Below are 72089 nucleotides of genomic sequence, written 5' to 3'. Positions count from 1 at the left end.
TGAAGCTGGGTTCTAATGTGAAGGTTAGCTTAGCTGTAAGTCCTATGTTGAAAAGTAGAGCAACTACTTGAAAATCCGGGGTTCTGTGAATACTCTTTCGTGAAGTGTGTTTTGCTTACATAAATCAGTTTACATACTTATATCAATAGATATCATGTTTGCATATGTTTCTCTCAATTGTTTTTTGTATTCAGTATTTTTTCGTTTGTGTTCATTTTCATTAAGTGGATGAAGAGAAGAATTGCTGACATACATAAATATGTATATACAATTTATATATCAGTTGACCCATGCACTTGAGAATGATACAATAGCTCACTTTTAATGTGTTTGTTTCCTTTATACTCAATCTTAATTGAATTTGATTTACATATTAAATTATTATTTTCTATTATTATTAAATTATAAAAAATATTAATTTATAACAGTTTATTATGTACAAAATGTCATTTATAATATTTTTTAAGAATAAAATATCTATTTAAATGTTTTTTCCTCAGAATCTCTTTGAAATTTTGAATGTTAAACTAGCTAAAATATTGTCTTTTGTATTACTTTATAATGGTAAATATAAATATATAAATAAAGCAAATTTTTAATCAAATTATTTATATATATATTTAGTTTTGAGATATTACTTTGTAAGAAAATTGATTGAAAAATTTGTAAGTGCCGATAGAAAAGTTAAAAGAGTTATTACATTATCTTTTGATAATTTAAAATTATTAAGTTTTAAACAATCAAGATTAAAAATGAAAATTCTCATTTAACAAATTAAAAATTAAACTTTAATCACTAAAAATAGATCATTTCAAAATCTTGATCTTTAAACACTAAATAATAATAATAATAATAATGATGATGATGATGGTGATGATGATAACTTGAAATTTATCCAATAACTTTACAAACTCATATTATGTTAAAACAAATATTTTATCTCTTAAAAAATTATTCTATTATTTTCATTCAAAAACTCTTAAATCAATAATTTATTTCTCAATCTACAAAAACATCTTAAATTCCGTTTTTAGTAATTACCAAATTAATTAAACCATGTGAATTAATTAAAATGCGGAATGGTAATTAATTGTTTACACATATTGCAATTCTGTCGGGACAGAATCCGAACTTGTTACGACAAAAACTGAACACAATAAAAAGACAGTGCAAAACAATAAAGAACACAACAAATTTTTACAAAGTTCAGAAACCCTTTCGGATAACCTACTCCTTGGGGCCATGCCCAGAGAATAAAATCAATTAATAAAGAATCACAAGTACAAAATATTGACTTAAACAAAACAAGACTCCCTCTTGAGATTTTCCGCAACTTTGTTGTACTTCTCTTCACTAATCTGATTTTGATTGAAATGCTCAACCATTTGAACTCCCTTCAATGGCCAACGAGTGCTTGCATCCTCCCGACGCAAAGCTTGTAAAAATCTTCTCCCGAAGACTATAAACGTTGTGTTCAAATTACAATGTGTATTCACTCATGAACATAGTATAAACTCACCACTAAAAACTAAACACACATATTTCTACAAGATCACGTGAATACTTATGATCTTGAATACAAAGAGAAACTCTCACAAATATTACAATAATGCTCACGAATAATGCACAAAAGAGTTCCCTTTTCTCACTGCCTTTAGAGCCCTATTTATAGAGTCTTTTTCCATGCTCATAAAGGCTGAGAAAGAATTCTTCTAATAAAGGCAAGAATAATTGAAGATATTCTTGATTGGTGAAGAGTTGCCTTTTTTAGAAGATGCTGATCCGACAGATACGATTTTGGTAGGGACAGCTTAGACCTGTGTCGGATAAAAAACAAGCTCAAAAAGGAAACAACAATTAATGACATTAAGGATCCAGTTTTCTGTTTATTATTTCTTGAGCTGCACGAAAATATATAAGCAAATAAACCAGAAACAACTTTGGGTAAGTACTGAATATTTGCAATATAAATCTTCCCTTTATAAATAAATTGGGACAATATAAGCTAAATAAGGAAGCTCATAATTATCCAAAATTCACAAAATGGGAAAGTGAATTTCTGAAAATTATAATAATGGGAAACAACCAATTCTGAAAATTATAATAAAGGGAAACAACCAATTTATCTTTTAAGAAAAAGATATTTTTATAAAAATGCCGACTATTTACAACATCAATAAATCTTACATTGCTTAGACAAGAGATATTGAATATCACATTTCGATGTGTCATCATAACAAATGATTTCATGGTGAATGATATTATGGTATTAATTTTGCAATGTATATGTGAATTTCTAGAGATTATAATATTTTTCACCATATATTTTTAATTTTCTTAAACTTAGAATTTGCTAGTTTAGAGTATTTTTAATGATTATATTTTGTTTTTGTGTTTGGTGATTTTTAGGTTACAAAGAATTTTTAAGATTAGAAGTGGATTAAAACATGCAAATTATAGCTAAAAAATCATTGAAGGATGAAAGGATTCAAGAAAATAAAGTTCGGAAACATTTTTGAAGATGAGCCAACTTTCAAAGTGAGGCCACAATTAGTAGATGAGTTGGGCCGCAACCCCATAAATTCCTAGGCATTAAGGTTGCAACCCTAGCTCGATGCACCAAAAGAAAAGTGAATTTGAGGCCATGATTGAGAGAAGTATGGCCTGGCTGTGACCTAGTGTGAAATAATTCAAATTTAAATGATTTTTTAAAGAAGACTACTTAAGGATACTTATGAAAAAAACCCTAGAATGTTTTAGTGGCTAGAGAGCAAATTCTTCCATTTTCTTTTTCTTTTTTAAATTACTTTATGTATTCTTGTGTTTTTTAGTGAATTTTTTTAATAGAGTGATTTCAAAACCTTAAATATGATTTTTTTTTTTCTTCTAGATAGTAATGATTATTTATCAAGGAATTTTCATTTTTATAGCTTTCATGCCAACACTTAACAAAAATATGGGGAACTTACATTTCCCAAAATTTATGGGAAGAAATAACTAAAATCTCAAAATTTATGGGGAAACAATGCAAACAACAAAATGGGAAGCAAATCCTCCAAACCCAAAGTTCATTCAGAAAAAGAAAGGACAAATTGGACTGAACACTTCATGATCACCGTGACACCTCTCGATTACGTTTGACCAGCTTCGGCGACCTCCAACTAAAGCTTCAGCGACAGCGATCCCCACCATTCTAGCAACGTTCATTCACAACTCTTGCTCCTCCTCATTCTTCTTCTTCCTTTCTTGATGAAGTGCTCTTTTTTTTTTCTTCAATAGTTTATTTTTTTAGTTTTTATGATTTCTTTTAAGATCAATTCATGTTTTTTTTCTTCAAATTTGATGATTATTTTCAGATTTGAGATAAGTAATCGGTTACCCATATTACTGTAAATATAGAGAACTGGTCATCCCTTTTTAAGGTAACTGGTTATTGATAAGTATTGATTTTGTCTATTTTTAATTAAGTATTCTTCTATGATTATGCACTTGATTATTTATTTATATTTTTAATTAGTTTATTTTGTGATTTTAGGATTTCCAATACATTTGGGTGAAAAATAATGAAATTTGAGATGTTTTACACCAATGGTTAAGCTTAGCATTACAAGTATGAAACTTCACACTTGATTTTGACAATTTTCTAATAATTTTTTGGAATTTTTTCTCGAAACACAAGTTTTTAGATATTTTTCTTAGTTTTCCATAGCTTTTTGAATCGTCAAATTTCGATCTATATCGGGATGTTATGATTAAAATACCATCAGTGGCTGCAGGTGAAGAAAATCTTAGTTGCTGAGGAGATTGAAGGGAAGAAGTCAGTGACTCCAGACCGCGGTGGAGACATTCTAGGCCTCAACCTAGACATTCCCAGGCCCTCAAGCCGCGGTGGAGAAAAGCCTAGGTTGCGGACATAGCCTGCGTCACGGTTTTGAATCCCGATTGTAGGCTGCGACCTAGGGACGATTTCTGCATTTTAAATTGTATTTTTAAATACAACTAAGGAGGCTATAAAAATGGAAATTAGGGGAAATTTTAAAATAATTTTGACTACGTTTTTCAGAGGCAAAAACTCAGAGAGAACTTGAGAGAGGAGAATAAGAGATCAACATTTACATTCATCATTCTAGTTTTTCTTCTTCTTAAACTCTATTATTTAATTATGATTATTATTATGTTTGAGATTATGGAGTAGTTTTTCTCTAGGTTAGGGGTTATTATAAAACCGTAAACGTGATTTCTTGATTTCAATGATATTACTATTTCTTACATTCCTTTATATTGAATTGTTTATATTCTTCTGTGCTTAATTTTATGATTAATGTAAATCTTATTTAGACGGCCGCTAATTAGGGTTTTGCATTATTCTACTATCATCTTAGGGTTTCTATTCACCTAATCGTTTAGAACTCTAGGTTTTTGGTGATAAATTGCAATTAAGGGTAATGTCAAAGGTGCTTTTAATTGTGATGAAGTTTATAAACCATGTTAAATGAATTGCATGCTTAATAAATTTGTTGCCTATATTAACTTGTTTCCACTGAATTGCTTGGTAAAAAGAATTAGTTAATGAGCGCTTAACTTTAATTAATTATGATAAAGAAACTGAGATAATTGACTGCTTAAGTGTTATCTGCTAGGTTAATAGTTCAACTGGAATGGGATTAATATTGTTGTTGTTTTGGACAGATTCATAGTGCTCAAAGATGAGCATTGGAGATTCAATGTCAAGCTTAGGAGAAATGTTTATTATTATGCAATTAATACCCTAAATAGAATGTGATCTTGGTTATCAGATGAATGTAAAGTAAATCATTTCATGATTACTGTTTTGCTCATTGTATTAAAACTAACAGTCCAAAGATTGAATGAGTTACCTCTGTCTTGATATCTAGTTTTGAAACTACCATTATTATGTTGAAATTCAAAGAGTGATATGATCTCTAATAGAGCCACTAAATTTGTCACCCAATATAATTTAGAGTTGGATTTGATTGACACAACTCTCTTGTAGAGGATGATTGTAAGACTTGGCTTGATCAATGAACCATGATAGCCCTAGGCCTCCTAAAAGATTTAATAGATGCTCCCTGCCAGTTTCCTCTTTTTCTATATGAAGGCCTCAACCACTTCATAAAATTCTAAGCTAAAACTTGAGTCTCTCAAAACTCTCCGATAGAAATCTCCTTTTTAGAGTTGCATGACCAATCCCTTCACCATAGCATTCCTAACCTCTCCTATTATATCTATTGATAACCCTAAAAGAATTGAGAAGTTAAGCTTGGTGATATTAGATTTTGAACTATTTCCAAGATTCAAGTTTTAGACATAATATTCACCTCACATACATGACAAGTGTCGTACATTTTAATCTCACATTTTGTTATAGTATTGAAACGAAATCACTCACTAAAATATATTATAAATAAATATTTGTCATTATACCGGCATGTCTAATTTTAGTAAGTAATTTTAGTTTAATATTTTTTCTTTGTAATAAAATGGATAAAAATAATAAACTATATGACACCCTACTTGTTGACTGATTTTTTTGTCAACTACAAATAAACGTATGAAGCTTAAAGAAAATGGAAATCAAACACACGTGGTTCAGACTATTAATTAGTCCTATTCCACGAGTCAATTGTATTGAGGATGAAGAATTTGCATAGTCAAGTTCTGAGAATTTAGGCAGCATCGTTGCATACACTAAAAAAATATGATCATTTTACAAGTGATACTCTAACCCTATTTATAGGTGACTAAGGGGGTTAAGCTCATTCATGAGAGTTGACTACAATAATCTTCCCACAATGAGATTAGTTACACAAATTATAATTTTATTCCCATAAAATAGACTGTGGGCCCTATTTATTATTCTGTGAGCCCAATACGAGGATATCAAGCCCATTGATTTATTGGGAAATGTGATTTCTAGTACTTGTCAGGGGGCAGCTGGACAAAACCGACAGCATGATCTCTGCAGTCACTAGATGTGTCATACACATGTTTGTGATCCCGAGTGCCCCTCTGGTTGACACCTAACAAGAGTGTTCTCATTCCGTGAAGAAGGGTCCTCAAGGTTTAACAGATTGATCACGACCCGTGGAGTTTCGTTGGATCGATATAATCACTTGGAAGCTAACTCCTCATCCAGGTTCTCAGGAGATGGCTCTTGTTGTTAACCCACCGTGTGTATTTTCCGGCAACGATGGAAACTACACCCATAAATTAGGTTCTAGGTTCCGAGGAGGACTAAACAACACAATCCATTAAGGCCACATTGTCGTAGAAAACATGAACAACACTATCATTTAAAAGAAAAAAGATACTCCTTCAAACAAAAAAGAGCCCAAATTATTATTCTGAAAGTTTAATTAGTTTTATTGGCAAATTAGTCCCTGAATTTTTTTTTTGGTAAATTGGTCCCTAGTGATTAATGGTGAAGGACTAACGCTGCCAAAAAATCAAAACTTGGGACCAATTTACTAAAAAAGAGTTTGGAGACCAATTTGTCAAACTTTGGATGGTAAAGGGACTGAGAGGGAAATAAGTCTATTCTACAAGGTGTTAAATCAAATACATAATTATCTTCATTTGTGGAGTGTCCTATCCCACTTTCTGATACATAAATATGAACTATTGAGAAAAGAAAAAGAAAAAGAAAAACCGTGCGAATTGGAATCCAATTGATAGTGACGTACAAGATATTGTCTCTCTGTATGTCTGTTTGAAGTTCTCGTATCAGCACCCAACAACCTCCAATTGATATATATTTATATTTATGTAGAAAAAGAAAATTGAATAATTTTGAAGTTTATTAAATTTGCCAGTCAAAAATAGTGCGCTGCTGATTCTGTTCTGTTAATATCTGAGGAAAGTGATATGAAAGCCATCATAAAATGAAAAGTTCACAGTAAACTTTTACTTATATTCGTTTTACAATTGACTCATTTTTAAAAGTTGTTAAACGTAATTAGAAAGCAAGCACTTGGTTGACATAATTAAATTGTTTTATCATTAGAAAAGAGAAAGAAAATCCGAGTAAACCTTAAAAAAGAACTTTCTAATCAATTTCAGAATGATTTCTTTCTACGATAAGAAGAAAAAGAAAAAGTAACAGAAAAAATGAAACGTAGTTGAGTAATGTTAATCACTAAATTCAGTAATTTAAAAAACTAAATATTATGTTTTATACAATTTATGTGTTCCCATATCCCATGCATAATATATAAATAATATTTTAATAAATACATAATATATTTACTTAAAACTGAGTTTTAAAAAATATATATATATATAAAGTTAATTTATTTACTTAACTTAAAGGAGTGAAAGTCAACTTTATCACCTTTCCAATAACTTTGTTTGTGATAATTATTTATAATTAACGTATTATTCTATATAAACATGTTTCCAATAATTAAAATAAATAAAAATTACATAGTCACACATTATTTTTAGTGTTAAATTTTTTCTAATTCTTATCTATATAATAACTCAGTTCGTTTTTATCTAAACAAAATTACTTATTTGAGATTTTTATAGTTTAAAAAGTGTAGTTTTTTATTTTTTTTAGTTAATTTCAAATTATTGTATAATAATTTAAAAATTTTATAATAGAATAATTATTGGCATTTACTCATCACTTGTTGAAGGATATCTCTTCATGTATGTAAGTGTAAATGTACATAAAAAAAATTATTCTTTTATATTTTTATCAATAAAAAATTTGTTCGTTAGTAATTTATGAATTGTTCTATATTTATTTGATATTTTTATGAATATAATTGTGCAATTTATGAATACAAATTATGTAACAAATATTTATTTAATATTTTTATCAATATAAATGTGTAATTTATGAATACAAATTATGTAAAAATTGTATGTGTATGTGTTGTCCATAAAAAAAATTATTCTATATTTATTTGATATTTTTATCAATAAAAGTGTGTAATTTATTAATACAAATTCTGTAAAAAAAATGTGTTCCATATTTATTTGATATTTTTATCAATATAAATGTGTAATTTATTAATACAAATTATGTGGAAAATTATTATAAAAGAATTTCAAATGTGTAATATTTTACTGAGATAGAAGTTGACAATTTAAAAAGACAAAAAATTTCAATTATTTCACGTCTAGAGTTTGACAATTCAATAATTTGATAATTTATATTTACAAAAAGTAGTCTCCATAATTTTAATTAGCTTTTTAGCATATTATATTATTTTTTTGAAAAAAAAAATTTGCCCCCTTTCAACTAATTCCTGAGTCCGCTACTGAGCAATAGGGAAATGACACTCATAACCTATAACTTTATTTATTTATTTTTGTTAAACCAAATGATTAATGTGTATTAATTTCCTTAAGTGTGTGCTTTGCTTCTTTTATTATATCTTTTATTAAGCAGAGTCCACGCATTGTGTGGTCCTGGTATATGTCACTATATAGCTCTTTTGTCCCCTTTACTCTAATTCAAGGAATACCAATTACGTCTTTTTCCTTCCTTAAGCTTTCTTTTCTATTAATTTTTAAGTAATTGATCTATGTTGTAGCCTAATATATAGAGGTTTTAAGTTCGAATGCCCTCCCTTAATGTAAAAAAAAAAAATAGTGCCAATTAAATTTATTAGATTATTATAAAAATAATTTCAATGACACAAAATTAATACTTGTACTTTTTCATGTATAATAGGATCTTATTTTTAAAATATAGATTTTTGATAATAAAATGTAAACTTTGAATGACTCAATTATTATTTTTATGATAACTTTTTTAAATAATTAATTTATAATTTTCACATAATCATAAGTATTATAGCCTCAATTTTGGCTAGTTATAAATATAAATAAATTCTATATTATAATAAGTTATATATATTTTTAAGTCTCATCCTAAAGAGTAAAGAACTTGCCTCTATATAGTAATAATTATTTAGATATTAAAAAATATACATAAAAATGTTATATCAATAATCCAAAGGTGAGAACCCAATGCCCCAACTACTTGATCCAAAGGTAGTTGGCTCATGTTACATTTAAAGGTTAAAATTAAATATTTATTTAAAATTATTTGAAACAGTGGTTTATTATTTACAATTATCATAAAAAATTATTGAATTTTTTGGTATGTAATAACTCAACTACATAGACACATTTTTTGAACTTATAACATTAACATAGTAATAAAATTAGTTTGGCCCCAACATTATAATTATGTAGATGTTTTTAGTGTATATATTTAAAAAAAAATTATATATTTTAAATTATCTTTCAACATATCAATTTTTTTTTTTAAAAAAATACAGTTTGAAATGTTTTTATCGACTAAAAGATCATAATCGATGGAGATATTTATTTTATTTAAAAAAAAAAAAAGATAACGAATTTAGTATAGGCCTTATTTGATGGTGAGGAGGCCCAAATTGAATTCCGGTGCCATAAATATATATATAGTGTGGGTCAAGCCCTAACATGTATTTCAAGGTGGGTCGTTGTAGGGTCTTTCATTCATAAACGACCCATCCTAAAATATTTTCAACTTTAATTTATTAACCCCATTTTTCAAGGGAAATTTACAAAAATGCACTAAAAGTTAAAAAAAATCTGAAAAAATACGGTACCTTACAAAAATACGGAATTTTTGGATAAAAACACGGAATGGCAAAATTGTAAATACGGAGTGGTAAAATCATAAATAAAAGCTGTAAAATACAATTTCTTGTGATCAACGTTTACAAACTAGTAAATATATGTTACGAACTTATAAATATCTGTTACGTGTTTGTAAATAATATTTACAAAATCAGTTATAGAATTGTAGATTTTTTTTTTTTTTTTTGTAGATAAAACTTACAAACAAATTCGTAACTAAATTTTTTATTTTTGTAACAATAATTTACAAATCTAGTTTTACAACTAAGAAATATATTTTTGTAACTAATATTTACGAAAATATTTTATAGTTAAGAAATCATAAACAAAATATACATAAAATTATTATACTTTTTCATATTGTTACAATATTGTACCAAAAAATTACATGAAACATCATATTTATGCTATACAACTTAAAAATATAAATTTAAGATATTCATTATTTATAAAACACTTTATTGAATATAGTGGTGAAATACAATATTTTTCTTTAAACAAGTTTTACATTTTTGTAACAACAATTTACAAAACTAATTTCACAACTAAAAAGTTTATTTTTGTAACTCATATTTACATAAATATTTATAAATTAATTTAACATGATTATTACAAAGATTTACAAAACTAATTTTTTAACTTTAAATATATTTTTGTAACAAAACTTGAAACTTGGATTAGATTATGATTTTGGTTTAACATGGAGTGTTGAGACTTCACTAGCTATGATTTAAAAAATATATATAATATTTTTATAAAGAATAATAATATTGTGATTATCTTTAACTATATATTGTAACATATAGTTATTAATGTTAATTTTAATTAACAGTATATTTGTAATTTGTATAAATATTTATTTATTTTTTGAGTAATTGTATAAATATTAATAAATATATTTATTTTATTTTATTTTATTGAAGGTAGTAACTATAATTATTATTACTTTTATTATTATATTATTTAAAATGCTTAATTCTTATTAAAAATTGAAATAAAAAAGTAAAACAAAGGGTTAATATATATATATACACATACGGGCGGGTGGTAGGTAGTGATTGCCGTATTTTTGTAATTTGTTAACATTACCGTATAAAACGAATTTTTTTTTAGATTACGGTAGAAGATGTAATTAACCCAAAATACGGTACCTTACAAAAATACGGAATTTTTGGATAAAAACACGGAATGGCAAAATTGTAAATACGGAGTGGCAAAATCATAAATAAAAGCTGTAAAATACAATTTCTTGTGATCAACGTTTACAAACTAGTAAATATATGTTACGAACTTATAAATATCTGTTACGTGTTTGTAAATAATATTTACAAAATCAGTTATAGAATTGTAGATTTTTTTTTTTTTTTTGTAGATAAAACTTACAAACAAATTCGTAACTAAATTTTTTATTTTTGTAACAATAATTTACAAATCTAGTTTTACAACTAAGAAATATATTTTTGTAACTAATATTTATGAAAATATTTTATAGTTAAGAAATCATAAACAAAATATACATAAAATTATTATACTTTTTCATATTGTTACAATATTGTACCAAAAAATTACATGAAACATCATATTTATGCTATACAACTTAAAAATATAAATTTAAGATATTCATTATTTATAAAACACTTTATTGAATATAGTGGTGAAATACAATATTTTTCTTTAAACAAGTTTTACATTTTTGTAACAACAATTTACAAAACTAATTTCACAACTAAAGAGTTTATTTTTGTAACTCATATTTACATAAATATTTATAAATTAATTTAACATGATTATTACAAAGATTTATAAAACTAATTTTTTAACTTTAAATATATTTTTGTAACAAAATTTGAAACTTGGATTAGATTATGATTTTGGTTTAACATGGAGTGTTGAGACTTCACTAGCTATGATTTAAAAAATATATATAATATTTTTATAAAGAATAATAATATTGTGATTATCTTTAACTATATATTGTAACATATAGTTATTAATGTTAATTTTAATTAACAGTATATTTGTAATTTGTATAAATATTTATTTATTTTTTGAGTAATTGTATAAATATTAATAAATATATTTATTTTATTTTATTTTATTGAAGGTAGTAACTATAATTATTATTACTTTTATTATTATATTATTTAAAATGCTTAATTCTTATTAAAAATTGAAATAAAAAAGTAAAACAAAGGGTTAATATATATATATATATACACATACGGGCGGGTGGTAGGTAGTGATTGCCGTATTTTTGTAATTTGTTAACATTACCGTATAAAACAAATTTTTTTTTAGATTACGGTATAAGATTTAATTAACCCATTTTTCAAACTTTCAATTTCATTCATTGATCCGTCTATATATGTGGTTTGTTATCCATTTCAAAAATATACATAAATACTAGTAAAAGAGCCTGTAAAGTGTAACACTTCAAAAAAAAAATACAAAAATCTAAACATACCTCATGTTTAAGACATGTTTTGGTATGTTTTCAAGTTTTAAACTTCACAAATGTAAATATGAGTATGTCAAATGTGTAAATCTTGAAAAAAATGCTCAAAATAAAAAAATCTCCACTCGAGTGAAAAATTATGTCTCTTGCAAGAATCGCATCGAGTCCATCGAGTTGGCATCGAACACCATTGAACCATCATCGAACCACCATCGAGCAAAGTCATTTTTTTCATGAAAATCTTGATTTTGAAGGCCCTATCGAGCTGGCATCAAGCACCATCGAACCACTATCGAGCAAATTCAATTTTTTGGAGATTTCAGAGATTTATATCTGGAAAAAAAAACTCAAAAATTATACATAAATATGTTCGAAATATAGTATTTAATGTAGTGGTGGTGTTGGTGGTATCGCGATGTGAGAGAGAGTAAACCGAAAGAAAGAAAGGGGAGAGAGAAGTGAGAAGTGAGAAGAGAGAATAAAGAAAATAGGAGAGTATTTTTGGTAAAGTACTAAAGAATATCATTATTTTGAAATATTTAATATGCCTAATCTATAATTTAATTAATACCCAGTATTAAGTATAGAATTTGAAATTTCTCTATTTATTCTCAAGAACAATCGTTGTTAAGCCATTTTATATACTCGTAGTTGTTTAATATTATTAATAGAGATTTGAAAAATGTCTTGTTTAATTAGTTACTATAATGCTGAATTTCACTAATGGCTACAAAAAAATGATGATTTTCTTTTTACTTTGGCGTCTAATTTATTATTAATTTTTTATCACTAAAAGCTCAAAGTAATTGGAAAAATTCAACACTTTATCCTCTAAATTTATATTTGTTTCTCAAAAGCTTTGTATCTTGTATAGTTTCAAATTATGTGTTTTCTACATTTGTGCAACCCCTATAATTGCTGTCATTTTTCATTCTATATATGTCGTTTGCGTTCTTTAACCTTTTCTGCTTGTTTCCAGAATCCGTATGATTTAAATTTTTTGTAATATTGTCGTTTGTCGCTTAGGGTGTATATAGTAATTGTCGTTTCAAGTCCTTTCCAATTATTTTCGAACTTTTTTTCCTCCTCTCTTTCAAATATTTTTCTTTTATCATTGCAATTCAGATCTTTCTTTTAAACATGTTCATTTTTTTTGGACTATTATTTCATATATTAAAGATGGAGGAAATTACATTTTATATAGGTTTTTTAATAAAATTTACAAAAATATGTTTTTTAAAAAATATATATATTTTTTAGCTTTTTTTTTTTTAAAGAATTTTCACTTTTATGGCTTTAGTTTCTCATATTTTTATATAAAAACTAGTTTATACCGTAGTTTTACTCTTAATCAAGTTTTATTAAGATAAAAGAGTATTTTTTAATTTGATTATTATTTCTTTAGCTTAATTGATTTTTTATATTAATTTTATACAATAATTTTTATGTTAAATTTTTCTTTGGTTGTTTTGCAATTTTTTTTTGTAATATGAATTGTGTTTATTATTTTATTTATTTATTATAAATATTGTTATTTTTTTAGATTATACGCTTTTTTTTTTCAAAGTCTGGGTAAAGTAACTAGTTACTTGATTGATCTTTCACAAAAAATCTTAGATCTAGGTTAAATAACATGTATCACGAAGGGTAATCAGTTACCTGATAGGAGTAAGATTCTACCATAAGAGGGGTAACTAGTTACCATAAGAATGGTGACCGGTTACTCATATTAAATATAAAAATAAACATCAAATTTGAAGGAAAAAGAATAATAACACTTAATTAAAAAAAAGAAGTGACTATAATTTTAGTAATATAGGTAACCAATTACCATAAGAATCTAGAAATATACACATATCAAAACGTGAAGGTAAACGATTATCATAAAGAACCCATAAATATACACACAAAGAACGTAAAAGTAACCAGTTACCCCCATAAATATACACACAATGAATGTGTAGGTAACAAATTACCACAGAACTGAAGATAAAAAGAAAAAAAAAAACAGATCCACACCCTTTCTCTATCTCCCATCTTCTTCTCTTCCCTCACCAAGAACCCTAACCGCCGTCTGCTTCTCATTGCCGACCATCCACTCTGACCACCTCCATACATCACCTCTGACTATGAACCACCCTCCTCCCTCGCCTCCGACCACCACCAGAACCCCCTATCCCCTGCATGCAGAACCCTGTCACAACCCCAGCCATCCTTGTCGTTTTGCGCAACTCCCAACCCCACGAATCACACTCAACCCAGGCAACCTGAGAGCCTAGAATCTGAGCACCCATCCCTCGCCTGGGTTTGTGTCTAGGCCGCGCTTGCCTCTTCGCTGCTTGGGTTAAGATCTGGAAAAAAAAAAATCAGATTTGAAAATGGTAGAAACAATCTCGCCGTGGAGCTGGGTGCACATCGACACCACGGCTGGAGCTTGAGGTGGTTCACCATGGAGATGGTGGTGTCGTGCCTGGGCCTGCGCTTGGATGGGGCTCTTGAACGGGGGTCGCGGATTTGCTGGAGCTGGGTTCTGCTTTGGGGTCGCAAATTCGCCAGAGCTGGAGAGGATGGTGCGACTGGGATTGGAAAGAAAAAAGGTTTGTGCGGCTGGGTTTGGAGAGAGAGAGAGGCTTTGTGTGACTGGGGTTTGAGAGGAAGAATAATGGAATGCTGTTACACCTAAATTTCGACACAGTCATAAATGAGCCTCGAAATGTAGGCTCGTAAAGCGTAAGCTCGAAAATGACAAGCAGTTGCTGGACACTTGTACAAATTTGCATGATTCCTAACTTGTTCTTGTTGGCGATCGAGCACAAGTTTAAAAGGTTCGAGCTTAGACATCAAGCTCGAAAGAACGAATTTTCTCCGATGCATATGGGTGTTATTCGAGCCTGAGTTGCAAGCTCGAAGATGTTGGTCTTCGAAGATTGAGCTCGATGAAATCACTGGCTAAGGAGGAGACTGACTAGAATAACGAACTTGAAAGGTACGTTAACCTTGCATTCGAGCTCAACAACACGTTTTGCACACGACAACTGTTAGGAGATCCTTATTCCTTAGGGATTTGTTGTTATTTGATATTAAAACCCAATTATCATGAGATATTATGCATTTAATGTATTTATTTCAAATGTGTATAATTGATTGTAACTTCCCTGAATTAGTGGAATATATTCTCCTAACTAGGTCTATAAATAGTCTAGGAATTTCATTTGTGCGAAGACACAATATTGTACTGAGAATCATCTGTTGAATTGCTCTGAGAAAACTTTAAGAGAGTATCACGAATCAATAATATTGACTTGTGGAGTAGGCAGTTTTTAACTGCTATACTACATAAGAATCCTGTTGTTCTTTTCTTGTTTCCTAAATACTTGTTTAGTGCTCTTCAGATTTAAGTTGATGAAAAACGGTGTCAACAAATGCTAATTGACAATAGTACCCCTGTTGGCTAATGTGTTTTTGTTTTAAATTTAGCTTTCATGTTTAGTTAGTTAGCAATTGTATTCCCCATATTTTATTTGTTTTAATAAAATTTCTCAGACAAATTAGTAAAAGTATAATCCTCATATTTTTGCAGAATAATAACATAAGGGCCGAGCCTATCTCAAGTTTATGTACTTCTTTGGGCTCTCAACTTTTTTCTTTGACAGGTCTTAGTCACTTAAAGGGTTTTGTACAGATCTGTACAACTAATAAAACATTTGTTGAATTTGTTAAAAAAAAAGCATTCGTTGAAAATAACCGAAAATAAAATTTTAATTAAAAATAACACTTTTTATTTTGCCTTTTAAAAAAAAATTAAAATCGAACTGTTGTTTAGGACTGAAATCTGATGCTGATGTTTATTTTGTTATCATTTGTGTTATGTTGTTGTTCGGCTAATGATTTGGGTAACATATATGTATATGTATATTTTCTTTCTCTACAATTAGGTTAATTAATTGTAATCACTAGGTTTAATGTTATAATTTTTAGAACAATTGTAAAAAGAAAAAAAAAATCAATATACATATATGTATATATGCTTATAAATGGAAAATATCATTTTGACCCCTATGTTTTTCTCGAATACGCGATTGGACCATCTGTTTTGTTAAATAATAATTTAGATCCTATGTTTTACAAAATGGATCAAAATAGTATTCTAGACGCGATTTTTGTTAAAATATTATTAATTATAAGATTAATTATTGGGTCATTGGAGATGAGATGTGTTCACAGTAGCGGAAAATGTGGTCGAAGAACTGAGAATGAAATATTATATTTGAAAGTATTTTGACCAAAATTGGGTCTAGGGTACCATCTTGATCTATTTTGTAAAACATATGATCCAAATTGTCATTTAACAAAACACATGAGCCGCGTATTTGGGAAAAACACAAGGGTCAAACTAGTATTTTCTCTTTAGAAAAATAACAGAAAATTATTTTTAGTTAGAAAAATAGGTTTATGTTATTTTTAGACAAAATTCACATTGCATTATTATTCAACTAAAAATGGTAAATAGTTGTACAAATTTTAAAATGATCTTATCTTTTTTAGCAAAAAATATTTTTCTAATACTAATTTTAATAGGATTTGTGTTTCTAAGCGATGACGATCACATTTGAATAAACAATTACAAATTTTATAATATTCCTAAAAATATCATTTTACTCCGATGCAATTTATTATGAACCAAAATACATTCCATTACTTCTAAAAATGAAATAACTTAGGGGTGTTTGGTATGTGGTAAAGTGAAGTTGAGAATGAGAATCTAAAACACTTTCCATGTTTGGTTTAAACTTTTAGTGGGTAAAATTAATAATATTTGTGAGTCCCACATGTATTTTAAGAGTAAAGTGAACAATTTTATACACTAGAGTTTAATATTACCTTCATCCTAAGTCCATCTACACTTTCCAATGTGACGTAACTATTCAAAACAAACACCCACAAACTAAAAGCTTTCACCATAATGATTGAATTTTAAATTGTAAAAATGATTTAATCAATATAAATTCATATATTTAGGGGTGGTGTGAGTTGGTACTATAGGTTTATTTAGTGGGTCAAATCGCATATATGGTTTATATTTATTACAAAGCGATGATGTGAGAAACCAAACCAAACTATCCTTAACAATTATAGTGCGTTGTAAATTTAAAAAACGAAAAGAAAAGAAAGTGTAGTGTGTTGTATATTTCTTTGTTTTGACAATATGTGACTATTACAGATGAGTTTCAAAATTGGGCCATTGGGCTTCACAATATTAAACAATCGAGTTTTTTGTTTTTTCTGTTTTTTTTTGTTTATTTGTTGTTCTTGTTGTTTTTTTTTTGACAAAATGAATGTTTATTCACTTGTTGCTTTCAAAACTAATTTTTATGAAACTAAATAATATATTACATGAAGTTTTAAAAAATAAAGTCAAGAAAATATAAAATTTATAAATAAAAATTATCATACCTATCAACTTATAGAATGTTTGTGTTTTCTTTGGTAGAGTGCAATGTAATGTTCAACAAAAATAAAATTATAAATTGTAAGCAAAACCGGACTTTGCGGTTCAGAAATTCTATTAAACCACACAATACAATTGGAATAATTGTACGAATAAATGCTCTGTTTGGTCCAAATTCTGCGGTGTGTCACTTTTTTTCAACGCCAATGGTTAGAAATTCAATTCAACTAAATTTAATAAAATGTTCATTCATTATTTTTTTCATAATACAAATACAATATATTAATTTTTCTTTGGGTTTTTTACATAACACGCTATTTTTAGTAAAAGAAAATAACTTTTATATGGTTGAACGAATTTTTTTTCCTTTTTCCTTTTTTAGTTATTTAATTTCATTTATATGGTCTTACCATTCACAAACCCAACATTACTGTAATACTTAGACTCTCATCAACCACCACCACCTCACCCCATATATTTGTTTGTATTTTTTTTATTTGTTTTTCTCTCAAATTAATATACCAATGTCAGCTTTTAAAGTATATAAAAAAACAGAGATTATGACAAATAGAAAAGTGAGCAGACCACCCAAAAAAAAGTAAGTCTTATAAAAAAAGTTATTATATATTATATATATATTTTATAATTAAAGTAGTATTTATATAGTTTTTATTTTTTTTTTGTTATGTTTTTTTGGTAATTTTTTCTAATTAATTTTTAGTGATATTTAAATTTATCTTAGGTATATGTTTATTTTTTTTTTTGGTATAATGGAGTTATATCTAGTTAAGTGTTTGAGTTTATTTTGGGTATATGCGGTTGTTTTAATGTATATTTTAAGTATCTTTTTGACAATCTTATAATATATGTAGTGAGTCTAAGTTTCTTATAATTATACTTGGGATATAGTTTAAGTTTATCTTAATTATATAGTGATTTTTTTTATGGTTTAGTTAAACTAGATGTGTTTTTCTAGTTGATTTTTTAGTTTTTTTTAAGTTTAATTAAACTATATGTGTGTGTTTTTATGTGATTTTTTCGTTGTTGATTTTTAGTTTATTTTAGGTATATGTATAGTTGTTATGCAATATATTTTGGGTTGATATCTAGCTGGATAAATTTTTGGTTTAATTTTAGGATATGTTAGATATATTTTTAGTTCATTTTCATTATATTTTGAGTTTATTTTTTTTTTGAACGTTTTAGTATGTCGTGAGTTGATATCTAGTTAATTTGTAGATGCTTTTTTGACAACGTATTGCACATGGTTAATTTCTAGTTATTTTTTTTGTTTATTTGGATATAAGTTTAGTTAATGTGAGATATGTTTTTATTTTATTTTTAACACATTTTAAAATGTAGTGAAAAGTTCTTTGATGTTGATTTTTTGTTATTGGGTTGATGTCATAGGTTGATGAATAGTTGATTTTGCGTCATTTTTTTGAAGTGGGGTCGATGTCTAGTTGGTTTTAAGTTATTTTTTTAATACTATATTGTTATAGGGTTGATGTATATGTGATTTGTAGCTGCTTTTTCAACCGTATTACAATAGATAAATATTTAGTTGATTTTCAGCTATTTTTTAGTTGATTTAAGAGTTATGTATAGTTATTCTGGTGTATATTCTTAGTTTATATTTGATACATTTTAAGATGCAGGGATAAGTTTTTTGAGATTTTTTTTATGTTATTTAATTTATTTTGGATTGAAGCAATGTGTTGATGTTGATGTGATTTACAGTTGTTGTGAGGTTGATGTCTTCTTAATTTTTGGATTGATGCAATATGTTCATGTCGAGTTAATTTGCAGTTGTTGCGAGGTAGAAGTCTTGTTGATTTTAAATACTGTATTTTTATAAATAAAAAACTTTAAAAACAAATAGGGACGATAAAAATATAAAGATAACATAACAAATATGTAATTAAGAAAAAACCACTTTATTTTTTTTTTCCTTCTTTGAGTTGAGCAATATGTCATATTTTTTTTAAATAAATAAAAGTTGCATACATTCAAATTGTTAATACTTCAATAAAAAATTGTATTGGATTATTTAAAGATTATATGTGATGAGATTAAATTTGTTATACTTAACCAAAATTATTTAAAATGAGATACTTAAGTGTGATCGACCGACACAATTTTATTACTGGTGAGCATCATTATAGTAGGCGTGCATAGTCATACAAAGCTTTGATTCCAAAACACACGTGTTGTGTGTTTAGTTTACTTGTTCATTCATGTCCATTTCCTTTAATCATTGTTCTCACCACTAATTATTAAATATTGAATTATGGGAATTTACTATTTTCCCTCTACTTCACTATATCTAATATAATGCATAAATAAATAATGGATTCTATTACTTTTTTTTAAAAAAAAAAAAACTTATAATGACAAAGCAAATTGGGCATATTGGGGCTGATCACATCATTATGTGATTATGGAGGACCCATATTCCACCTTAAAGGTGGAAATTAAACTATACTCAGGGACCTACCTAAGCCTCCTCAAATTTTTTGTTATTTGATATATATTATTATAAGGTATTTTTTTTTTTTGCACATTGTGTTTTGTCCTATTATTTGTTTGGACTTTGTGTTTTGATAAATTATTTTTTGGAGTCTATGTTTTGAAAAATGGTTAAAATAGAACCCTAAACTCAATTTTGATGAAAAAAAATTGAATATAACAACACAGTTTTTAAGCAGAATGATTTTATTTTTGTTCTGAATTATTAGTTTGGTAAATTATTTTTTATTTTAGTTGAAAAATTATTGACCAAAATCGGATTTAAGGTTCTATTTTAATAATTTTGTAAAATATAGAGTCTAAAAAATAATTTATTAAAATATAGAGTCTAAATAGATAATGGACAAAACACAGAGTACAACAAAGTATAAACCCTTATAAATTAAAGTAAATATTCTAATATAGTTGAAGAAAATAGCAGAAATAGCCCCCTCCGTCACTGCATACCATTTTCTCTTTTTTTTTGGTTTTTCTAATTTAATTTAAAATAACACAACTCCCATTTTATACAAAGCTAAATTTTATAGTAATGGCTTATGACATGAACTGATGATGTGCGTCTTTGTTTTCGTTGTCATTTTTTTGGCGTGTTTGTTATTTAACACAATTCAAAATAAAAAATAGTCGGGTCAAACTCAAAGAGGTTTCTTTCAACTTTTCTATCATCTAGACAAGTACTTTCATCTTTATGCCAAAAATACGAGTGTCACTAATCTCTAGACCTTTTTTTTACAGGCTTCTTCCCTTTACTATCTTTTGGTGAAAAATGGTTAGACAAAAGCATGTTGGCAGAATTTATTTGCTTCATTTCAAATAAATTTGAAATGGTTTTTAAAAGCACAAGCTTTTGAGATTGATACTTCTTTCAAATTCAGAAAAAGAAGAAAAAGAAGAAGAAAAGGTTATCATAAATACTGAAATAGGACAAAGTATGAAAGCCAAAACTTACAAAAATTAAATAATTTGGAGAAAATACATTGTATATTGTAAAGTTCCATCTTCACCAACTCAACGAATCTGATCTCATGGGCTAAAATCACACATACAGTTTAATTTCTCTTCAGGCAATTGGCTTGGCTTTTGATGTATTTGGTAAAAAAGACATGCTAAACTTTAATAATAATAATGTGTTCGAGCTGTGTTTTTGTCTTGTGTCTTAAGTAAGAAAAAAAATGGGTTAAAAAATTAGTGGATCTTCTTTGGCTCTACCAAATCTCATCTCATTTGTACAAAGTCTTTCTGTTGTAAAGAAAAGACTGTATCTTTTGACTTTTGCAGCAGCGTGTTTCTCTCAATGCTCTGTCGACCAATTGCTGCAACTACCCTGCATCTCTCATTTTCATTGTGCTGTCTTTTTACTAAGTTTGCCTTGGAAGTTGTTTAGGTTTAGGATCGATTAAACAGATTTGCAATTTGGAAGAAAAAAAAACAAGACTTTACCTAAATCTTCCTATTAGTTGATCGTTGGGAAAGCTTCATTTTCCACAATGGTTATAGGTTGTTATTTGTTTTTTACTTTAGGCTTTAACAATAATAGTAAGTAGTCAAATGAGTAATTATACTGTTACCTTTCACTCTGCATATTCCTCACCAGTGTCTTTAAGCTTATATGCTCACTCTTTCTTTTTTCTTTTTTTTTTTCTCTTTCAGCTACACTCCATGCCTGACTATACTGTCACTGTTACAAATACAGAAACTTAGTTATAAATACTCTTTCAAACTCATTATAACATTTTTTACTCATTTGCACTATGTTTGGCAGAAAGAGAGAGAGGGAGAATACTTTGTTTGGTAAGAGGGAGAGGAAAATGTAAGGAGACCTCTCCTTCCAAATTATTAAAATTCAATCCTCCTATTTTGAAAGTTTCAATAAAAAGACAACTAAAATATGTAAAATATTATTATTATCTTTTTAAAAAAATAATAAATATTTATGTTACAAATAATAATATGATAATTTAAATAATTATTCTTTGATCCATTTTTCCAATTTCATCATTCATACTAAATAATATAAAAAAAAGTTACTATCATCTCCATTCATCCTACTCTCTTTCATTCCTATTAAACATAGTTTTGATATACAAATTTAAGATAATTTTACATTAGGTTTCATTTCCTTTTCATAGAGTACTAGAAGGTAGAATAAAGTGCATGGTAAAACTTTCGATGGGTGTACGGCTCTATCGCAAATAACTCTTTGACTGATTAATTTTATGTTAAAATGTAAAAAGTAATTTAGAAAGTAGAATAGTAATGCATGATAAAAATATAAAATTCCATCTTAAAACAAATTGTTGATGAATGAAATAAAATAATATTAAGTTTTCACACACTTTCTATATGAGATTCATTATGATTGTACCTTATTGAAAGTCCTTACAAATTTATTCAAATTTAGGCAACTGAATTTCTCTAATCAAAATATTGTTCATTGTTTCTTTTGTTCTCTCTGTATTTTGGAATTACAGGCCTTCATCATTTTCAGTGTTGTACTGTCTTGAATAAGTTGAAATGTTCTTATTATTCTTAGGCTAATTTCACATATATCCAAAGAGTAAAGAAAGGTTTGGTTAGTGGCATTGAGGAATTGCTTGAGGGAAGAGGAAGAGGCATTATAGAATAGAATATAGCTGGATCAAGTAAAATCCAAGAAATGTACAGTTGTGAATACTGAAAAGGGGTTTGTTTCATTATCGATCTATCACACCTTGGCATCCGATGCAATGGATTAGGCTCTGGTGTACTCGTCAGAACTGTTTGCAGGGATCTTAGGTTAGACTTTGACAATTTATGTACAAGGTCTGAGAATACCGTGGTCTTTTTTGCCACGTGTCTTCATATGCTCAGCAACAAAAATAACCACACCTTGGTTTGGTTTGTTGAGTTGAGATTTTTTGTTTTCAAATATTTTTTCTGATGATATATTTTTCCCCTAAAAACAGGAGAGTAGATATGGTTGCTGTGCTTTTTCACTACCACCCCAGTTGTATTTTTTTTCCATATTGAATTGCAAGAGTAGGTGTTGAAAGTGACCTCACTGTATCTCTTGTCTAGTTGATACAATACTATATTTGGGTCTTAATTAAATCATCTTTTTAATATTATAATGAGAACTAGCATTGATTTAACACTCAAATCTTCTTACTTGCTCCTCCTAATATTACTAAAAAAGAGTGATAAGAGAAACGGAAAAAACACCCCTTAATTGTCAATTGTAACTACGCATTTGATAGAGTTGTCACTACTTGCACAAAGAAACAAAATAAATAAGAAAAAAAAAAGTAATAGTGAAAACCTATAGCGTTTAAACACGTGCTAGTGAAAACAAACACTTCGACTTTGTCAAAATGGACTTTGGAAATAATGGAGTCAAGATTTACAATCATATTTTCCAATGACACTGAAAATGTAATTAGTGGAATCCATATAAAAGATCTTATAAAATTCTCTCTCTCTCTTCCAAGTTTCAACCACAATAATAGGAGAGAGATGATCTCAAGCTTATACCATCCAAAAATATTAGAACTCTTTTTTATGACTTTACTCTTCAGTGAAGACAGAGCTGAGTAAAAGAGATCACTTTTTCTTTTAAGGGCGTTTCCTTTTTCTTCCCATTTTCTCTCTTACATTCCACAATAACCCCAATTATCATCATTCTACAAACCCTTAACTCTGTTATTGTTCTAAGTCTCCAGAAAGAAGGAAAAAAAAGCAATCATGGGATCTGAGGCAGAGGCAGAGTTTCAGTCAATACCAAAGCTACCCCTTTTTTCAGTTCCGCCAGTGCCGTCGCCGGAGCATTCCGGAATGCTAACGCCGCCGCACCAGACTCAACTTTCTGTTCCTTTCAGGTGGGAAGAACAGCCCGGTAAGCCAAGGCCTTGTATGGTTCTGGCTACGCTCTCAAATATTAGTGAGTTTGCGCCAAAGTGCTTAGAACTCCCACCAAGGCTGTTGCTCGAGACCAAACTGGCGTCTCCCACTACAGTCCTGGAGGGGCCCTATGTTGTGGGTGGTCGGCCCAGGTTTCAGTCGTCGTCGTTTAGGATGAGCGGCGAGAGTTTTGGGTCGTTAAGTACAGAGAAAGGGTCGCTTGGGGCAATGATCCTTAGCAAGAGAGGGTTCAAGGTCAGGGGCTGGCTTGGTTCGTGGCGAAAGAGGGTTTTCTTGAAGAGTAGTAAAGAGGTCTCCAAGGGCAGTTATGTCTTTCCATCTTCTGTGGACAGAGAGAGTGACAATGGCAGTGGTGTTGGAGAGAGAACTGAGGTGAAGATCACAGGTATTAGAAGGAGTGCGAGCTTTTCAAGTCTGACATATCCCAGGTCTCGCTTCTGGGTGAGTTTCATCTCTTTTCATTTTCATTTTTTGCACAGTTTTTTTTACGAACACTTGAATATGTTTGATTACATAGTGTAGTTTGCCTTGACTGGTCAATTTTTTAAGCTTTTTTGTACATGGTTTTTTTTTTAATTTCTGTTTGTGATAATTTGCAGGCATCCGTATGTGAAGGGTTGAAGCAAGCGGTTCCATGGAAGAACAAGAAAATGAAAAAGGGATTATGAATGAGTCAAGATGAAGATGACTTTTCTATGAGTGGTCTAAGTATCTGAGATGACCAAAATGGTCCTATATTTTATCATGCGATGTGAAATGAAGATGACAAATACTATTACTATACATGCTGTAATGCTTGTCCTCTTCTTATGGTGTACCACTGTGAAGTTTTTCAGTGGGTCTATGCTCTGTAGACTTGGCTATTTATTTGATGTGTAAATTAATGGACTAAGTCCACTGGATTTGGGTATTGGTAATCCAATTGTCTATATCTAGATATAGCAAATGATATGACTCATGTCTACTAATGGTACAAAGTTATGGTGCTTTAAAGCTAAGTCCACCGTCCACAACAACTTTTAGGTTTTCTTTTTCTTTGGCGTTGGTTTTGGTTTTGGCCGGTGTACAGAGTTTGATTAATTCAATATTTGAAAAGGAGAGAAGAGAAGGCGAGGGCGGGCGTGGTCACCACCACACGGCCCCCAACCCGCGGGGAAAATACGGCACAAAGACCTCTCTCATAGGTCACATCCCATATTCCCTCCATTTTGCTGTAATACAAGAGAAACAATAATTGTTCTATTATATATGGTTAATATGAGGATCTTATATTTATTTATATGTATATGTATTTTATGAAATAATCTATGTTAGTTTGGCTCTACAATATACTCAATTGTGAAAGCAGGTTAATGTGGAGTTTTATTTTGTTGCACTAGGAAGGGACCAAACCAACCACAAAATCTTCAATTGTGACTGTTGGTGAGGTTGATGTGGAGTAGGGGTGTTCGTTGGATGGCATCCAATGTTTTCAAGCCCATCTGATCCGATCCAATTGGATCCAATCATCCAATTGGATGTTGGATTTTTGGAACCGATCCAATCATCTTGAACCAACCGATCCGATCCAATCTAATGGATGATTGGATCGGTTCGGTTTCATCCATTGGATGCATCCAGTGGTTATCCGTTGGATCGAATCGGATCCATCCGATCTTTTAAAACCTTTATTTAGGCTTATTTTTTTTAAAAAAAAATATTTCAATTATAAAAACACTAATTACTCATCCAAATAATAAAAATATTTAATTGTAATGATTTAGAAGTTTACAACACAAATCTAATATAAAATTAAAAACATAAGTCTTAATAATTTGTAGGAATCCAACATAAAATTAAAAACATAAGTCTTAATAATTTGTAGGAATCTAACATAAAATTACAATAATACATCATAATTAAATTAAAAAGTTTAGTACATCAAATATAATATATGTAAACAGTAAATGTAATAAAATATAATATATTTTAACTTCAAAAAATATATATAATATATTTTTTATTTGAATATTAATTGGATGGTATTGGATCATTATTGGATTGGATCGGTCGGTTGGATCCATTGGATTTATATGTCATCCAAGAACCGACCGATCCAATATTGGATTTTTAAAAATGTCATCCGATCCAATCCAATCATGATTGGATATCCAATTTTTAGCGGTCGGTTGACATTGGATCGGTCGGTTTGATATTGGATCGGATCATTTCTGCACAGCCCTAATGTGGAGTTTTATTTGGTTTTGTATATTACTTTGGCTGTAGAATATTCAATTGTGATAACAGGTGAGCCTGGAGTTTTATATATTTGATCTAGGGTCAATTTTTTTTCAATAAATATTATACTAATATATATAAGTATAAACATGTTTCTAATTTTTGGGGTATATTAATCCTTTCAAAAATACATTGTAGAAAAAAAAATTTAGGAGACCATTGACACTTGTATAAAACTGTCAGTCGTAAAAATGTAATTTTTTAGCAAAATTAAGTATATTATGTAAATTTTCCATTTCATTAAGTAAACCAATTGCCAAAGTGATAAAAGTATATCTTTAATTTAATTATACTTACAAATAAAAAAATACTCTAAATAAATGATTTAATTACAATACTATTTCATAATTTAATTGAACAAAATATAATTTGTCATAAAGAATTACATTGGTGTACTATGTTGTCTCTCTAGTATGTAAAGTATAAGATTGAAACCTACAATACTTATTATAGGTTCAAGGCCTTAGTTTTCTTAGATTACGAAATGAAATATGAGAGGAGGTACAATGATGGTACTGGCGAAAGATGCTTAAATTTAATTTATTGGACATGCTAATTTTAAAGAGAAAGGAGTGTGTCTTAGTCACCAGTTTCAATTTTATAATTTAGTAAAGTGGTTGAGACTTATAAAGTAAATACAGAGCATTTCTAACATTTGAATTTGGTTGAGCACTTACAATGACCTAAACTAGCTAATTTTTTAAAATATAGAAAAAATTAATAAAAATAAGCTTCCAATGAATGAGCCAAATTTGAGCCAAATTTGAGCTATTTTACACATTTTGACCTTAATGAAAATATTATTCCACATGTAGATAGAACTATTTATTGAGTGAGTTAAAATTATTTTATTATTATTTTTATTTATTTCTCTTTTTTTATTAATTATATTATATTATATTTTGTTTTTTTCTTTCTTTTTTAGTATTTTAATGAATAAAAAATAACATTTAAATGATGTAGAGAAAATATAAAAAAGATGATGTATGGTGTAATGTAAATGTTTGATGTAAAAAAAAAAAAAAAAAATTTGTAATGTTTTTGAAAAAATAAAATAAAGCATTCATTGAGAGTATTCTTTGATTAAATCTTGATCTGTTAACATCAATCATTCAAAAGAAGAAAAAATATATATGTGAAAGCTTCGATATGATAAATTCATGAAGGCTTCAAGCTCAAACCTAAAATCCTAATCGATTTTGTGTTGGTAATTAAACATGTTAAAAGGGAACATCTTTTATTAAACATGAGACATCTCCACCGTAGGATCTTAGTTTGCCTGACTACCTTCGAGCCAACCATGCTCAACATTGTATAAGATGCATACTCGAGGTACTAAAAAATGCGAACTCGAAATACTCGACAAAGTGCCTCGGCCTCAAAATTATTAACATACAGGTCGGCAAGAACAATATGCCTCTTGTTTGAATATCAATAATTTTCAAAATCGACCAATAGAAAATTACATTGTAAAAAATTATTCAAAATAAATTTATCTCATAAGTCGAGAAAAACTAAATGGATTAATTTCATTAATTATCCTTAAACTATGGTCGTTATAATATTTAGTCTTAAAAATTTACTAGAAAAAATCAGGCGTCTAATTTATAAATGACAAGCGATATAACACCAAAATATAGGATCATACAGTGCAACCCCAATCCATTGGTATGTGAGTCTGAAAGACACATCAGTTGAGCTCATAATGAACAAAACAGCATAAACAGTTACACGAGCGAAGTGAACACCATGTATGTGCTCACAGAAAACAGTATGAAACTCAAAGTATTACTAAATCTCCATAAATCATTGTAGAGTTAGGATTATTTCAATGATGGGAATCAAAATGGGTTGAAAATGGAGGAATCTTTCTTTTCTTTTCTTTTTTTAAATTCAATACACCATTACAGCCATCTGCATCGCCCTCTATTTCTTTCCGGTCATACCTGCGACAACCTGCGCATTCACCAATGTATAAATTCAGTATCACAAAAAGGCTAAACCAGGCAAGAAAGAAAGTTAAACTGAAAAATTCAAATTAAAGACTCTAGGACACGAACTCAGTTAAGCAAAGGACCAAAATAACATTAAGGCAGTTTCTTTTTTAATCCATACTACATGAGTATCCAATAACAGGAACTCAGTTAAGTAAAGAACAATGATAACATTAAGGCATTTTTTAAAATCCATACTAGATTGGTATACAATAAACATCTTGACATTTATATTTAACACAACAAGATGTTGGTCAAACATGTCAATTATCATCAAAGGATGCAATAAGAAAAGGAAGATGCACAGATAAGTGCACTATTTATACTCACATCACTTAAAGCAGGTGGAGGGACTTGATCTGAAGCTTTATAAGAATCCAGGATCGGTCTTACCACTGCTGGAAGGAAGAGGCCTGAAATTTCAACAACGTGATTTCCAGTTCAATAAGTATATTCTAATCTAGTACATAGTACATATCTTAAAAACCTCAATAAACAATATCATCAGAAGAAAACCTTAAAATGATAATCTGGTGGAGAACAGAAATAACATATGTGATATACAATAAAGAGGAATATAGTCCTCTCTTCCTAACTGATATATTCTTTAAAATGGTAAAGCTAAGTGAGATCAATGCTTTCTCGCACAATAGTAACAATTTCACTAGCAAGAGATACCGTTCAAAAGATCATTGATGAAAATTAACCTACTTAAGTTATTATGATCTGTAATCCCAACCAATCGTCTAAAACTAGTACTGCTATATGAATAGAGTCCTCTACAAAAAAGCATTAGAAGCCAAGGGCATAAGATCTTAATTAATGGGAAAATTTTGGCTGAATAAGTACTGCACTACTGATAAAAACATTATCTGATAAAATATCGACAGTATATTGAAAAAATATCAATGAATAAAATGTCCGTCCGTCAAGATGAATATATTATCCAATGTTCCATAAAATTGGGTATTAATATATCCAATGATTCTAATATTTTCACGTTTCCTAGAGATTAATACTAAAAAAGTCCAATCTCTTCAGCTACCTCAATCCTCACAACTTCAGACAACAATTGGTTCTCATTTTTCCCTTCTAATCATGCCAGTTTATCAATGTATATTAATTAAGCACTTAAGAGTTTCAGGAACATCATAAACATGATTATTATCATTAGATTTCTCAAACGTAACGATTGTTGATCATCATTATCCACCCCAATAAGGCAGATTCTATTCATCTTAAGTTTCAAGCGAACCAAATGCATCAATGGAGAAAATCATAAATACCCAGTTCGATCCCAAGCGGTACTGAAGTGATGTTGACCCAGTTATCAAACCATTCACGATAAAGTAAACTAGCAAACAATTAGGTCGGACTGAAAACAGTAAGATTATCATCATCATCATCACCATTCAAGCAGAAACAAATTTGAACAAAAAGGGGTTGTTCCAATTATTGAATCTGACTTGAGAAAACCCCAAAATTTGTTTTCTTTGTCAAAAATTATTGCACATAAAAATCTACATTAACAAAACTAAAAAGGGGAATTCCAAAGATAGTACCAAAACCAGCGATGAGGCAAGAAGCAGCAACCACAGGCTCTTGAACTACGAACATCTTCAATCTCTCCATCACCGCCATTTTTCCTTCGATGCTCTGCGCGACTTTTCGTGAATCTTCTACGTTTACTGGCCGACTCTGAGAGAGGTTGTGATTGGAATATGGATGTTGGACTTGGACTTGATTTGTAACTCATCTCCGGACTACAAGACATTTATGGCCCAATATGTGGCTATTTTGTGGGCCGGATTACAACTCATCTTCTCCCATGACACCACTATCTCTATCAGGAAATGAGAAATTTACACTTTATACCATTTTTTATAATTTGATTGCAAAAATACCGTCATTAATTTCATTTATATTAATACCGTTTTCATCAGCTTTTTTTTTTTTTGGTTTTTTTTCAGGTACCTTTTTTGTTTTCAGTTTTATTTATTTTTCTCTCTTCTTTTTAACTTCAAAAATCTTCTGCGACCACACCACTAGTCGGTTGGGCTAAAGAGTAGTACTATCGCGACCTACTTTTCCAGGTGTCATTTTGATATGGAAAAATTATAGTAAATGACCTAAAATAAAAGCATCAAGAAGCTAATGTCCTCATTTTTTAAATTGTAGATAAATAACCATTTTACATTGTTGATTACCTAAAGTACTATTTTTTATAATTTATTTATGATTGTATGACTTTAATATAGTGGTATATGTATATTAGCTTTGTTTAATTATTTTTTATTTTAAAGTTATATTGATTTTTTAAGTTTTTTATAGGTTGTTGGTATATTATTTTCCAATTAGTGTATATATTTTTTGTGGTATGGTATATAATTTTTTTTGTGATATTTAGTTTCTATTTTATTATACATAGTGGTAGTATATAATTTTGTATCATGGTATATACATTTTAATAGTAGTATATAATTTTGTTAGCATAGTATATACATTTTTGAGTAATAATTTTGTATGTTTTGATGGTATATTATTTTTCAACTTAGTATATATACTTTGTGGTATGGTATATCATTCAACAACCCATAAAATATGAAAAAAAAAATCAAAATAACTTTAAAATAAAACTAATATACATATACTATAATATTAAAATATTTAGAATAAAATAATAATTTGTTAAATGACATATTTGGTAATATGTGATATTAAGGAGATGATTGGGCTATTTTACTACAAAAATAAAAACATGGACATTTACTTATTTTTACACATCATTAAGGGTCATTTTGCACCATGCCCCTTTTGATATATGGGAATCATATATTTTTTCGCCATCACCTAAAAAGATGATTAGAATAAAACGTAAGATGTAGTTTATTTTTTATATTATGTTAGCAAAAAATTAACTAAACTAAAATCTTAAACAAAGTTTATCATTCCCAAATTTGTATTCTTATTTCTTGGTTAAAAGATAACATGTGGTATTCTAAACAACTTTAAAACTATTTTAGAAACATTTGAAGTAACTTTTTTAAAATATATTTTTTAGGATATTGTTTGGTAACTTTTAAATAGAACATAAAAAAACTCTTTTTGGCAACTCACTAAGTTTGTTAGTTGCTTTAAATTTGTGTCATTATAAAAAATTTAGTCATATATCAAATGGTAACAAATTAGTATTTTAAATAATTTTAAATGCAACCAAAATGTAGCTTTTAAAAATAACTATAGTATACTAAATAGTATCATATTCTAATAAACTATTCATGATAACTTGGAATTATAAGAGTAGCTTTTACACTATATGATAACTAATTAGTTTATAAAATAAACTTGAATATAATGTAAAAATATTTTAATAATAGACATTTAAATTACATGAGCGACTAAAACAGTCTATTAAATGTTTTCATTTAAATGTTACTGTACGCCCTAATTCTCCACGGGCTATTAGCAAGCTGAGGTATGACATAATTATATCAGCCACGTGGATACCACGTACCCGGAGTTGCTGTTACCAGGTCCCACCTCTTTAGCTCAAGGTAACCAAAGGCTTACTAAGGTTACTAAGGAGTCGTGTCAAAAGTATGGACATCGCGGGCTAAGAAGACATCTAGCTCGAGGTACGTGCTTGGGCTGGAAGCGGTGACCCTTTATAAAGTCAACCATGCAATGTAAACGTACATATATCAGACATCATGTGTCTGATATATCCCTGAATTCTCGGACATGCAGCATAAACGTGCGTGTTGATGGACCCAAAACGGGTATGTTTAAAAATTTATATATCGCAAGCGCACGAATCGTCCATATAGAATAGTGATCGTAAGCAAGGATGTCGAACCCAAAGGAGTTGTCTAAAATCGAAAATGAAACTATTTTAAATCAAAAGTAATAAATTCTAACCTAGTTCCAAAGATTGATAAGTTTTAATATTATGAACATAAAATAAAAGATTGAAAAATAAAGCTATTTAAGATAATGAAAAAAAACCAATAATGAGTTGAAAATAAGTGTTAAAAGAAAAGATTATTAAGATACTAGAATCCACAAAATGTAAGTTTAATAATATTTATTAGTATATTGATTCCCAAGTTTTAGTGATAGTTAAAATAATTTAAACTATCATTTTCCAAAAATATTTATAATTTTAAGCACAATTTTCTTATAAAAATATAAGATTTTTCTTCACTTTTCAAAATTATAATTTCAAAGCATTTAGTGTAAATCAATCTAATGAAATAACAAATAAATCAATGAACATTATTTATAAGGCAAAACATAATATTTTTGTTCTAAGCATGGATGTGTACAATTTAATGACACATCTTACACAAAGAATATTATGTTTATGCACTAATGAAGAGCAAAGTGTAAATATGTTCTAACAATCTAAAATACAAGATATTTAAGATGAAAGAAATATATGTAGAAGAAAAATCCATAAACTTTGTTGTATTACAAGGGAAATCAACATACAACATAAATATTACCTAGTTACAAGTTGCTTCATCATGATCTTAATAATCTTATGAAAAAGATTAGAAGCACATAACTAGAGTAGAAATTACAAAATAAAAGACATACATACTTGCAAAATGCTCTTGAAAAACCCAAATGGAAGATAGAATGGTAGAGAGAAAAATGAGAGAAAAAGATGGTAACCAAAAACATTAAGCACCCCAAAAATGGTCTTCAAAACCCTTATTTATAGCCAAAATGAGATTATTAAAATAATCAATTTAAATTAAGTAAATTGATTAAATTAATAATAATATGGTAAATAGGGGTAAATTATAGGAGTGATGATGATTTTGGGTGAAAAATGTGTAGAAAAGTGGGTAAAAAGGTGGTATTTTTAGACAAGGGGACAAATGGTACACTTGAGTTATTTATGGGCTCAAGACAAATAAAGGGGCTGGTGGCAGGCATACGGTTGGAGAGTGTCTTTCGGATTGGGCCTTGGGCAGGCGCAGGTGGAGTTGGGCCCAAAATCTGGGCTGGCGCTATGTGGTGGTGGTGAGATGCTTGCTGGCATGGTTTGGGCCTTGGGGAATTGAGCTGGCCCAAAGGATTGAAGCTTGCTTGGGCCCGTACGGACGGTGTGGAGAGCTGATGAGGGTGAAGGTTGATGGTCATGCAGGCTGAGGAGAAGACTTGGTGGGCAGCTGGCAAGTGATCCGGTTTTGTGCTGGGCGTACGGCTGGCGTGGAGATGGCTGATGGCTGCTTGGAGGAGAGGCTTGAAGGCTGAAGAAGGCCAACGGGCCTGGGCCATGGGGCTGAATGGAGTACATGGCCTTGTGCCAATTTCTTTGCCTTCTTTTCACAAATGCCACTTCCATCATTGATTTCCTTTAAATAAAAATGCAAATTAATTTCTATAAAATAGTATAAATTAACTTCAAATAAATATTTTCAACATACAAATACATCTCATTAATTTAAAGAAAATATTAATTTAAACTTAATTTGTTTTGACACTTAAGTTGAATAAATATGCATTTATTTTTACCACTAAACACACAACAATAATTCAAATAATTAAATCACAACATATTACAATATAATAACCATAAAAACATATAAAAATCTAGAAAACTACAAAAAGACTAATAAATTAAAAATTACATAAAAACTTAATAAGTTAATTAAAAACTCAAGAACTAAGCAATAATTAGCATATAAAATATGGTAAAATAACTCTATTTTGTAGAGTTATCACACCCCCAAACTTAAAGTTTTGCTAGTCCTTAAGCAAAAGAAAAATTAAAATACACATATTATTATTTTTATTGGTGATATAAAAATGATTTTCTCAAAAATTGCATAATGAAAATAAATCTCAGAAATTATTATGAATAAAAGTTAAGCTTATGTAATTAATTAAATTGTCAATTTTGCTTTTAGAAAATAGGTTTTCAGTAAAATTATTTTTCACTTAAACTTATAGGAAATAAGAGTGCTTATGAAAAATGTAATTTTTGTTACAAGCAAAATTGACCCTATAATTAAAAACAAAGCTTAAAAATTATTCATATTTTTAAGAGGATTAATTTCAAACTCAATCAGAATTTTTATCATTGAAAATGAAAAATATCACCAAATTTTTTTTTTTTTTTTTAAATAATTTTGTTTTTTGTTTTTTGAATTTTTTTTTTGAAAATGAACAAATAAAACAAAAAATTAACCAAACAACAACATATAATTTTTTTTTTCAAACAGACATAAATAACATAAATAAAACACAATAAAACTCGATACCCCCAAACTTAATTTAAGCATTGTCCTCAATGTGTCAAAATATAAATATAAATTAAAATTGACAAGAGTGTAAAGTTTAGAATGGTCGTACCTCGATATTGTGCATTGCGAAGAAAGAACAAGATAGTACTAACAAAAATTAAATCACACAGAAAACAACAATACAAATAAAACACAAGTTATCACGGTCACATAGGAATCAAAGAGCATGGTAAACAGGGTCCTCAAGGAGTATCTCATCCACTTTATCAGTTTTTAATTCTAAAAATGGTTTTAATTTTTGTCCATTAACTTTAAATATATCACCATTTTTAGGATTTTCAATTTCAATAGCTCCATGTGAAAAAACAATACGAACAATGTAAGGACCGGACCACTTAGAGCGTAACTTGCCCGGGAATAAATGCAAACGAGAGTTGTATAAAAGGACTTTCTGACCTGGATAAAAATCTTTTCTCAAAATATTTTTATCATGGTAAAATTTCATGCGATCCTTATACTTTTTTGAATAGTCATAAGCATCATTCCTAATTTCGTCTAGTTCATTTAGTTGAAGCTTTCGTTTCTCACCTGCTTTGTCTAAAGAAAAGTTTAACTGCTTAATTGCCCAAAAGGCTCTATGTTCTAACTCAACAGGTAAGTGGCACGCCTTCCCATACACAAGTCTGTAGGGTGACATGCCAATGGGTGTTTTGTACGCGGTACGATACGCCCATAATGCATCAGTGAGTCTTAAGGACCAATCTTTCCTAGTTGGATTCACAGTTTTTTCTAAAATGTGCTTAACTTCCCTATTAGACACTTCAACTTGACCACTAGTTTGTGGGTGATATGGTGTTGAGACTTTATGCGTAATGCCATATTGTTTTATCAAATGTTCAAATGGCCTATTACAAAAGTGTGTACCGTTATCACTAATGATAGCACGCAGTGAACCAAAACGGGAAAATATATTTTCTTTTAAAAAGCGAAGCACAACTTTGTGGTCATTAGTGTGGCATGCAATAGCTTCAACCCATTTAGACACATAATCAACTCCAACAAGAATATAAAGATTACCAAAAGAGTTAGAAAATGGTCCCATAAAATCAATGCCCCAAACATCAAATATGTCAATAATAAGAATAGGATTTAAAGGCATCATATTTCTTTTAGTTAAACTTCCTAACTTTTGGCAACGTTCACAAGCTTTACAATAAACATATGTATCATGAAAGATAGTAGGCCAATAAAAACCACATTGTAAAACTTTAGCAGCTGTTTTCTTACCACTAAAATGTCCTCCACATGCATGATCATGACAGAAAGATATGATTTTAGATTGATCACAGTTTGGAATGCATCTTCTAATTATTTGATCAGGGCAGTATTTAAACAAGTAAGGATCATCCCAAATAAAGTTTTTCACCTCAGAATAAAATTTAGATTTATCATGCTTAGACCAATGAGATGGTATTTCTTTAGTGACCAAATAATTAACAATATCAGCATACCAAGGCAAGGAAGAAACATGCATCAATTGTTCATCAGGAAAAGTTTCAGTGATAGGGGTGGAATCATGTATAGTTTCAACAACTAGTCTAGATAAATGATCAGCAACAACATTTTCAGATCCTTTTTTATCACGTATTTCTAAGTCAAATTCTTGTAAAAGAAGGATCCAACGGATCAAACGAGACTTAGCATCTTTTTTCGACAAGAGATATTTTAATGCAGCATGATCAGAATAGACAATAATTTTAGACCCTAACAGATAAGATCTAAATTTCTCCAATGCAAAAACAACAGCAAGCAATTCTTTTTCGGTTGTGGAGTAATTTAATTGAGCATCATTTAAAGTTTTGCTAGCATAGTAAATTACATGAGGTATTTTTTCAAGTCTTTGTCCTAAGACAGCACCTATAGCATAATCAGAAGCATCACACATTATTTCAAAAGGTATTTTCCAATCAGGAGGTCGAATAATGGGTGCAGTAGTCAACAAATTTTTTAATTTTTCAAAGGCAACATGGCAATTATTATCAAAGACAAAAGCATTTTCTTTTCCAAGTAAATGGCATAAAGGCCGAGAAATTTTGCTAAAGTCTTTTATAAATCTTCTATAAAAACCGGCATGGCCTAAGAATGATCTAATTTCTTTCACAGTTTTAGGTGGGGGAAGTTTTGAAATAAGGTCAACTTTAGCTTTATCAACTTCTATTCCATCAGATGAGATTACATGACCTAAAACAATTCCTTTTTTAACCATAAAATGACATTTTTCCCAGTTAAGCACAAGGTTTTTCTCTTTGCAACGAATTAAAACAAGTGAAAGATGGTGCAAACATTCATCAAAAGAGGAACCAAACACAGAAAAATCATCCATAAATACTTCAAGAAATCTTTCAACCATGTCAGAAAAAATTGAAATCATACACCTTTGAAAGGTCGCAGGTGCATTACATAATCCAAAAGGCATGCGACGATAGGCAAAAGTCCCAAAAGGGCATGTAAAAGTAGTCTTTTCTTGATCTTCTGGGGCGATGGGGATTTGGTTATACCCCGAATACCCATCAAGAAAACAATAATATGCATGGCCAGCTAATCGTTCAAGCATTTGATCAATGAAAGGTAATGGAAAATGGTCTTTTCTAGTAACATTATTCAACTTTCTATAGTCTATGCACACTCTCCACCCCGTTTGTACTCTAGTAGGGATTAATTCATTTTTTTCATTTTCAACAACCGTAATCCCAGACTTCTTAGGCACAACTTGAACAGGACTAACCCATTGACTATCAGAAATAGGGTAAATGATACCTACGTCTAACAATTTTATGACCTCTTCTCTAACTACTTCTTTCATATTTGGATTTAATCTTCTTTGACATTCCCGAGAGGTTTTAGCATTCTCTTCTAGATGGATTCTATGCATACATATGGATGGGCTAATTCCTTTAATGTCTCCAATGGTCCAACCTATGGCTTCTTTATGTTTTCTAAGGACATCTAACAACTTGTTTTCTTGTTCTTTATCTAAAGCAGAAGCTATGATAACAGGTAAGGTTTCAGATTCTCCTAGAAAAGCATATTTTAAATTTTTTGGCAAAGGTTTAAGGTCTAACTTTGGAGACTCAGAAATTGATTGAACATGACCTAAGGGTGAAAAAGGTTCAACTTTGGTTTCATGTAAGGGTATAGACTCTACCAAAGAATTCACATCATCATTAGAGTCATCAACATGTAAGTTCATACCAAAGTATTTTTCACAAAAGTCAAGTAAGTCATTTCCATCATCTTCACATATACTATCTATCATGTTAACTTCATGTATTTCCTCACACTCAACAGATTTAGCAACATTAAAAACATTCAATTCAACAGTCATATTTCCAAAAGATAATTTCAAAACACCATTACGACAATTTATGATTGCATTAGATGTAGCTAAGAATGGTCTACCTAGAATGATAGGAATTTGAGCATGCATGTTTTCTACAGGTTGAGTATCAAGAACAATGAAGTCAACAGGAAAATAAAATTTATCAACTTTTATCAAAACATCCTCTATAATGCCTCTAGGAATTTTCACAGAACGATCGGCTAATTGAAGAGTTATAGAGGTAGGTTTTAGCTCACCAAGACCAAGTTGCTTATAAACAGAATAAGGCAATAAATTCACACTAGCACCCAAATCAAGTAAAGCTTTGTTAATAAAATGATCACCAATAATGCATGAAATTGTGGGACACCCAGGATCTTTATATTTAACAAGACTCTTATATTGAATAATGGAACTAGCTTGTTCAGTTAAAAACGCCTTTTTAGGAACATTAGTGTTTCTTTTAACAGTACAAAGATCCTTCAAAAATTTAGAGTAGGCAGGAATTTGTTTAATGGCATCTAAGAAAGGGATATTGATACTAACTTGTTTAAAAACTTCTAAGATGTCATTATATTGGCTGCCTTTTTTAATTGGAAGTAATCTTTGTGGGAATGGGGCTTTTGGAATGAAAGGATGGATTGGAGTTTCTTTGTTTGATGAGTCATTGAGATTAGAACTAGGAGGCTGACTCTTTTCTTTTTCTTTTTCGTTTTCAACCTCGGGTATGTAATCGGGTTTGACAATTTTCTTTCCAGACCTAAGAGTTGAAATTGATTTGACTTCTCCATTATGACTAGACTTTCCTATCTCATATTGACCTTTTGGATTAGGGATAGGTTGACTAGGGAATGTTCCTTTTTCTCTATCAGCTAAAGCAGTGGCGAGTTGTCCTACTTGTGTCTCGAGTTTGGTAATAGATTGAGATTGATTTTGTAGGATTTGTTGGGTGGATTGCATAAATTGTTGTAAAGTATCTTCTAAGGAAGGTTTTCTTTGTTGCGGATATGGTTGATTTTGTGGGGCATGAGCTTGGTTTTGTGTGTTGTATTGGTGCCCTTGATTCATTTGGGGTTGGTTTTGTCTCCATGAAAAGTTTGGATGGTTTCTTCAATTTGGATTGTAGGTGGACGAAAATGGGCTATCATTTGGTTTCCCATAAGAATGAAGAGCATTGGCCTCCTCAGAAAAGGCTTCTTGGTAGGAAGGGCATGATTGGGCATTATTGCAAGGACTAGAACATATAGAACAAACATCTTTTCTAGGTTGAATTGGAGAGTTTATAGTTTGGCTTATGGCTAAAGCTTCTACTTTTCTCGCTAATTTGTCTAAGGACGTTCTTAAGTCTAATTCTTCTTTTACTTCATACCTTCCTCCTCTTTTTGGTGAATTAGTTGACCTAGACCTAGGATCAAAATAATTCCATTGTTGTGAATTGACAGATAAATCTTCAAGGGCGTCCCACGCCTTTTGTCCTTGAAATTTTAAAAATTTTCCAGTATGCATAGATTGAATCATTTGACGATTAGAGGGAGTCAAACCATCATAAAAATATTTTACAAGTCTCCATTTTTCAAAACCATGATGAGGACATTTTAATAATAAATCTTTAAATCTTTCCCAACATTCATAAAACTCTTCATTATCTTTTTGAAAAAACTCGGAGATTTCTCTCCTTAGACTATCAGTTTTAGACATAGGAAAAAATTTCAGTAAGAATTTATTATAAAGTTGATCCCATGTAGTTATAGACCCCGTGGGAAGGGAATTTAACCAAGCTTTTGATTTGTCTTTTAATGAAAAAGGAAACAATCTTAGTTTGACCGACTCATCAGAAAAATTTTGAAATTTAAACGTTGAGCAAATTTCTAAGAAATCTTTGACATGCATGTAAGGATCCTCTCTATCTAACCCATAAAAAGATGGCAACAATTGAATGATTGCTGGTTTAAGCTCAAAATGAGTAGCAGAAGTAGTAGGTAAAACAATGCATGAAGGAGCATTAGATGAAATAGGTGCAAAATATTCAAGCAAAGTTTTTTCAGGCACAACAGTTTCATCAACAATATTAGCAATAGGTTCCATGATGCTCAAATTTTTACTAACACTTTCAATTTCAAACAAAGATAAACGTCTTTTTACTAATCGTTTTTTAGAGTTACGTTCCCAATGATGCATACAATTTTCACAAACAAGGTAACAAGGATAATCTCAAACAAACAATTTTCTGATGTGGAAGATCAGTTAAAACCGCAACCACAGAGCATACTTAGAATTTTTAGAGATTTCACAACAATAATTCTTATGGTTTACTTGTCCCCAGGCCTATTTGATTCCACTTACTCGCGCACTACTAACAACTCCCCGATGTTAATTAGTAGAGGCGGATGGGAATTTTGGTCAAATTTCCTTTAAGCAAGAATTGCTTATGGTGAAAGGACAAGATTTAGGTTTCTTTTCTTTTTTTTTTTCAAGTATTTTTCACAATATTACACTAAAATATTAAAGAAGACAAAGAAAAATAAGGCAAAAATTAAATAAGACTAAAATTTAGACAAGAGTAGGGAGGCATAGCATGCCATCAACCATAACAAAATTAAGGTAAAAATTAGGAGGCACAAGTGCCATCAACTTAAACATAAGATAGAGGACTAGGAGGCAAAATTGCCATCAACTAGTAATTTGCGGAAATTAAATAAAATAAAAATTACAACAATATAAATAAAGAAAATTACAACAAATGTCAAGAGGCACAAGTGCCATCAATTAACAAAGATATAAAAGAAATAAAATTACAACAAAATTATAACAAAATTAGGAGGCACAAGTGCCGTCAACTAAAAAAAAAAACAATAAATATAAATATAAGTATATATTTTTTTTATGGGTGGTTGAACCGTCCCAAATTTCTTTTTATCTTTTTTTTTTTTTTTTTTTAGATTTTATAGATATATATTTTTTAGTTTTTTTTTTTTAAGTGTAACAAAAATTAAAATAACTAGTAGAAGAATTCACTAACCTTGAGATAAATTCGTTTCTTTTCTCTTGCAACTCTCCGGCAACGGCGCCAAAAACTTGATGGACCCAAAACGGGTATGTTTAAAAATTTATATATCGCAAGCGCACGAATCGTCCATATAGAATAGTGATCGTAAGCAAGGATGTCGAACCCAAAGGAGTTGTCTAAAATCGAAAATGAAACTATTTTAAATCAAAAGTAATAAATTCTAACCTAGTTCCAAAGATTGATAAGTTTTAATATTATTAACATAAAATAAAAGATTGAAAAAATAAAGCTATTTAAGATAATGAAAAAAAACCAATAATGAGTTGAAAATAAGTGTTAAAAGAAAAGATTATTAAGATACTAGAATCCACAAAATGTAAGTTTAATAATATTTATTAGTATATTGATTCCCAAGTTTTAGTGATAGTTAAAATAATTTAAACTATCATTTTCCAAAAATATTTATAATTTTAAGCACAATTTTCTTATAAAAAGATAAGATTTTTCTTCACTTTTCAAAATTATAATTTCAAAGCATTTAGTGTAAATCAATCTAATGAAATAACAAATAAATCAATGAACATTATTTATAAGGCAAAACATAATATTTTTGTTCTAAGCATGGATGTGTACAATTTAATGACACATCTTACACAAAGAATATTATGTTTATGCACTAATGAAGAGCAAAGTGTAAATATGTTCTAACAATCTAAAATACAAGATATTTAAGATGAAAGAAATATATGTAGAAGAAAAATCCATAAACTTTGTTGTATTACAAGGGAAATCAACATACAACATAAATATTACCTAGTTACAAGTTGCTTCATCATGATCTTAATAATCTTATGAAAAAGATTAGAAGCACATAACTAGAGTAGAAATTACAAAATAAAAGACATACATACTTGCAAAATGCTCTTGAAAAACCCAAATGGAAGATAGAATGGTAGAGAGAAAAATGAGAGAAAAAGATGGTAACCAAAAACATTAAGCACCCCAAAAATGGTCTTCAAAACCCTTATTTATAGCCAAAATGAGATTATTAAAATAATCAATTTAAATTAAGTAAATTGATTAAATTAATAATAATATGGTAAATAGGGGTAAATTATAGGAGTGATGATGATTTTGGGTGAAAAATGTGTAGAAAAGTGGGTAAAAAGGTGGTATTTTTAGACAAGGGGACAAATGGTACACTTGAGTTATTTATGGGCTCAAGACAAATAAAGGGGCTGGTGGCAGGCACACGGTTGGAGAGTGTCTTTCGGATTGGGCCTTGGGCAGGCGCAGGTGGAGTTGGGCCCAAAATCTGGGCTGGCGCTATGTGGTGGTGGTGAGATGCTTGCTGGCATGGTTTGGGCCTTGGGGCATTGAGCTGGCCCAAAGGATTGAAGCTTGCTTGGGCCCGTACGGACGGTGTGGAGAGCTGATGAGGGTGAAGGTTGATGGTCATGCAGGCTGAGGAGAAGACTTGGTGGGCAGCTGGCAAGTGATCCGGTTTTGTGCTGGGCGTACGGCTGGCGTGGAGATGGCTGATGGCTGCTTGGAGGAGAGGCTTGAAGGCTGAAGAAGGCCAACGGGCCTGGGCCATGGGGCTGAATGGAGTACATGGCCTTGTGCCAATTTCTTTGCCTTCTTTTCACAAATGCCACTTCCATCATTGATTTCCTTTAAATAAAAATGCAAATTAATTTCTATAAAATAGTATAAATTAACTTCAAATAAATATTTTCAACATACAAATACATCTCATTAATTTAAAGAAAATATTAATTTAAACTTAATTTGTTTTGACACTTAAGTTGAATAAATATGCATTTATTTTTACCACTAAACACACAACAATAATTCAAATAATTAAATCACAACATATTACAATATAATAACCATAAAAACATATAAAAATCTAGAAAACTACAAAAAGACTAATAAATTAAAAATTACATAAAAACTTAATAAGTTAATTAAAAACTCAAGAACTAAGCAATAATTAGCATATAAAATATGGTAAAATAACTCTATTTTGTAGAGTTATCACGTGTTCAGGCACCCACGACTAGGTTGGGCCGTGCGGCCCATTATCCCCCTTACCTATTGATTAGACCACACTTCATTTGTCAGGTTTTAGGAATTAATCATGAATGTCACAAAAGTGACATGATGGGTAAGAAGGTCACGGGATGACCTCCCTTGCCAACCCCCAGGTGCCCTCTCCTATAAATATGGAGACCCTGGGAGTTGCAAAGGGTTGGATTCTATTGTGTATAGAAATACCCTGTAAAGAATACGAGAAGACTAGCAATAATATTGGCTGGTGGAGTAGAAGAATTTTAACCTTTGAACCACCTAAAAAAGTATTCGTATCACTATTTTATTTTAAGATCATTCGTCTGTTACGGTTCATTACTTAGCACTAATCCCATCCTCTTATTCTATTAATTACATGTTGGCGAAGAACCGCGTCAACAGTTACCGTATAATATACTAAATTAATTCTTATTAATAAATTATATTGTAACTTATTATACTATATGACAACTCATTAGTTTCTTAGATAAGCTTGAATGTTACCAAAATGTATCTTAAATTAAAAAAAAACATAATATAACATAAAAATAACTAACTGGTATACTAAGATGTCTACAAATGAGTTTTGAATGTAACTAAAATGTACTGAATTAATATGATCTAAAAATAAAGATTTTAATAAATTTTTTTATCAATTTGTATTTTATTGGTATCGTAAGCAACCAAAAATTAATTTTTTACAGTCCAGAAAAAACAAAAAAATTCAAAATTCGGGAAGCAGGATTTCCTAAATTTTTTCAAAATTTGGTATGCTATGCTGACATGTCACGTTATTTGTGTAAATACTTTGGTTGAATGTATTTTTGTAAATACTTTAGATTTTATGTATATAATTGTAAATTTCCCTCACGAAAATCATGAACTTCATAAATTATGTATTACAAAATATGGGAAAATAAACATAATTTATATATTTATAGTAAGAAATAGAATTATACAAAGTATGGTGAGTTTTTTTAAAAAAAATTTAAAATATGACAATTACATATGGTGAGTTTTGAATGTAACTAAAATGTACCGATTACCATACGCTAAATAACAAAAAAATTATCTCTCTCACAATCATTTTCTCATTTTTCCCTCTCCTCCTTTCTTTGATTTTACCCTTCTCAGCCTCCACAGTGATGCCATCTATGTACCCTTTGGTTCTTCTTCTTATTCTTGAGATTTAGTTTTATTTTTATTCTTGTTATTATTATTCTTTCTCACATTTAATTTTGCATTTAAATTTTTTTTTTTGCACATATCTGTAATCGATTACCATCGTGATCTGTTTACTACCACATAAATTTTTAGAAAACTTGTTTAAAAAACCATATGGTAAACAAAAATAATATGAGCAAAATATGGGAAAAAAACCCATAAAAATGTAAAAAAATAAAATAACCATAAAAAATACACAAAGTTGAAAACTCCATATTTATTAAACTTAGATGAAAAAAAATCAGTTCATATAATTTCCTAAAAAAAAAGACTTTGTTTATTATTATTATTATTATTATTATATCAACCTCTCCCTCTCTCACAGACTCCACTTGAGCAAGCCTCGAGAAAAGAATCACTTTATTAAAATATTTTAAAATATCATTTTATATCAAAAGTTTATTTGATAAAATAATTTTCTGTACATTCTTAGCATTTTTTTTTGGATATTGTGTTTTGTCCCATTACTTATTTGGACCTTGTATTTTGACAAATTACTTTTTGGATCCTATGTTTTATAAAATGATTAAAATAGAACTCTAAAGTCAATTTTGATGAAGAAAAAATTAAATATAACAACACAGTTTTTAAGTTGAATGATTTTATTTTTGTTCTGAATTATTAGTTTAGTAAATTATTTGTGATTTTAGTTGAAAAAACATTGACCAAAATCGAGTTTAGGGTTCTATTTTAACTATTTTACAAAACACAGAGTCTAAAAAATAATTTGTCAACACACAGAGTTCAAACATGTAATTTAAAAAAATACAGTATCCAAAAAAGTATAAACCCAATATTATATACAAGTAATCTATTTTCTAAAATTATTCATGATTTATTAACGTCTTTATCAGAACATCTATTAAAAATAAACTAGTTTATAAAATATCATTTTCTCCTAATTTTTCGTACTGTCATAACATAATATATTTTTAAAATATAATATAGGGGTACTAGGAATGAGAAATTTGATATAAGATATTGGATTTGGTAAATATCAATACAATAAGTTGTTTGAAGAGAGAACTTATTTGAGATTTGACATCACAACAAAATTCATTTTGATAGATACGATACATGTACCTACTTCAACCTATTATTAATTAAGTGATTTGGCTTGTCCCCCAAACAAATAACGTTACTCTTTTTAAACCTATTTATGAATGTGTTGGAAATTTATTTATATATTTACATTCACATTTATATTCATTTTTACTTTGTTAAGTTAAGCAATGATTTAGTCAAAGAGGGAACATGAATAACAAATATTTTTTGCATTCCTGATCAATGGATATGAAACAGAAACTAGCTTGGAATACTCAAGGGAAACTAAATATGACTTGCATACAGCTTACAGAAACATCTACTCAAAACATATATACAACATCTCACGAAAAATCATTCTATACATAGAAGTAGACTAGACAATTTACGTACAAAAAGCCTAAAAAAAAGAAAGGAGAAAATCTAAAGAAAATTATTTACTCATAGACATATTCTATTTTAGAACCAATAGTAATAGATATCACCAGAAGCATAAGAAGTTGGCTTGCTAAAACTCAGGCAGGCCTAGAAATGAGGTAACATCCAACCCACAGTCCATCCAAGGAGCAAGCCAGCACCAACAAGGCTCAATCCCAATGCGAAAGCAACCGCGTATTTCGTCAGGTCATGATCCGGCTGGCGTTGTTTTTCTCCTTTACCCCTGGCCCCTTTACGGCTGAAGCTCCTGCTTGGTTTTCTAATGTTGTTGTTAGAAGTCGTCCATGGAAGGACTAGTGGGAATAGAGTGGAGATTTGCTGGTCATTCTTCTTAAACTGAATACAAAGTGTTTCCAGCTGCAGCAATTGGAACCACTGTTTATAGGCAAAAAGTAGCGAGGCTTGCCTGAAGAAGAGTGTAACAATGTGCTCTTTCTCGGCGTATGCTTCCTTGGCTGCCTCTTCGGCTTCCCTTGCTCGTGTTTGAGAATGACATAGTGCTTCCATCAGCTGAGCTTTGCTAAATTCACAGCCAGAATTTTCTACTCCCTCTGTCATATTCTCGTGAGTTGTACAGTAACTGTTTTTCAGGTAAGAAATCCAAAAGAAATGTAAGCTTACCGATGTGTAAATCTAACATTTCTCTAGTGCAAGTGATTAAAACCAGTGTCAAATACTATACTAGGGTAGTTCTCATGAAGGGTAACGAAAATTCTGTAATAGTAATTTTTCTCTTGAGCTCTAAACTAGCCTAGTTATTAGAAGACAAAGCACATGAAACAACTCATAACATAAATGAAACAGAGAGCGAAACTTAATTATCTAATAACTACCTTGACGTTTCATCATATAAATTCCCCGGTCTCTCTTGTGATCTTCCAGGGTTAGCAAAGCCCCGAGGACGAACAGTCCCAGTGGAGAGACCACAAGAATGAGTTTTTCCATCCAATGATGCAGAACTTTCCTTATTGTCAAAACACCGGACGCGACCAAATGGATGTCTTCTATGGCACATCTTCTGAGGTGGGGGAAGATCACAGTTCTCAATATGGTCAAGTGATTTTCGAGCAACTAAGGAGACTAATTCATCTCTATCTGTCATACGCCACCATGGCTCACTCTTCTCACTCCCAATCCAACTATATTCCGGATCAAAACACAGCTCATTGGATTGTTTGGCATCTGAGTAGTCAGAAGGATCCGTCTGCATCATCTCCCAGCTAGTTGTTGAGTCGTCGAGTTCTTTCATACCATTACAATCTACATTTTTTACATTCTGTTTTCCTATTTCTGTAGCTTTCTTTTTAGCACTATTTTTATGCACATCAAGAAAACAATCACTGTTCCTCTGACCATCAAGATGAGTATCGCCTTTCCGTTTGTGGGCCTCGCTAATCTTAGATGTAGAGTTTATAACGCCACCTTCTAAGGTTTCCTTCTCATCCACCAAATCATTTACTTGTTCATATGTAAAACCTTTATGATATCCATAAGTAGGTTGCATTTGGAGCCACCATCTTGTGTCGCGGGATAAGCTAGTATACGAATGATTCCTGTTCAGGGGCGTGAAACCAGCAGCAGGATGATCTGGGGCATCTGCTGCTGCTGCTGCGGGCTCTGCTTCAACTTGTTTAGATGTTGAAGATGATTGGCAGCAAGCTAACTTGGGAGCTCTTTTGGCATCTTCCTGGACAAAGCAACGGTTAGCTGTTCTTTGCCACACAGCTCTCGCTTCTGCTGCTGCCATTTTTCTCCTTATATGTCACACATTCTAATCTATAAGAAGATTAAAAAAAAAACTCCCATCAGGTAAGGAGCCTAAAAGTTTAAAGCTTAGCATAATTCAAAATTACTTGCCAATAACTCAACTAAGAAGAAAAACTTCAGCAGATATCGTTTTAGTTGCAGGAAAGAAAACTCTCCTTCAATATTTCTTTCCCACTAATGGAAAGATTGACAAAGGAGAAGAAAACACTCAATGCGAGCTAAGATTTCTGGAATTCAATAAAGATGTAATTCTAGGCCTAGAAGTGAGTTCTCTCAGCAAATCACAGTTATTTCCATACTTTTTACAACCATATCATTTCAAAATATCCACCGAGTTTATTAAAATGCAAATTTTCACTTTATGGGATTGCTGGCTCTAACCTTGGATAATTTAATTTACATCTTCTAAGTCATCGAGATAACTTTGTAAACAAATCAATATTTCTCCAAAAAATAAAATAGTTGAAACAATCCCATCTCTATCAACTTTACCAAGTTAAGCCGGCTAGCTCCTTTATTATTATCAATGCTTCATCGGAGCATCAAGCATTATCTTAAACTATGCTTCATCATCTTGTCAAGGCATGTTTTTCTCATCCAAACCTTTGCAATACAAGACCCTTCATTAAATCACAGCTACTATAAGTATGTGATGAATATAGTCAAAGTCTTCATCTGCCATCATTACAAGGCATGTTTCTTCATTATACAATTTGAGAATCAACCACTAACACAAAAGAAAAACTTGGTTAATGGTTTAAAATCTTCTTCCATTAGATTCGCCAGTGCAATTTCAGGAAGTCTATTAACGACCTTGACTTGCTCTAATAGCTACAATGTCCAACACCTAGTTGATGTTTCCCAAAATAAGCACTAAATCATTAAAAAACAAAAAATAAAAAGATAAGGACAAGGATAAAATGGGCAACTAGATAAACTGCATCAGTGCAAGGTTTCTCGAAACTCAACAAAATTGATAACAATCATAAAATGTAAAAGAAACCCAGAAAGAAAAATCAACAGCATATCCACACCAGGGAATTGGAAAAACATCACATCATCAAAGACAAAAAGGGGGCAAAAAAAAGGTTCAAACACCATTAGCAACCAGAAGGAGAAAACTATAATTCAACAACTAGAGCAAACAAAAGGAAAAAAGATAAAAGCCTTTTCCTAATATGGAAAACAAAGAGTATTGAGGAAGAAAGAGAGCAAACCGGACAGAGAAGCCCAAGCGAATTGAATGAAGGTAGTAAGTGAAGATGGCCAAGTGGGTAATCCTTAGAATTTAGATCTGATTGGTGGTATAAATGAATGAACATATGCATAACCGAAAAAAAAATAAAAGAAGAAAGTTTGGTCTGACTTCAGAGATCCAAAACCAAAGACTCTAAGACCACAAAAGAAGATGACCCATGTCAGAGACGGCCACGAGAGAGAGAAAGGAGAGGTTGTGTCAGCCAGCCTTGCTTTTAAATAGCGTTTCAGTTATCATTCTCTTGTTGTCGGTTTCCAGAGACAAATGACACCCCACTCGCATTTCTTTCTTCTTCATTCCATCACTCAACTCTTCCAGCGACAATTATCACAGTGGTTCTTTCTTTGTCGTTTTGAAGTACGACGTTTGTGTAACTTGTGTAAGGCTTAGCTTGCCTTTTAGTAAGTTGATGGGTCGTAACACGTGGCATTTGGTGGCGTGTCAAGTTGGTCATGGGCCCCACTCTCACTTGTTGGATAAGACCCTTCATCTATTTTATTACGACTTAAAGAAGAGAGTATCTTGGGGGGAAGAAAGTAAAGCAAGCAAGATATAAATGAAAATAAAATCTCAGGTCTAACTCTGACCAACCAGTCTCTCTCTCTCTCTGGCTTTGGCTTCTCCTAAGTTGTAGATAAATACGTATATATGTAGACAAAGTTTGGCATATGTAGTAGACCCCACATGCCACAAAGAATGCAACTTATTTTTGTTTGTATCAAAAGACTAAATTTGTGCTAGATTTTGACTTTCTTAAAGTCGCTGTAAAAACTTACTGGTTAAATTGCCGGAGGACTGTTAAAAAGAGGATATTCTTATTGGCTTCAAAATATTCTTATTGAAAAAGATAAATCAAAATAAAACTGTGTGCCACCTGTTGTTAATCCCCTGGGATTTATGAGACAAGTGTGGGCTATCAAGCATAATCGAGAAGCTAGGTGTCGTTTTCTTTTAGTTAAAGCAACACATTGAGCAGTTGTTTGTCAGAAATCTCTTTCTCATTTTGTCAAATGCCCACAGATATGTCTCCCCCAAGTACTTGAAACAGAGGGTGAAGAGGATTTTGGTAAGGTCATTTTCTTTCTGTGGGTTGGAATCATAAAATTTAATGGTTTAAAAGACTACTTTTAATGATTAATGGAGCCGTGGGAAATCTTGCGAAAAGTTAGGCTGCCAAAGTCACTCACTTACCTAGATATTAAGTATTTTGTCTTAGTAATTACAAAAATATATATATTACGTAATAAATATATTTTAAATTTGATAGTAATTACACTGCTTAAATACAACAAATTATGAGAACTGGAGAAGACAAACAAGCATGCAAAATCAAATAATTACTCCAAATTATACTCCATTCCAATTTCAGTGTTTTCGCAACTTCAGTCACAAAAATCATATTCATGTCCTTCCCCTCCTTGTTCTCAGCGCAATTAAAAAAACAGGACATTATGAGAAGGAGAAGACAACACTATGAACTTTCTTTTTACTCTTGATATGAAAAAACAAGTACAATTCAGCTGCCTGCTGGAAAAAAAGTTAAGAGCAAAAAAATTACAAATATACACTGCGCAATATTCAGCATTCTAGCAAGAACTACAGAGAATAAATTTATGTTCGGTGTATATATATACACAAAAGATTGCCTAGTATAAGAACTAGTATTACTAAAAACAAAAGTTGATACCTATTTGAACAATTAGGTTCTGTTGCTGATGCTGGTACTCCGTACCGGCTTCAAACTTCAAAAGTGCAAAATCAGCAACATGGCTCATTACTCCCAGAAAGGAGTGCAACAATGCTTTATATCAAATAATCAATCATGCTGCTATTCCTCTTCTTGATAAGAGGGACTCAAACTATCGTTCAGTATAGTAAGTTGCAGAGGTTCACAGCACAGGGAAGTAAGTTTCTCTTTGACTGATTGATTGGTTTTGGGAAAAAACCTTGGTGGATAATTGGCTATGAAAAAAAAAACCTTAGGTGAGTGACGTTGTATGCTTTATCAACGGGTTAACTCCAAGACTCAGAACAACTTTCACTCGAGTGTTTTGATAAAAAAAAAGTATGCAGAGTAGACTGTATAAGATCTACTTGTGCAACGGTGGGAATTCAAAAAATGGCAATGGCATTATGGTGCAACTCTTTCCCTGTTAACCATCTTTCATGTGAGGGTAGAAAATTACCACAAGTACAGATGCAGGTTGGACTTTTTACTTATGTCTCATGTTATCCATGTTACAAGTATTGGTCTTTGAGCTCAATCAGCTTTACACTACCGTCACCACCACATGTAAGAAAACCATGCGATACAACTTGTATATCTGTGACAGCAGCCTGAGGAGATGAAAATGGTCTATTTCAGTACATGCAAACCAACAAAAGAAAAAAAACCATAAATGCAGGTTGACACAAACAAAAGTACTGTGGATTAGAACAGTTTACCCGAACTACCCCACTATAACCCCGAGAGGTTGGTTGCAGAAACGTATGTTTATCATGCAATTTTGACCAATGAAATACCATCCTAGCTTTTTTGGCATCCCAAAGTTTAACATCCCCGTCTTTGCTTCCTGTTAAGAATAAACTGGTATTTGGGATTGTTCTTATCTTGGTGATATTCCCTACAATCAAATCAATTCAAAAAATAAATTGATTATACACTCAACAACATAAAAATATTAATTCATATTACTTCTTAAAGATAACTTGATTGTACCTGAATGAGCCTTTGGTATGTACCAAAGCATCCCATTTAGGTTTTGTTCCCCAACTTTGTCACCAATCCCTGTCTGTGTGTCACTATTTGATGATGGGTTGATCGTTTGTCCACCATTACTTAAATGTTTGTGCCTCTTAGTCTTTCCAGTAGCAATGTATCGAAAATCATGAATGCAAACATCACCATCTCTACCACCAGTGACAATAAGGGGAGAAATTGAACCACTTCCAATGTCATTATCAAAGACCGAAAGAGAGTGTGCATCACCTTCAAACAAAAAGAGAAAAGTTGGTACCACAAAATTTATCAAGTAAATCTAATATGAAATCGGACTTATGATGTTAATAACTGCTGAAAATATAAATCGTCAGGTGCCTCTAATTATGCTATTTATAAGCATACAGATGCTTTCAGGAAGAAAGAAAAGAAACACAAACACACGCATTCTGGGGAAGAGAGCAGCTGCTAAGATCAAAAATGACCTGACAGGCACCAACGATATAAGTCCACAAATTTCTTATACTTGCCAACATGTATTTTGCATCAAATCAGTAACAATAACCATTTGGTAGTTAAAAAGACAGTCTTGCCTAAATTAGCTTCCTTAATTATGAATAAAATTTGGTCATACTTTTTCCTCATGCAATATGTATCAATTTCTCTACAGAACATGAAAAAGTATAAAAGATCACATGGAATTATGCACCCATGTTAAAGAATCTACCTTCATGACATGTAGTGGAGACTCGTGAGCTTGTGGGTGGAGCCAATGTATCCCATATAACCACATTAGCCCCATTGGAGCTATATCCAGCCACAGCAATTATGGATCCACTCGAAGTAACATAAGTAACATCCCTGCAAATTAAATTATTTATTAACCAAAGATACAGCCGCCATGAATAATTTGGAATTTAACAATACCCTTTTCAACCCAGAACACAGAAGATAATTAAAATAGCTTCTTGAAATTTACGGGAAAAAAAGTGCACATACGATGCATGGCGGTCAAAGCAAAGTGAGGATTCTGTTGGACAAATATTGTTCCTTCCTCCTACCTCCAACTGCCACGTACAAACAGTGCCATCTAATGCAGCAGTAGCAAATCTGTGTCCACAATGATCAAAATGCACAGCAGAAATTGAGGCAAGGGCATACGGTGGAGGTACATTTGCAGCAGGAAGAACTCCATAAGTTGCAGTAGCTTTGTCCTTACCAAACTGCACTCATCATACTTTGGATCAGTATATATGTCATAAAAGTTGAACAACTAAATAGAAATAGCAGTTCGTATACATATACAAACATATCCCTTAGAAAATTTATTCAGAGAAATCAGCCTCTCAAGGGAGACGCTGCAATTCAAAATAAAAGAATGCAAATGTAGTATTCAAGATTAATTAAATGACACAATTGTCACTTCCAAATGCCATACCTCCCACAAGTAAATGTGTGTATTGATAGAGCCAACCAAAAAGAGAGGCCTGGAGGGGTGACTAGAGAAAGCCCTAGTACTTATATTCTCCACACCTGGAGGAGGATCCACAAACTCCTCAAATTCCTCTTGAGTCTCCCAACCTAAACCAGAGGCCCCAATACCAGCATAACCAGGAATCCCAAATGCTCCACCACCAGTCAAGTCTCGCCCAGGCCTTGCAAAAGAGCCCACACCAACAGTTGCTCCACCCAGTCCAAGGTGTGTCCCTTTCTTGCTTCCAAGACCAATACCAGGAGATACACATGTGGGAGCTGGGGTTGATTCAGAACCAGCCCACCCATTTAAAGGCCAATCAGCCTCTGACCAGACATAGTCTGACTGATCTCTGAAAGATACTTCATCTTTCCAATTAAGAAATAGTATACCCTGAATCATATAGAAATTGACATTAAAAATCTGCCTATGCAGACTGTAGAGGATGCACCTATAGAAAAATTGGGTCATGCTCCACAAGTTTTTAAAACCACATTTGTTCATATTACATGCAACCACACAACTATTAACATAAGCCCTTATCTACGTAAGTGAAAAATGTATCTTAATTTTATGAAAGAACAACAGAACTAGAATGTTCACCCTGCCAGAAACCATTTATATGCATCTATTATTTTTCCATTGATCTGAATACATAAGACAAATCTGGGAGCATAAACTACATGGTAACAGAGCTTGAAAGTCAGCAAGGCAGAGAAGGTAGTGAAGCAAATTTACAAATGACAGCAGACTATTACCACAAATGAATATGATAATACTTTTGAGGAATGTTGTACAACTTACTTTTCGGTTGCTAGCAACAGCAGCTTGTCCTTGATGAATGGAGTTGATACACATTGCCTACCAAAATGGAAAGGATTTAATTAGGCTGATTATGATATGAAACCTAAAAAACTTCACTTGCTAAAATAACCTCACAATCAGCAAAACATGTCAGAATCTCCATATCAGAAACCCATAGGTGCTACCAGAGGAGAAAAAGACGCAAAAAGTTAGAAATGGATTAAAATTACCTCCAAAAGCTCCCCGTTTCTCTTGAGCACTTCTCTGGGGTTTTGAAAGGGTGCAATACCCTGTGTATCAGTTGTGTCTTTCTGCCATAAACTCAAAAAACTAACGTCATTCCGTAATGGCTGTCTAGCAGATGACCCAGTTTCGGTATTTGCTGAGCTACTTCCAGATGTAGTTTCTTTACTGTGGATTTCCTCAGCTTCATCTACCCCTCTGCCACCTTCATATATTTCACTCCACCCTTTCAAAGGTTTATGATCAAAAAAATCCAGACTACATATTTTTTCCTCAGCAAAACTTTCGGATATCATTTTAGGATCAACACAGATGCCCCACAGTATATCAAATCCTTCTTTGTCATTCATCATGTCCAAACTGACAGTATCCTGACCTAGATTCTGATGGGGAACCCTAGTATGAGACTGACTAGAATCTTCTAACCAAACAAGAGTCTTTACATGCCGCCCATGTTGTATTTTCAAATACAGATATAATGCCAGCTGTTTTATATGATAAGATGAGATATGTTCCACTGTTGCTTTCAATTGCTTAACCAAGGTCAATGAGACCAATCCAATCTGTTCTTCTATGCTCTTGTCCTTATAATCCGAATTTGTGGCACTGCATGATTCTGAAGAAAGTTCACGTGACAAGTCAGAAAAATAGCTGTCTTCAAGTTTATACATCTTCTTTATTTGATGCTTTATAAATCTGGACATGTGTTGCCACAAACAGGCCCCAAAAATTTTCCATTGTTCATCTTCTGGAATTGAATGTTTTGTATTCAAACCTTGATCTTCTAACAAACCTCTAGAAATATGATGACCTTTTCCCACATCGTTGTCCAATAACCTTTGAGATGCAAAGTCTGCAATTTGCGGGAGAAGCTTCTTCAGGTTTGCAATATCAACTTCGTACAATATATGCTCATCAGTATTCTTGATCAGGAGAGATTCAAGCATCAAAAGGAGACATTTATAGTTTCTTAGAAGCCAAACATATGAAAAATGCACAGAATACTCGATTAAATCAAGAGCTGTAAGGAATTTTGTATTGAGATCTTGGCTGAGTGATCCACATTTAATCCTCAAAGAAGCTCTTAAAATCCGTGATGACAACAAAAGACATTGAAGATAGTAAGCCGAAGCATTTGACCAGGAAGATCTACTTTCACAAGAAACGTCATTTTCCATGTAAGGTGATTTCAGTTCTGAACAAGTTATACTGCAAGCGACAACAAACCGAGAAAATAACAGAGAGGTTTCTTTTGTAGCCTTTAAGAAAGGCTTACTCGTAAGGGAATATAAACAGATTCTATCAACTGCATGGCTTTTATCTTGTGCATGCTCTTGATTTACATATCTATGAAATAGATCATATCCAACAACCAAAAGCCCTTGATTGTACAGTAAAACCAAAATCTGCAGAATGGGGGGGAGGGGAGAGAGAGAGAGAGAGAGAACAAACTTATGTCCCAGTTGCTGATAACTGTTGTAATAATTATAATAACAGCAATAATAATTATAATATACTTACATTTCTAATTAGACTGAGTGGAAGTAGCGAAAACTTCTGTTCAAACTGTCCCAGTTCTGTGTAAAACTTACTTCTAAAGCTTTCAAGCAGTTCTAGAAATTGATGATTATCATATTTTCCTGAGCACATATGAGCTCCAGCTGATCGAACAACAATCTCTTCCCTGCTTGGATGCTCTCTTGTCAATTTGGACAAGTGTTTAAGAGCCAAATCTAGTTTAGCACAATTCTCAAGCCTAAAAGCCACATCATCTGCCAGCCAATTGGAAGAATTTTTAAAAGGCTTTAAAATTCCATGCAGAATATCAGAATGACTAGAGCTGGAGGTATTTTCTTGATTCATATTCCCAAGAACGCTCAACGAAGATGAAAGGCATTCCAAAGCTTCAACCTTATTAAGAAAATAAGACATGTATGAAAATCCTCTGAATGATATACTCTCAGTCACTCATGAATAGGAAAACCAACAAAGTACAAACTATACGACAAGACAACCTACACACACACACAATATCTAAACCCCTTAAACATGCACGTAGATAAAGGATTAATCAGCTATGGAAACTAGTTAAGAGTATATGGCAGGCCTCTGAAGTATCTACAAGGTTTTAGAAGAACCAATTGCAATCACGAATAAATCATTCCCACAATTACCCGATTGGTAAAAGAAGTGGGTATGCAAGCATTCCAAAATATATAGTTAAGCTAACAAACAGTACAGTGATTACACCATGGGTTCATATATATAGATTTAAATCATAAAATGTGTTTTCTCTAAATCAATTTTTCTAATAACCCGAGAGGGATAGCTCAAATGATTAAGCATGTGGTGCTCCCACAAAATCTGAGGTTTGAGTCTCTCTTGGGTACCTATGTCTCAATTGCTATAATTTCTTAATCTTCAAATATTGTAGGATTAGGTGGGTAGTGTTGTTTCTAATAAAAAATGAAATTAAGGCTAATTAAGAATAGAAATAAAAGAAAAATCAACAAAGATCATTTTCGTCGTACCTTATTGCACATTGGACAAGGAACATAATACAGTAACAATGAAGTCTTTTCTATTTATTATTTATCTTTCTAAAAAGAGAACACAAAACAAATAACGGAGGACAAGTGTGCATAACTTCATATCTGAATGTTTTCTCAAAATATAAAGGAGAAGTCAGTACTGTCCAATATTTCCAAATACAGTATCAATACAACAAACTGTTATGTTAGCAAAATTACTTCCAATATAACAAAATTACAGTGCACCATATTATCATCTAGCACTCAAGAGCAACAGAAAGAACTGCAAAGGAAACTTACAGAAAGACCACATCTGTTTAAGGCAGTAGCTGTCATCAGAATTGCCCATCTACCAAGGATTGCAGTGTTATGGTCCCCAACAGCATTCCTCAAACTATTTTTGCTAGCTAGTGTAAAACAGTAAAGACCAATAGTTGGCTCTAAGAAAGAAATATTGTTGGACAAAACTGCAGACTTCTCAACTGCAGAATCAATTAGGGGACCAAACATTCTCATAAAAGATTGATAGTAATTCCCCATTTCCCACTGCATATCAAAGAGGTCCACAATTAGTATATATAGATAAATCACATACAAATCCATAATACATGCAGATATATCATAATATCTAAGATAGATCCATGTTACAGCACCTCCAGAAGGCTTGCTAGCCAATTGTCGCCCTTCTCAATTGCAGATGGAAGCATAAACTTTGTTATTAGGTGATGCTCTGCTTGTCCACCATGCCCTTCAATCAGCCGACAAATTACTAGTGCCAGTTGTTCATCCCCAAGGTTCTTTGCACAAACATTGACAGCAGAAGCAATATCACCTCCAAGCAGAAAGAAAGCAATAGCTAACTCCAGCTGATGCTTCCCCATTAAGACATATGCATTCTTCAAAGCAGCTGCCTTGTTTTTCTCTTCCTACAAGCATTAACACCGATAACTAATAAACTCGATACTCTTTAGAAAATCAAACCGTCATTTGGTCAAACCTTCAAAACAATGTATTTTAATATATAGTATAAAAACAGTGTATTTTAATATACAGAGTGTAACATGAAGACACAAGCACAGAGAGAGAGAGAGAGAGAGAGGAGGAGGGATGACAAACTGACACCAGATGGCAGTAGAAGGGGCAAAACTTTGCCATAAAAGATTTTCAGTGCCTCCTTTAGGTCACTTTTTTCGGGATCCTCCAAATTCACCAATCCTTAACCTTACAAAGTACCTTAAAGTTGCGAGAAAGAAATCCAATTAGGGGCTTATCCTTCTCATCCTTGCTGATTTTGAAAAGGCCAGCTAGAACTTGAATTCTATTCAGTGCTATGTACAACAATGCACAATCCTTAGGATCCTTCTTCTTCAGATACTGCATTCTTGCCAGTTTCTCCATCTACATAAGATAATTGTGTCAAAACTTCTCTAAATAGCTTTGCCACAGCATATTAATAGTTAACATAACTTCATCAAAGTTTATGGTCAAATGAGAAGAAGAGAGTCCGAAGAATAATAAAATGTCCCATAAAGTAAGAAAACTTAAATCACTTGGAGAGTAAATGATTAAATGTTTTCATCGAATCACTTGCATAATGCATTTAAATACTTAAAAGAAAAGACATTACTTCTCTAACAAATTTGAGAAGAGTTTTTTTATCCCTCTCTAAATGCATTCAAGTACTTAGAAAATGCGAAGACATTACCTTTGTTCGCAATTGTGCCGAATTTGTAAACCAATACCCAATGCCCAAGTTACGCATTTCTGGCCAAGATGGTTCATTTGGAAGAACAGACCCAAACAAATTTTCCTCGCAATCAGAGTGATAGGCCCACACAATCAGGGAAGAATCAATTTTCAATTCTTCCATAGTTGCAGGTCTACCAAACCTTCGGAAAAAATGTAGTTGCTGAAACTTTAACGCAACCCAGAATCTGTACATAATTAATAGATAATAATAAATTCAGAAGCAACTGAACTGCAACTTTAAGGAATGTTCAACAAAATGCAAGTCTCATTCTAAAAATGATTGAATAAGTACTAAAGGGCCCTAAGCAAAGTATAATTTAATGGATAAAAATAGAACATAAAAACATTTGATAAAAAAGTGCTGGAATATCATATAAAAATTAAAGAATGATTACCTTTGTCCAGGTTCATCAAGACTTTCATAAGCAGAGTTTGGTTTAGTCATTTCACCAAGAAGATCTATTATAGCAAGAATTTGTGTTTTTTCTTCAATGGTTATTGAAGCTAGCTTGTAGAAATTCTCAAGTGGTTCAATGAAGGCATTAAGTTCGGATTTTGTTGATGAGGACATGAAAAGTTTATTAGAAGAATCAGACTCCAAATTGTAAGCAAACTCGGATGACCCTATCAGAAACTGATAAGATGATGTGGTTAAAGATGTGTTTCCACCCCAGTTAAATCCTTTATCAGATGAAATTTTCTGAAGGAGTCCTTCAAAATAATTTGACAGAGGAATTAGTGGAACAATATTGCTAGAATCCTCTGCGCTGCACCTCTTCTCAGAAGCACAACCAAGACATTCACCAAGATGCCTCACAGCTGAAAATGCACGCTTCCAATTTCCTAAACACAATAAAAGCTTACAACATTACTAAAGCTACATACCGCCCAAACAAAACACTATATACAAGTTTAAAAACAAAATCATTCCAAGAATAATTTCCAAATGGAATCTCCCTGTTTGGTTGGGAGTAATGAATATAGAGGAATGGGAATAGAATGAAATATGAGAGAAAAATTAATAATTTAAAATTATTATTATTGTGCAATGGAATGATCTTTCCTCCTAACCTTAGAGAAACAATCATTCCACCAAAGTGGTGAAAAAGTCAATACAAATTCCAATGTGTTAAATAGTAATCAAACAAAAGAATATAATGAGAATATATTCTTTTCCGTTTCATTTCATTCCTTTCTCTCAACCAAACATAATTGTAGTAAGGCAACAATTAGTCTACATTTTGTTGGAAAATAATGGTTGAATCAGGAACAATGTTATCACCAAGATTGATAATTCTTAAAGAAAAGAACACACATGCAAGATACAACAAGCGAGTTGTAGAATGAGACAGGCTAAAAATATTATTCCCTAGCTCCATAACAAGGCATCAAATTTATTAGTTAGGAAAGTTGTGGTAATACAGATAGGGGCGATTTCTCAGACGTCACAACTGGGTCTAACCTCAAACTATTTGGAATATATTTAAGCAAGTAGTTATTAGCATAAGCATTCACCTTCAACTTGGAGAAACAAAGTAAGCAAAATATCTTAATAAAAATTACGACAGTAAAAAGAAACTTGACCTAAAAGAGGAAGACAAATGATATACATCTAACTACTTCCACAACACCAAAGAAAATTGTAACTAGTATCAGATAGCTTAGTCCCACTTCTGAACTAGAAAAAGTACAATTTTGTTCAGCACAAGTTTATTCTAATACCTGTAAAGCTGTTCATAAGGAGTGCCTCGGGATGATAAAATTCTTTAGATCCACCAAACCTCTCCACTATTTCTAGCATGTTCCATAAACCAAGTTTTTTATCCCAAGCATGCTCCAATTGGGTCCTTGCTGCCAACAAACTGCTGGATTCACAACCCGTTTTTGTATTCACCTTTCTAGGAGTGACAAAGTTGCATTCTTTACCATCATCCTTAGGTAATAATACTGTCAATTCAGCAAAGTCACAATCTGTGAATATTGCAGAATGTTTGTCCTCTGTTTTACTTGCAAAATCTAGGCAATTCATCTTGAGATAATTCGAATCAACCCCAGCCTGATGCTCTTTATTTATGAACAACCATTGACTGAGTATAGACAAGTAACTATCATGAACCACCAGAGCTGTTGCTCTTGGCCCCCAAAGGAAGTCACTAATAGGAGATAAAGTATGAGTACATGCAATGCAGCGCCAAATTTCCCCTTTCATTGATTTTCCAGTGATTAGCAAAGCCTGACCACCAGAGCATCCCTGAGCATATATAAACAACTGATTTTGGATGCAAAGTCCAAGTAAAAACCGACCATTACCTAAGGCTAACCATTTTAAAGCAATAACTTGTCCATCAAGGGCTATTTTATCTTCTAAAATGAAAGCCCCTGATCCTGCAATGTGAACAGATTCCCATACAGAAAGATTGCTGACAATATTTGAATGAGGTTCCTTGCAAATGGTTGCAATCTTCCGACCACAGTTGCTTAAGCATATAGCGCTAATAGGCCCCTGATGTGCCATAACCATGCCCACGAGCTCCCATGGTGTAGCAGAGGTTGGTAATTCACCAAGCTTACTTCTCCAAAATTTCAAATATCCATTAGCACAGCCTGTGGCCATGGTATATGCAGGATGACTAGATAAATTATCACTAAAAGAAGCAGATATTTGTGAAACCAAATCATCTGGACACACCACAGCAAAACTTGTAACTTGATCACCACTATGAGGTTCTGGTAATTGTGATGAGCAAGAACGTAAACTAACACAATATCTTTTATCAGAAAAAGTAATTCCAAAACCCCACGTGTTGCACTCAGCAGCATTTGTAGTCTCAAAATCACATTCGCAGCTGCTTCCTGATAAATCATAGGAATGCATAGTAACTTCCCATGATAGAGCTTGAAACCCATTCATCCATACTCCCAAAAGCAAAAATTTATGTGACTGTAAGATGTCATGTTTAATAGAAGGCAAATGAATTGAAAATATGTTGGTTGGACCTTCCTCATAAGGACCATGACCTCTAAAAGGTATAGTACATAAGTAGTGACATTCTATATTCTCGCCTTCCCTTTGACATATCTTAACAACAAAGCAATCAATCCCACCAACGTGTCCCATAAGAAGAACCAGCTCTTGATCCAATATAGGAGGAGCCCAACTCAAGCTTGTGTACTTAGAACATGAATTCTGCGTTCCAAGTTTCCCATGGAGCTCCCATGGAGGAACTAATGTTGGACAACCCAAAATGCAATTAGAAATTGAAGATAGAGACCAAAAAAGAAGTAATCCGTTAGAATCCAAGGACACAGCCAGTTCAACATCAGCACTATAAGGATGCACTGCTACCTGTAAGATTTTTCCAGTATGACCATCTAAATTTAAGTACTCACCACTCCTACAAGATCTATCCTCTATTCTATGATTATTAAGTGATGAATCCTCTAAATTATTGGGTGTTGGTGTATATATAAGTGACCAGACCAATGAATTACTAGGTAACAACTGAATTAATGAGCACATAGTTGGTGGATCAGACAAACTTTTCCTCAAAACAGCGGCTTTACTGAGGAATATTTTCTCTTTGGAATTTGGTAGATCAGTCCTATGAAGATGCCCCACTTTGAGATCCTGTAGTTCAAGTGTTTTCCACAATGTAACACGGGGGAATCTCATTGGGTTGACATCATCTAAACAATGGACAGCCCAAAAACTAACCAACCTTTCTGGACCAAACCCAATGATCCACTCACAACTGCCAGCCTTGTCGCAATCATAATCATCCAAAGAGATTAACTTTTTAGTTCCCTCACCACCTTCGTATATACCCTCAATTTCTGTTGCCCATGTTACAAAAATATACATGCCTAAAGTCCCATTTATTGACTGGTTTATCTCAATTACAGCAGCGACACAAAAAGATTGCCGAAAGGATTTACGATCATCCTTGCCACTTTTTCTGACCCTTCCGTTATCAATCTCACTCCACAACCTAACAGTTCCATCTAAGCAATAAGTCAGCAGCACATTCTTTTTTGAATTCCTAGAATTTCCATTTGAGTTTCTACCAGTTGCTGGCCTCCATTGAATCAAAGACACAGGCAAAGGATGACGTAGCTCAACTTTCACATATCCCAATTTTTTATCACTTTGACATACTGATACACATCTGCTAGTGTAACCATTAAATGATCCTTCAGTATGCAGTTTACCTGAGTAAGCTGCAGTTGCAGAAGGTCCCTTGATAGACCATGTCGCTGAAACCAGAGTTTGGGGTCCATCTGCTTTAAACTTCCAAGCAATTTCCCAAAACTTGTTACTTCTTTTCCATAAAACAACCTCAACTCCACCGACAATTATACCATCTCCTGAACCACTCCAACTGACAGCATCCACCTTAGTAGATTGAACAAGTATTGCATTCTGGCTCCAACAAAAAGAACCTGAATATGAGTGAAAAGGTACGAATTTTAAGACACCCAGCTAAAATTTGGAAGAAAAATAAACCAACGTATAAATATTTAAATATATCTCATTCTCCAAAATATGATCGCAATGTGCAAACAAACATGGCACCGTATATAAAAATCCAAAGCTAGTAACAGTAACACTTGGTTAACTTCAAGCACAATCACCCATTCAAAACTCCTTAACAATTCAGTTCAATTAGTTGAGAGTAGTACCTTTTAAACTCGCCGAATCATGAGAGAAAACCCAAACACAATTTTCGGAAGCAGCGGCGAGCTCGCCGATGGAGGGCGTAGCCGGAGACCACGACACAGCGTTGACAGCCAACGAAGGGTCACCGGAGAGCTCGAAGAACTGCCGGAAAATGGGACCAATAGCGGTTTCATTAGGGGATAATGGAGAAGGAAAGTGGGAGATTACTAAGAGATTGGAAGCTCCATATGCGACCCAGGAGAGGTCAGCGAAGTTGGGGAGCCAATCGATTGTGGATCCAGGTGGGTCGGAACGGGACGGAGCCGGAGGGATGGTGTCGGATCTGAATAGAGAAAGAGGGAGGTGTTGGATCGGGTCGATGGTGGAATCAGAAGGTAGTGAGTGTGTGTCTGCCATTATGGTTTTGGCGGTATGATCAGTCCTCATCGGAGAGTGAAGATTGGAGAAGCCGAGCTAAATATATTTATATATACGTGCACAACTGCGCATAAATAATCTACTTTAAAATAAATAAAGGGTATATTGTTAAAGCGGATATTCTATTTCATTTTTTAAAACATCTCAAAAAAAAAAAAAAAATTGTTCTTCCTTATTTTATTTTACGTTCAAATTTTACATTATACCATACATTAACTTCTCTACATATTTATCTACATTATTTAAATATTATATCTTTAAATATATTTTTTTAATTAAAGTAAAATAAAATGATTGAAAAAATATATATATATACTAAATGGGAAAGAAAAGTTTATAAAAAAATAATAATATTAAAATATTATATAAAAGATATGTAAATATACGTCTTGATAATAAGCCCAGGTCTTTTATGCAACTCGAGTACAGCTCGCTAGCTAAGAACAATACTAAAGGGTCTACCAGTGGATATCTCATCTGCGAAGGCAGGGCGACTCCCCAGGTAATCACACGAGCTGAGGAATACGAAGCATGAAGACACGATCTGGATATGCATATAATGCATCGCGTCCTAGACGCGAGCTGGTGTTATGTCTAGGTCAGGGTACACTGAAGATCTGCCATTTCCAGGAGCCTTTGTAAACCCAGATACATTATGTATAAACGTGCGAAGTCAGACATTACATGTCCGTTTATCTCCGAATTCTCAGACACGCAATATTAACGTGCATTATCAGACATCACATATCCGATTATGCCAGACGACCCATGATCATATTTACCTAATGATTAGAACATACCTTAATGTAAATTATAATGTCCATCATTTATGTAAGACAAGTGAGAGGAAGGATTTGTATTCACGTGATGACCCCGGTCCCTATCCTGGGATGGTTCTTCTATAAATACCAAGACCTTGGATAGGGAAGGGGTTAGGTTTTTTCTGTGTAATGCAAATACTCTACCAAAATATTGAGAGATATACAGTAATAATATTGACTCGTGGACTAGGGAGATTTTAGACCCTGAACCACGTAAAAAGGAACGAGTGTTCTTAATATTTATTTATCAACATCCCTAAATGTTATTATCCTTATTACGGTTTATCCTTAAGTACTAATTTATTCAAACTAATTACGTAATACACTGTTGGCGAAAAACCGTGTTAACAGTAAATGTTATGTAAATGTAAATATGAATTAATTGAAATTTATGCATAGCTATTATAAATATACGTATAAATGAGCTGGTGGAAGATTTTGTGAGTTTTAGCTAAATATTATAGAGAAAGTGTATTACAAAATACATCACCAAAACATATTTTTTTATAATTTACCTCAAACTTTTACATTACACTATATACTAGCTTTTCTATTTTTTCTCTATATCATTTAAATATTATATTTTTAAAAATATATTTTATTCATTTTAAGAAATAAAATAATTAAATATAATAGTATCACACTCATATATATATATACAAAAATTTATAAAAAAAATAATAAAATATTTATAGCTTGATGAATAGTATTTCACTACATATAGAGAAATATTATTCATTTAGGTAAAAAACATATAAGTTTACATTAACCATTGGAATACTATTTAACTATTTTTCTCTATATTATAAATGATTATACATTTTAGCTCATCTATTATGAGTGCTCTACTTATTGCCAAATATTTAACAATAAAAGCAATAAGTTAATTTGTTGAGTTTTCAATCCTTAAGTCATATGTGGTTGCATTTTGAGTGAGGTGATATTATAATAGGTTCACAAGTTATTATTTATAAAATTTTTATTTTAAGAATTAAATTAATTATTATTTAAAAAAGCTAAATTAATTATTTCTTAATATAATAATTATGTAATTTTTTACATGTAATATTCTTCAATTATATAATAATAATTTTTTTCTATACATTAATATTCAGATTTAGTCTTTTTTATGTATAGAAACTAAGCTTGCAAAAAAAAAATAAAAAAGGGTACCATGTTCTATCATTTTTCAAATATGAATGGATAACTGAGTTTTTGAAATTTCATGATCCTCCAATAGATAAGTTGGCACTTGGAAGAGTCTCGTATGTTTGACAATCAATTGTGAAAATCAAAGATATTATTACTTAAATCACCTTTATTTTTCTATTTTGAATTCTGCCTTTTAAATCATGTTCGTGCATGTATATGAACTATTAATTTAGCCGTATTTGCGCAAATTCAGCCATTTAAGTTTAACTACATTAATGTTCATGAAATAAGATATCGGTCTCTCTTTAGCTTATTTTAGACACAAATATAAGAAAATTGGTCATCTTTCAAATATTAGATATGGCCACTCCAAATCTTCATTCCTAATCATTGTTATGGCATGCAAGATATCTTTACAAGACATAAATTGTTTGAACAAATAGCTAATTGTTTTCGTAAATATTGGTTGTGTTTGGTAAAATTTTTGTTTTTGAATTTTTTAAATACAAAATTAGAAATATAATTTAATTTTTATTTTTTTATTTTTAAAAAATAAAAATATATTTAGTAACTATTTTTGTTTTTTATTTTTAAAAACAAAAAATAATATATACATTTAATAATTTTTATTTTTATTTTTTGTTTAATAGTATAAAATGAGGTGCTTATTTAAAGAAGAGAATAAAAAAAATACCAAAAATCTGAAAGTAAAAATTTTCTATTTTCGAAATTTAATAAATTTTGTTTAAAATTTAAAAAAATAATAAATAAAAATAAAGTTATTAAATACTATTTTATATTTAATTTTCAAATTTTTAGTTAATTAAATAAATAACTTTTTTTTTAATTGGTATCAAACAGCACCATAACTAGTTAAGTGAGACAGAATGCAGAAAATGAAAATGAAACATTTACTCTTGTACAACTGGTAATAAAAGAACTATGAAAATTGCCTCACCATTTCCATCCATTTACCGAACAAAGTAACTCGGTAAAAAAACGCAAGTGATGTAGAAAGAAAAACTTCAACGATAAAAAGCCATATATATCGCATAATAATATGAAAATAAAAATTGAACCATACACAACATTTCACCTCAAAAGCATAAACTCCTTCACCATCCAAAAAAAGAAGAAAAAAGAAAGAAAGCTAGATAAATAGATATATTTCCCCTTGCGAATAAATATTTGAAATCTGATAGAGCAGTGTACCCTTTATTTTTGTTTGTAAAATAATTATATATACAAAAAGGACTATCCTTATTTCTAAGAAGTTATCAAAGAATACAAAATCCAAACAAAACAACCATTACAGAAGTATTCAAGAACAAAATAAAATAAAATCCAGAAAGATCTCTAGTCGGCACCAAGGGGCAGCGACAATGGACGGAGAAGATTGGCAATGACGGAAGACGCGGAGGGAAGAGATTGTGTTGTTTAATTAGGTTTTGTTTTAATTTTAGCCTTTGGATTTGGTTTAATCTAAAGGTCAAAAAATGATGCAAAAAACCATGTCTGCCGAACCTATCCCTTTAAATATATGTAATTTCGTTTAATTTAATTTGTGTCTAGATATGTGTCTTTCTTCCCAAAAAAAAATTAAAATAAAAGGCATTGTGTGCCTCCACTTCGCTTTTCTTTCTATGCTTATATTTATAGAAATTTATAGATGTGTGTTTAATTTAATCTGTTTATAATTAAATTTATTTTTAAAATAAAATAAATCTTAATTTGTGCTTTATAAGGAAATAAAAAAATTTAAACTAATAATATATGGTATCAAGTTACAAGTTACTCATTAAATATTTTTAGTTAATTATTAATTTAATCACAATCATTCAATGTCTTTCAAATATCTAGAATTAATGTAATCATTAATGTGTATTGTTTTCCTATAAATTAGTGTGATGATGTGGCACAAAAATGGGACACATGGAAGGCATATGATAGATCATTAATGAAGGACTGGTCGACCCACGACCAGATAGAAAAATGGGATTTTTCGTCCCGAACAAGTTCAGGAGCTAGATGGAGCAGTTAATACAGTAAGCTAGTCGCATGATACTACCAGAACTGCCGAGAGAACGCGGAAAAAACTCAAAATTAGTTAAAACCGAGATATTTATGTTATAGTCGGTTACTTTGTATTGTTTGATTCATGTTTGTTACACAAATTATGTGAGGCCCATGGCCCATCTATGTACATTCTTGAGCCTTGTTATCCATGTTTTCCCCCCGGACACGAGGCATGACACAATGGATACGTGGGCTCTTTCAAAGAGATCAAAGGCCCAGCCTAAGCCCACTGGATGGGAAAGAAGAAAGTCCTATTGGCCCAATCGTCAGTAAGCACAACATTGTTCGATGGGCTCCACCATAACGAGGGAATCAGGAGCAAGATGCAGACCCAATTCGTCTTCCCGGTCTCAACCTAATGGCATCATCCGAGATGCGAGTAAGGGTGGCAGGCTCACAGTCTGAGAATATACCCTTGTCAAGATGAACCCGAGCTCTGGTAAACGAACCAGGGTCCTGATGAATTGACCGTGACGTTAGTAAACGAACCCAGACTAGGCTTTCAGATAAGGCAGGATTGAACTTCCCTGACGTTGACACATTCCCAAGAAATGCGGAGTTTGGTCACCTCAACTAACATGCAGAAGAAGTTACATACGGAATATACGCCGTTATTGGGAAACAGTACTGCCACTTCCCTGACAGATCTTGTCCCCAGGATCTCCTTAGAAGCCCACGTGGACCAATCTGAGGCTACGTACTGCTGTCTGCAGTAAAGCTTGGTTATGCCCAAGTCGGCCCAATGGGCCTTGATTAATGTATATTATTTAGCAAAATCATTTGTATTAAGCCCCCATTAGCGAGCCAACCATGATTACATCCCTATTGGGCCCGGATTAGTTCGGTCCAAGCCCATTGCACCCAACTGCCTATAAATAGGATCAATTGTGTGTTGTAGAAGGGATTCATAATTTTCTCTTCTAAGCAATTATTCTGCCCAAACTTGCAGAAAACTCCATTGTTAAAGCTTTCTAAGCTCTAATACAATATACTCGTGGACTAAGGCTCATTAACGCCCCAACCACGTAAAAACCTTGTATGTCTATCATTAAATCATTTATTTTTAGTTCTCTTATCTTTCATAATTCTAGTTTCCGAAAAACTCGGTAAACATTTTGGTGATTTCATTGAGAGCCGAAGAAAGCTTGAAAAGATCTTGAACGTCTGCAACAATGGTGAACACTAGGCATACCAATTTGATCCTGCTCACCAACAACAACAAGGCAATGAAGAACAATTGCCCAACCAACCATTCCCTCATGACTCAAGCAAACGGGAAAACAGAGGCCGTGAACAAGATTTTGAATGGGACATTAAAGAAAAAGCTTCAAGTCTGCAAGGGCAAGTGGCGGGAAGAACTGCCCCGCGTCCTATGGGCGTAACGAACCACATAAAGAATGTCTACCGGACATTCTCCCTACTCAATGGTATACAAATGTGAAGCGGTCATCCCAATGGAAACGGCAGTCCCGTCTCACAGACAAGACACGTATAATCCCGTCCAGAACCATGTCTTACTCCAAGAATCCCTAGACCTCATGAAGAGATCCAGTGTAACGCCCTGGATAGCCAAGATCGCTACACTGTGTACTTATAAAGTGCAGGACTTGCTAATCAAGTCGTTAATTTAAAAATGTGTCTTTAATTTAGGTGTTCTAGGGTTAAAAGGCATTTTGGTCTCAAAAGATATACTTCATAAGTTATAAACAGTTTACGGTAGGGATCCCCAAAAGATCAGTGTTTAAAAGCTGGTTTACAAAACTCAACAGTTAAAAGTAAATACTAGCCATACTAAGGCAAAATACAAGGTTCTGGTCCACTTGTCCCTGTAATCTCCTCAACCGTGGCGGCTGAGCGGCCTGCCATATACATTCATTCTTCAGAGCTCTCTAATCAGGGCTAATCGGCCTTGCCTTTGCCTTTATCTGCACCACGCAGCACCCGTGAGCCGAGGCTCAGCAAGAAAACAACATACACAACTTATACAGTAATCTCAAACAGATATTCTAGTAAGCATGTTCAATTACTCAACCCATAGCATAAAAACATACTTCAATATACAAGCAACCGCAACCACACATAGATTATTCCACAATCCCATCTATAGTCAAATACAGTATTCAGTTTACACAAATATTAGGGCCGGCACCTTAGGCCGCACCCTCTGTTTAACCCACTGACTCCGGCCCGCTTAAACCGAGCTCAGTGCATAGTAAGCTGTCCTCGAATACCAGTGTTCGAGTCGTGCCAATTGCACAAGTTAACCGTGGCTCGCTTAGGCCGTTGGTTACAATTTACATGACATAGTACCATTCTTTCAATCATTTATAGTAGGGAGCCCTTAGTCCCATTAAAATATTCAACCGGGTGCAGTTTTCTTACCTTTAGTCTGTACGGTTACTGAATTACGAGCAACGCCCCTCAAGCACGATCCATTCCCGAGCCTAAGCTTTTATCACCTAGTCATAACCAAAGTATAGGGTGCCATCAATACTTGAGCATAGGTTTCCGATTACAAAACTAACTCCCGGGAATCCGAATTCCACCAAGCACGGTGGTGAAATCAATCCCGAGCATACTAGACCACATTCTCGTGTCTAAAACCCTCAAAAGTTCATGTGTGCAACCAAGGGTTGTGGCCCTTGAAGCTTAGCCGCGGCCCTAGCCTCAAAACAAAACCAATGCCATCTTAAACAAAACACGCACCACGGCCCTTGCTTTGGGTGCCGCGGCGCCCTCCCATGGCTGAGCCTCCTTGGCCCTTTTTCATCTTAGGGCCACAGCGCTCTAGAACAGAGTCGCGACCCTTCCCTTCGTGCCCAGAAAACCCATCATTTTAAAGCCCAAAACCTCAACCAAAACCACCCCTAAGCTTCCTACTTCAACACCCAACATATCACCAACTCATGCTACACAATTTTAACAGAAATTCAGCTCAATAAACCATAGAAGATTCACCTCCAATCCTTGAGACTCTAAGAACACAAACACCTTGTCATAACCAGTCAAAACTCAAACTTAAATCATCAATTCATGAAACAAAGCTTACCTTCTTGATTGAACTCCTCCCTTAGCCAAAACTCAGCTGATTCCAAGCATTTCCCCTGCTCAATTCCACCCTAATCATCAATTGAACAATACCCTCAATAATCAAGCTGAAGCTTAAGGTTGAATTTCAGAAAAACAGATGGATTAAACCCTTACCTTAGTCTTGATTCAGTCCTGGTTTATTCACTGAGCTAAGCCTCAAGATTTACTCTTGAATCTCACTAAATTTCCAACAATTCTTCAGCTCCAATCCCCAATTCCCTTGAGTGCTTCTAATTTAGTTCCCTTTGTTTTTCTTGAGAGTGAGAGTGAGAGTAACCAGCTGAGCAAGAGATTAGGTCGGTTTATTTTTCCCTAGAGGCTTCCTAACTCTTGTCTTACTTGTTAAGCTAATCCCAAGGCTCGGGATGTCGGAACTATCCCCGAGGCCAAAACGGTAAAATCCCCCAATATTCATGCCTAGACATCCTAACCTCAAATATATCTCCATATATTTATTTTCATGACCTGATAGTCCAAATCACTACCCGATACCTAAAATACCCCTGACTTGTCCAAAGTCATATCTTAAGTCCCGTTTTGACTTTTCCTGCTATCTGACCCTAGGATTGTCTTGAGTTACGCTCTATGAACCTAGCCACATAATAATGCGGTTCTCACATATATCACATAAATAATCGTATTATCACATATTATCATTAATTATCATATAATCATCATTAATCACACATTCACACATCCAAGTCAATAATATTCACTCTAATCCCATTTACGCTCTCCCGGCACGCTAATCAAGGCCCTTAAGCCTTATTAGCAAATTTGGGTTGTTACAACTATCCCCTCCTAATGAGAATTTCGTCCTCGAAATTTACCTGAATAGCTCGGGATGCTGATCCTGCATCGCTGTCTCCAGTTCCCAGGTCGCTTCCTCAACCTTGCTATTCCTCCATAATACTTTCACTAACGGAATTGTCTTATTCCGTAAAACTTTGTCCTTCCGATCCAAAATCTGAACTGGTCGCTCCTCATAGGACAAATCTGTCTACAATTCTAAGTCCTCGTACTTCAGCACATGCGTCAAATTAGAGACATACTTCCGCAACATAGAGACATGGAACACATTATGAACTTCTGATAGTGACGGTGGCAAGGCCAACCTATAAGCCACCTGCCCAACCCTCTCTAGGATCTCAAAAGGTCCCACAAACCGAGGGCTCAGCTTGCCCTTCACTCCAAACCTTCTCACACCCCTCAATGGTGAAACTCACAGAAACACGTGGTCCCCAACCTGGAACTCCACGTTCCTACGCTTAGGATCAACGTAGCTTTTCTGCCTACTTTGTGAGGCAAGCATTCTAGCTCGAATCTTTTCAGTGGCCTCATTAGTCTTCAGAACCATATCTGGCCCCAAATACCTTCTCTCACCCATCTCATCCCAGTGAATGGGCGATCTGCACTTTCTCCCATATAACATCTCATAAGGAGCTACTCCAATCGTGGACTGATAACTGTTGTTATATGAAAACTCGATCAATGGGAGGTACTTACTCCATGAACCCTCGAAGTCAATCATACATGCCCTAAGCATGTCCTCTAATACCTGGATCGTCCTCTCAGACTGAGGATGAAAAGCTGTGCTAAAATTCAGTTGAGTCCCTATGGCTCT

The 72089-nt window shown here is 32.1% G+C and overlaps 5 protein-coding genes and 1 non-coding gene across 12 annotated transcripts in view; 3 read left to right on the top strand and 3 right to left on the bottom strand.

Annotated features, from left to right (window-relative positions):
* Positions 1 to 165, top strand: part of LOC133797482 (auxin response factor 18) — a 4654-nt gene extending 4489 nt beyond the window's left edge. For all 3 annotated transcript variants that reach the window (XM_062235395.1, XM_062235394.1, XM_062235393.1), the window contains exon 14: positions 1 to 165. This exon is cut by the window's left edge and continues 217 nt beyond it. The gene's annotated coding sequence lies outside the window, so the exon portion shown is untranslated.
* Positions 166 to 23503: 23338 nt separating this feature from the next.
* On the top strand, positions 23504 to 25272 carry LOC133797481 (uncharacterized protein At4g00950). Its single transcript, XM_062235392.1, has 2 exons — positions 23504 to 24434; positions 24593 to 25272. The coding sequence occupies exons 1-2, from the start codon at positions 23817 to 23819 to the stop codon at positions 24659 to 24661; spliced, it is 687 nt and encodes a 228-aa protein (XP_062091376.1). The 5' UTR covers positions 23504 to 23816; the 3' UTR covers positions 24662 to 25272.
* Positions 25273 to 27894: 2622 nt separating this feature from the next.
* LOC133797480 (uncharacterized) lies at positions 27895 to 29994 on the bottom strand. The gene is made up of 3 exons (XM_062235390.1): positions 29827 to 29994; positions 28595 to 28677; positions 27895 to 28226 (listed from the first exon to the last, which is right to left on the bottom strand). Exons 1-3 carry the CDS (start codon positions 29903 to 29905, stop codon positions 28197 to 28199), a joined length of 192 nt encoding a protein of 63 aa, XP_062091374.1. The 5' UTR covers positions 29906 to 29994; the 3' UTR covers positions 27895 to 28196.
* A 9482-nt stretch (positions 29995 to 39476) lies between these two features.
* On the top strand, positions 39477 to 39583 carry LOC133798835 (small nucleolar RNA R71). The gene has a single exon (XR_009876053.1). It is a non-coding gene; the product is annotated as a small nucleolar RNA R71 (small nucleolar RNA).
* Positions 39584 to 45459: 5876 nt separating this feature from the next.
* LOC133797479 (uncharacterized) lies at positions 45460 to 49047 on the bottom strand. 3 transcript variants are annotated; one of them, XM_062235388.1, is made up of 4 exons: positions 48671 to 49047; positions 47946 to 48073; positions 46520 to 47462; positions 45460 to 46266 (listed from the first exon to the last, which is right to left on the bottom strand). In XM_062235388.1, exons 3-4 carry the CDS (start codon positions 47431 to 47433, stop codon positions 45774 to 45776), a joined length of 1407 nt encoding a protein of 468 aa, XP_062091372.1. In that variant the 5' UTR covers positions 47434 to 47462; positions 47946 to 48073; positions 48671 to 49047; the 3' UTR covers positions 45460 to 45773. The 3 variants fall into 3 exon arrangements, with proteins under 3 accessions (XP_062091372.1, XP_062091373.1, XP_062091371.1); XM_062235389.1 differs by having other exon boundaries at positions 47946 to 48056; XM_062235387.1 differs by lacking the exon at positions 47946 to 48073 and having other exon boundaries at positions 48671 to 49045.
* A 1120-nt stretch (positions 49048 to 50167) lies between these two features.
* On the bottom strand, positions 50168 to 63381 carry LOC133797478 (uncharacterized). 3 transcript variants are annotated; one of them, XR_009875657.1, is made up of 17 exons: positions 62912 to 63381; positions 59954 to 62671; positions 58627 to 59074; positions 58188 to 58416; positions 57716 to 57880; positions 57136 to 57408; positions 56783 to 57028; positions 55473 to 55862; positions 53939 to 55357; positions 53709 to 53765; positions 52869 to 53297; positions 52430 to 52653; positions 52158 to 52291; positions 51431 to 51700; positions 51157 to 51335; positions 50399 to 51048; positions 50168 to 50235 (listed from the first exon to the last, which is right to left on the bottom strand). XR_009875657.1 is itself a non-coding variant. In XM_062235386.1 (16 exons), the coding sequence occupies exons 1-16, from the start codon at positions 63333 to 63335 to the stop codon at positions 50950 to 50952; spliced, it is 7704 nt and encodes a 2567-aa protein (XP_062091370.1). In that variant the 5' UTR covers positions 63336 to 63381; the 3' UTR covers positions 50168 to 50949. The 3 variants fall into 3 exon arrangements, 1 of the variants encoding a protein (XP_062091370.1); XR_009875658.1 differs by having other exon boundaries at positions 50168 to 50673; positions 50898 to 51048; XM_062235386.1 differs by having other exon boundaries at positions 50168 to 51048.
* Positions 63382 to 72089: the final 8708 nt, after the last annotated feature.

The sequence above is a fragment of the Humulus lupulus genome, chromosome 8 (assembly GCF_963169125.1).
Source record: "Humulus lupulus chromosome 8, drHumLupu1.1, whole genome shotgun sequence".
Lineage (NCBI taxonomy): Eukaryota > Viridiplantae > Streptophyta > Magnoliopsida > Rosales > Cannabaceae > Humulus > Humulus lupulus.
The sequence above is the reverse complement of the archived record's forward strand: the minus strand, read 5'-3'. Positions and strand labels throughout refer to the sequence as shown.

Coding starts and splice junctions, on each gene's coding strand:
- LOC133797480 (XM_062235390.1), bottom strand. CDS start 29,905: ATGGCGGTGATGGAGAGATTGAAGATGTTCGTAGTTCAAGAGCCTGTG. Junction 28,678..29,826: donor TTGCCTCATCGCTGGTTTTG/GTACTATCTTTG, acceptor TTGAAATTTCAG/GCCTCTTCCTTCCAGCAGTG. Junction 28,227..28,594: donor CTCCACCTGCTTTAAGTGAT/GTGAGTATAAAT, acceptor GTGAATGCGCAG/GTTGTCGCAGGTATGACCGG.
- LOC133797481 (XM_062235392.1), top strand. CDS start 23,817: ATGGGATCTGAGGCAGAGGCAGAGTTTCAGTCAATACCAAAGCTACCC. Junction 24,435..24,592: donor ATCCCAGGTCTCGCTTCTGG/GTGAGTTTCATC, acceptor GATAATTTGCAG/GCATCCGTATGTGAAGGGTT.
- LOC133797478 (XM_062235386.1), bottom strand. CDS start 63,335: ATGAGGACTGATCATACCGCCAAAACCATAATGGCAGACACACACTCA. Junction 57,029..57,135: donor GGCTAGCAAGCCTTCTGGAG/GTGCTGTAACAT, acceptor TTTGATATGCAG/TGGGAAATGGGGAATTACTA. Junction 52,654..52,868: donor CACACATTTACTTGTGGGAG/GTATGGCATTTG, acceptor TGATGAGTGCAG/TTTGGTAAGGACAAAGCTAC.
- LOC133797479 (XM_062235388.1), bottom strand. CDS start 47,433: ATGGCAGCAGCAGAAGCGAGAGCTGTGTGGCAAAGAACAGCTAACCGT. Junction 46,267..46,519: donor TTATATGATGAAACGTCAAG/GTAGTTATTAGA, acceptor CCTGAAAAACAG/TTACTGTACAACTCACGAGA.